The sequence below is a fragment of the Thunnus maccoyii genome, chromosome 18 (assembly GCF_910596095.1).
Source record: "Thunnus maccoyii chromosome 18, fThuMac1.1, whole genome shotgun sequence".
In the NCBI taxonomy this organism is placed as follows: Eukaryota; Metazoa; Chordata; class Actinopteri; order Scombriformes; family Scombridae; genus Thunnus; species Thunnus maccoyii.
This window is the reverse complement of record NC_056550.1, coordinates 12,445,520-12,515,234: the sequence shown is the minus strand read 5'-3', so window position 1 is coordinate 12,515,234 and position 69,715 is coordinate 12,445,520. Positions and strand designations below refer to the sequence as shown.

Below are 69,715 nucleotides of genomic sequence, written 5' to 3'. Positions count from 1 at the left end.
GGATTATCCAGTGATACCCAGACCTGAGTCTAACAATGGCATAGCTGTCAATCCTAAAAAAAATGGTTAAATCAAAAATTCGATTCCAATTTTGAACTTAAATTTAAAAGTCAAATCAAATTGTGGATGTGGAGAATTGTGACACCCCTAGTGCTGATCTATGAGTCCTGCATACTGAGCTAAGGAAACTGTTAGATCAATGATACACCTACTTTTATATTTAAACAATTTCTGTTCTATGCATTATTTATTAATTTAATAACAGCTTCATTTAGGCTGTCTGAAAGCCTTCTCCTTACATTGATTCAGTTCCTGCAGCCATCTGAAGTCAGCAGGACAGATAACGAGCAGTTTGTTACATTACGCTTACAATTAAACAGTAAACGAGGTTAAAGTTCTGACTTTCAGCTGTAAACTGGTTGAGCAGTGAGGGGTAGTAGCCCTTATACATTCATTTTAATCACACTCGCAGCCTGGCAACAGCAGTTGCTCAGTTGGTTCACCACTTTGGTCCAGACTGAAATACCTCAACAAATATTTACAGGATTTCTATGAAATTTTGCTTTCTCCCTCATAAAAAATTCAGAATCTTTGAATATGCAAATATGATTAATATAAAAGGTTTAACTGCTGGACACAAGATGTACCATACTTCACTTTAAAGTTTGTTTTAAGTGTATGTGCACTAAAGGATTCAAGTTTCCACATCACACTTTTATAAGTTGTGTACAGCATTATACAGAATTTATACCACAAAATATTTGCTGTAAATATTGGAAAGGTGAGTCTTATGCATTTTAGAGATACAACTTTTATGATAATGTATAGAATCTTTGGAGAGATTTTTCAAAATGTGCATGCCCATCAGTCAGTAGTCACCAGCTCAGCTAATTACAAATGTGTAATACACAGATAAAGTTTATATGGCCGTGTGTCCTTTGTAGTCTTGTGTTTATACAACATACGTTGAGGGTTGCACCGATAGTATCTGTGGTATCAGTATGCAAGGCATTAAACCAAACTGGACAATTATGACCTAAACAAATGGACATATGCAATTGATAAGTGGGTTGAATATAGTAACAAGTAGTTGTATCATGTTATTGAGTTTGACAGTATTGGCCCAGTTTCTGATACCTTCATTGTGTGTGAACTGTGCAGTGTGTAATATGAGACCTGTTTTCTGCTTCTTTCCACATCCTCCCTATCCAGCTCTGCCCTGGACAACTTGACAAGCCAGCACATAGCCATCAAGAAAATCAGCCCGTTTGAGCATCAGACGTACTGCCAGAGCACGCTGAGGGAAATCAAGATCCTGCTGCGTTTCCACCATGAGAATATCATCGGCATCAACGACATTCTCAGGGCACGGCACATTGACAACATGAAGGATGTGTATCCTTTCATGCTTTACAGGAAGCGGCCCACTGCATTTGTCCATGTTAATGCATGTGCCACTTGGTTTGAAAGAATTTTATATAAAAATTATAGTCTGTGCTTAGTCTTTGACACTTGAAAGCATTTCACTCTGTCAGGTTGTGTCACTACTTCTGACAGACACAACTGTAGTGCTGCCTCGAATTCTGTAGTTTTCATTAAACTGTAATTTTCCCACAAATCCTCTCAAGTTTTTTGAAAGAGAAAAAGCATTGAAATATCACGAAGCTGCTTTTGTAGTACTGCACTTAATGTGAGTGTGGCACTCAGAAAGTGTCAATTTAAGTGGCTTGGGAGGCTACGTAAACAAACAGTAGTAGTCAGATTCTGCTTCTTTTCCTTGTTCTCTATTCGAAATATAAACTTTTCAAATACTTAATCTTAGCAACAAAGGCTGCAAATCGGACCCCATCATGAGGAGGAAGTAGAGGTAACATTATAAACAGCGTTCCAAGCAGACTGAAGCCCTGGCATCTTCACATCACCACAAGTTTTGGAAATTTGACCATGTTTAACATAGACATACAACATTATAACAGCATATTAATGACAGAAATTCACAAAAAGCATGATATGTCCCGTTTTTAAGAACTATAGATATATAGATAGATAGATAGATATTAGAGATTTAAATATCTTGTCTCAATTGAACTGGCTGTACTGTTTACTGTTTCTTATTTTAGCAGATAATTGGCCGAATGTGAAGTGGCCACTTGTGAAATATTCCTGGAACATTTACAACAGAGCTTTTTAATAAGGATCTAAATGAATCACATTTCTTGTCCTGTTAGGTATCATTACCTAAAAATTGAACAGCCAGGGTTTTTTTCTAATGGCACCTATGTGAGGGTTGTGACTCTGGCTGCTTCTATAGATAGATAATAAAACAATACTACATACAATGTAGTGCATCAGGACTGATGTTCAGATATACAGTGCAATCATATGTCAACATAATTGGGCTCTAAAGCAACAAGGTAAGAGTCAAAGTAGTTCCCTGTCTTGGACAAACTCAATTTCTCTCCATCTCACACTTTTCAGCAACATGTGAACACCTTTTCTTCTAAGGATTAGTATCCTTGAAACACTATATTTTAACAGAGCTTCTTTCTCAAGCTACCACTTTGCAATTGCAGTGTGAAATTTGGAAATGTGGTACTGCCTCAACTTGTGGAAGTTGCTGACAACAGAAGCTTTTCATCTATAACATAACCCACTGAAATGTCAAAATATAGCTATTAATGTGACTCAGCCTGGTCTGAAGTATGTTAGATTGATGTCTGAATTTTACAATAATGTTCAGGTGTCACTGAATGTATCCAGGATTTCACAGAAACATCGGTCTGTTCTGTTTGTTGCCCACAGCTGGTGTGTGACAGCTGGCTGCAGCATCACACAGCAGATGAAACGATAAGTGCGTCTCCAAACTGCACAGCAGCGGTAACTTCATTAACACCGGATCAGTTAGGATCTGATGATAATTAATGTTCTGTGTTCTGCTACACATCTACACAGGTCAGCTGTTACAAACACATTCCAGGTTTATACAGTGGACTTGTTTGTAAAAAAGCAGCCCTTATGGATGAATCCTGAGGGCTGTCAGGACATTTTTAAGCCTATCGCCCCATACCCACTTGATCCCCCCATATGGCGCAGTAAAAATATGACGATGTATTTGTGCAAATGTTTGTGTTTATTTACAAATAATGATATTTAAGTTGTAGATTAGAGGCTTTTTTTTTAAAGACTGTTGATGCATATTTTAAAGTTAGTTTACATTTATTCAAATGATGGGTTACAGATACAAATCATTCTGCATTTATTTGTGCATTGTGTTTTACGAGATACGAGTCATGTGACATTTTACAAGATACGTGCTCCCTGCATTTGTGGATCTTGTGTTAAAAAGCAAAGTAGCACAGTCTCAAAAGAATCCACACAAATAGGTGGAGATTCAGAAATATATTTTCATTTAAAAATGCTAAGTTGAGGTACAAATGATGATATATGAGTGGTAAATTAGAAGCACAGATAGAGATATAGATTTACAGATACAAATCACTGCATTTATTTGTGCATTGTGTTTCACGAGTCATGTGATATTTTACAAATCACGTGCTCCCTGCATTTGTGGATTTTGTGTTAAAGGGCACGTTAGAACAGTCTCAAAATAATCCAAACAAATAGATGGATATTCACAAATATATTTCCGTTTAAAAATGCTAATTTGACATACAAATGATGATATACAAGTTACAAATGAAGATATACGAGTTACAGATACAGATTTACTGATACAAATTACTATGCATTTATTTGTGCTTTGTGTTTTACAAGTTACGTAACCTGACATTTATCTGAAAACAGTTGTGAGACGCAACAATGCGTCAGCCAGAACATTATCCCTGCCATGGATATGTCTGACTTCCACATTGAAGGCCTGCAGTCGCAAACTCCAACTTATCGGACGCCTATTCATGTTCCGCATTCTATGCACAAATACGAGTGGATTATGACCTGTATACACAACCACAGCAGCACTAGACGAGCCGACATAAACCTCGAAATGTTCTAGAGCCATGACAAGCGCCAATGCTTCTTTTTCAATGGTCGAGTACCATTTCTGATGGGAAATCAGAAATGGTAGATCATTTTTGACCCTCACACCTTTCCATCTATAAATATATTTATTTTTACACATAGTCTAGATTAATCTAAAAAATAAGAAATTGGGTGCTGTACCCCATCAGAACCATGAGACTACAGTAGAGAAATTTTTATAGAATCCATAGCTAAATAACGGCGAAGCTTAGTGCAGGTGGTTGGAACAGGAAATGCCATAATACACTCCACCTGACCTCCCCCCACCGCCTCTCCAAGATAGGTCACTGTGTCCTGCCCAAACTCACATTTAGACAGGTTCACAGTCAAACCCACCTCCTTCAGACTGCAAAACACTGCACACAGATGCTCCAGATGTTCAACCTATAACTCAGAACAGACAACCAATCATTGACAGAAAGACAGACAAGTGAGAACGACATTCACCAAACGCTAAAAAGTGGCTGGCACATTACGCATGCCAAATGCCATAACTGTATATTAGAGAAAGTCATCAGATGTAACAAACGCAAAGATCTCCTTCGCCCCCTCAGTCAGTGGGGACTTGCCAATATCCCATCATTAGGTCTAACTGAGTAACAAACCTGGCTCCCCCCTAACATGATCTACACAATCTTCCATCCTTGGAAGAGTATCACAGTCCGGTTTTGTTACCCCATTCACTTTTCGAAAATCCGTACGGAAGCAATCTTCACTATGAGCCTTATCAGCAACAGCTTTTTTGATCATAATTCTTCCGTTCTCCTTCAATTATTCCCTTCCATGATCACCGGTGGTTTGAGGGACACCAGCAGCGCTCCTGTTACTTCTCTCTTTTAAAAATAAAAACCACTTGATAAAGTGAAACTAAAATACATAGAATGCACACTGAATAATAATCAAAACATAAAATATAACAAGTTAATATAAAAACAAGTTAAAGCATACAATACGTAGATTGTATAAAATAAAATAAAATATGACATTTTAAAAGAAGCGCAGTTGAGTATAAGTGCAAGGCTGACTACATTAAACAGCAGTAGAGGGCAAGTGCAAAGCGTTAAATGCCTGGGTAAAGAGACGGGTTTTAAACTTTCTTTTTAAAGAATCTAGTGAGCTGGCTTCCCTGACATCTATGGGCAGAGTATTGATAGTTTGGGGGTGTAACTGACAAAGGCGGTGTCACCGATCTTCTTTCGGCTGTTGCTGGGAACCTCTAATAACTAAACGAATTATGATTGATAATTTAAGAGTGTCGAATATACCTAGCCAGTATGTGTTTGGAATGTGGGAGGAAACCTGAATACCATGAGTAAACCCACAAATGGGATGAAAAAGCACTCCTCAATGTAAGTAAATGAAAGTAGGGTGGGGTGGAAAGGAAAAAGGGAGAAGGTCCATGTCCATAGATATTGAACCTCTATCTTGCATTTCGAATTGGTGGTAAGCGAGGGATGGTGGATAATACTCTAGAGTCCCGCTCGAGTTTAGGGAGGACAGGTGTGGAAGATAAACCGGTCTGTCTAAGATCTATTATTGTGGTCTGCTCATATTTAACATTACTCCTGTAGCATTCCTGTCGCTGTTTAATTGTCTGAGCACCGGAGTATCTGTGCAATGGCCCCCTGATATCTGCAGGGAGGTAGTTAGGCCCCTCCCTTCTAAAAATTGGACTAAACCCTCCTCTCTCTGCATTTTGTGCAGCTAAGGTGTGCTTAACTGCACTGGAAATGGGAGGGAGGCAGTCTGATCCCATGCTAACTTTATCAATCTCTCTATAACCCAGCTGCAACTTGTTCCGCTCCTGACACAGTTTAACAAACTTGGTTTTAGCAGTACCCAGTTTGGGTAATGCCTCACCGTTGTTCGCTGTAATACAACCAGGCACCTCTCTATTAAACAAACCTAGCCCTCCTTTTCTCACAGCTGGCAAGACCGGCTTGCTCTGAAGAGTAAGGAGTTCCCGCTGAATGTATTGCTGATGTTTCTTTTCCCTCTCAGCAATCTGTTCAGTGTTTTTCACTGCATTGTCATGTTCCTCCTTTTTCTGCTGCTGATACCGGGAACGTTGTTCAGCTGCTAAAGAGGCATTGAAACTCTGTAATTTGATATTTTCCTCTCTTATCCTCTGAGTCTTCAATTGTTCGCGTTTAATAAGCAACCTGTCAGACTGTTTCTGAACCTGAAGCCAGTCCCGGCTGCTCTGGAGCTCTGCATTCCTGCGCTGCTCTCTCTCCTTGATCTGCTCCTTACGGTGAGCTGAGATGGACTCCAGTAAAGCAGCCTTCTTCTCCCTCTCTTTCTGCTGCCTTTCCAGTTCAGCGCGTCGCCTAGCCTCATCTGATTTACACCTCTGCTCCTCCCTCAGAGCTGCAGAGAGAGCCTGCTCCCTGTTAATAGCTGTCAGTCTCTCCCTAACTATCTCCTGTTGGTTTTGGAGCCTCCTAAACCTATACTGCTCAGGTTTTCTCTGCTGCAGCTTGTTCTCAATTTCTAAATTCCCAATTTTATCCCTCTGTCTCTGTGTCTCATGATCCCACTGTAAATGGGTCCTGATATCACTGCTGAGACACTCCTCTTTGGCCCGCTGAATGTTTTTTGCCTCCTGCGCCCTCTGCCATCGGACCTTGAGGAGTTTACCCTCCCCTGTATATCTTTTTTGCAGACCATGTCTGTCTGCCTCTCCACATCCGTACTGTTCGGCTGCCTGCAGTGAGTATTGAATCCCAACCCACTCAGCCCTGGACGAAATACCGACTTTTCTCGAAGCCATTCTATCTGTCTATCTGTCTCGCACTTTGGTTGTGTCACGTTAGCTGTGTGAGTTCGAATTCTCCCTCCAGTCTCTAACCTGTTAGAGATTCCAGACTTGCTGGTACAACCATCAAAAGAACACTGAAACATCAAAGCCTTCTAAAAACTTTGGTCTTTCTGACATCATCACATTCTGCTCCTTTGATCTTGAGTTTGTATTAGTGACATCATCAATCTTCACACACTTATTTGTGACATCACATGTAAGCTGTTTTTTTCCACAAACTTTAATTTTAAAAAACCTTTATTAACAAAACAGATTTACAATCTGACATCTTAGCTTGAAAAAACATTTCAAGATTCAGACTGAGACCTGTTTGCCATTTGCACAAGCGCAGGATACATGCACAGTGGAATTCTTGTGCAGTTCACTCAGTCAGGTTAAAAAAGAAACAATTTTACAATAAATTAAATTTAGATTAAATTTAAAAAAATAAAAGTTACTTTTTTTTTTAATTAAAAGAATAGCAAGGTCTGTGAGATATTACGTCATTTACAACAGTTTTTACAGCACTCAAACAATTATTTACAGAACTTCCAGTGAAGTACAGAACAGCAGTTGGAAGGCAGTATTGCACAAACCTCTTCCACTGATATTGCTGTCTTTCAGGGGCTATAGTGGGCTTACATGTTCAAATGATGTTTCTTTTCTTCTTCTTGTCTCGTGCAATTAGTTGCTGAACAAACCACACACACACAAACGGGTCAGTGACGTGACGCACTGATTTTTTGTTCCAGGAGAAATTACTATTACACACTTGGATTAAATAAGGTTGGTATTGTATATATTCATTAATCTCACGTCACATTTCCTCCTCACTATTCATATTTGCATGAAAAATACAAAATTGACTGACTTTTATACCATTAAAGTGGAAAAATGTCGTACGGTAAAACGGCAGTCACTTGATGTCAAAGAAGACAACTTCATTTAAAATGATTAAAAATATGTAAAAATCATCCACTTTTGTCTGTAGCATATTTTTTAAAATGTACAGAAAAGCACTGTTAAGTATTAATAGGATAAATCTTGAAGAAATGTCTTTAATATCTAAAACACTTTGTTCCGCAAGGACAGATTTCCCTCAATGTCATTCGGTAAAACAAATTTTGGAAGCCATTTTGAATTGTAGATAAATGACTCGTGTCATGTGACATGTGATGACATCACTCAGAAGACCCCTGACGACCACCAGAGTTGGAGGTAAGTTCAAAATTCATATTATTAAAATATAAACATATTTATTTCAATTCTTGCAGGTATCGACAAATGCAGCAAGCTGGGTAATATGAATATCAACCCATCAAACACTTGACCACATCTGCAGCCACAAAAAGAAGAGAACAGTGGAGGCTCAACCAGAGGAAATGTAGGGAAAGACAGCGACAGGCAGAAGCTGTGATGAACCTCACGCCACTATCAGTGGATTTGTTTGCAGAGCCTTTTCAAGTTGACCATCCTGGAACTCCTCAGCACTCCTCATCACCACAGTCACCGCAACACTCTGCACCACTAGGGCCGTCACAACACTCTGCACCTGGTGAGACAGCATTATCTTGGGAGGGACCATCTTCATCTTCCACCCCTTCACATGGAAGCAAGAAAAATAGCTCCCGTCAGAAATCAGAAAATCGTGTTAGGAAATTGAGAGAAGAAATTGGGCAGTTAAAAAAGGACATTTTGAGAGAAAAAAGAAGAGCTGACAGGTTCCGCAAGAGCTTAAAGAAACTTAAGAATACAAACTTCAAGGCAGCTAGAAAAAAGAAAGTGGAAAAAGTTTTCAGGAAAGGTACACAAAGACGACGCAGTGTGGTCCTATCATTTGGGGGGAAGTCGAAGACAAGCAACAGTCCACACATGCAGGGTCTACACTGCAGAAAGATCAAAAGCTTATGCTACCATTTCCACTTCTCTCAGACATGATGAGCGGGCAGTATGGGCACACTTGAAGCCTGTGTTGGATGAAATACAGTCAAATGCACCAATATCTACAGTGCACTTCATGAGTGATGGCCCTCTGACACAATATAGAAATAAGAAAAATTTCTTCTTGATGTCAACCTTACCTTTCATGCGTGGTATTGAGGCTGTCACATGGAACTTCTCAGAGAAGTCCCATGGAAAGGGTGCACCAGATGGTATTGGTGGTTCATTAAAGAGAAAAGCAGATGCATTTGTCCAGCAAGGAGGGGATATTCAGCACCCAGAGGAATTGTTTTCCTTTCTGGAAAAGTCCAATTCTGACATAAAACTCTACTGGGTAACAGAAGAGGGCATTGCTAGGGTGGATGAGGCTGTGCCCACTGCCTTGCCAATAGTCAAAGGCACCTTGGGCATTCACCAAGTGATTACAGACACCCCTGGAAAGATCTCTCACAGAGAGCTGTCCTGTTTTTGTAAGCGTTTTGGAGTTACCTGCGAATGTGAGCCACCCATGGTCTTCGATTTTAACTCCGAAAAAGCATCCTGCACCACCAATCAAGAACAGGAAGACATGGCTGGAAAGATGGTCATTGTGTCTTATGATGACAAGCCTTTCGTGGGGCAGGTACTGAAGATTGTTGGTGAAGAAATTGAGGTCTCTTGTATGCAACAGTCTGGGGGGAAGAATTGCTTTGTGTGGCCCCAAATTCCAGATGTGATCTTTTACTTTCAATCAGATGTGAAAGCTGTCATCTCAGAACCAGAGCCATCAACCAGTCGAAGCTCAAGATTGTCAGCTGAGGACTGGGAAAGATTCTTATCTGTCTGAAGAAAACAACAGTGACCAGCATCAGGGGGAGGGCGTTAGAAGACAGATATTTTATACACACTGTACTGATTTCAGCTTACCATGACAGATTTGTTTTAATAATTGTTCAAGTGATAGATTACAGTTATAGGGGTTAGGCAAAGTGTTACGTTTTTTTCTATGACTAAATGAATTCTGAGAATTAGTATTAGAGATTAGAACTGTTCGTAAGGTTTAGATATAAATGTTACTGTGCTGTTTTTAACTCACTGTTATGTTTGGAATCAAACTGTGTTGTTTTACCAAATAAGAAAGTTAATGCTCTTTTTAAATTGACTAGTGGTAAAAATCAAATTTTAAATTGGATTTGCTTGTTCATATATTGTATAAGACCTCAAACTGACAATGCATTCATTCTTGTATGAAACAAGAAAACTGTTGCAAGACATTTTAATGTCATTAAAAGGTTTACTTTGGAGGCCCTGTGTATCTTTTGCATTATTCAGAAGTAGCCAACTTAACTTATTAGGTATACTGTATGTGCCATGGTATTTTGCAGTTGTGCTATGTCATGCGGTAAAACAAAATGTCATATGGTAAAACACTTAATTTTGAAATAAATATACAAATGAGTACAATAAATGAGTTTATGAATGAGCATAATGAAGAAGAGCTATAAAAGTATGCCTGATTTTAAAGCACTATGAATGACATTTTTCAGGGGTCTTTACAGATAAATGCATTAAAATGTCATATATCGTAGCCTTTTACAAGGGGCATTAAAAAATGAAAAATACACTTGCGGATTCACACATAAAAAACTGAAACTAACACATTACTTCAATTTTATTTTTTTGCTATTTTGATATTCTAAAATGTCCCTGACCCAAACACACTGTTAATAGTTTACACAATATAAAATTACAGTATGATTAACCAATTAACATTATCTTATAAATTATTAGATTTAAGTTACATGTTAAATGATGTTGATTTAAGGCTTCTTGTTGTCTGGTTGAATTGGTTGCTGAATTTGTTGAATTTGTTGTTTAAGTTATGCAGGGAAATGTTTACAATGATTTACATTGTTTTCAAATCAATTAAATTTAGCTTTCTACAAATTTACCAGAGTTGTGTCTATCAATCCTCATGTGTTTTAACATTTCAGTTGTGCACAGCCATTTTGGACCCCTGCCAAGTCACTTAATATACGCAATTATCGATTAAAAAATGTAGAAATGCTTAAAAATGATAAATAGTAAATAAATAATAATAATTGATGGTCATTCATCAATAATGTGTGTTTTTATAATAATAGAAAAGACTCTTTCTTGCCTGTCCGGGATACCGTGGGTAGAAAAGCGCAGCCATCCGAATATCCGTGAGGCCTCATTGTAATCCGGATAGCGAATGTACCCACTATTTTATCCAAAAATTTCTCCCAAACAATTGGCCCAAACTGTGTCAATCAAACTTTGGTATGCATGTAAGACCTTCCTCCAGAGACAGATAGCCAATCATGCTTATCTAGCTGCACATTGATATCTTATGGGACTTTTTACTGTGCTTAGTGTGTTTAGTTTCCGGAACACTGTGAATCTACGTTATATTTTGGTGAGGGAAAAACTGGCATGGCCATTTTCAAAGGGGTCTCTTGACTTCTCACCTCAAGATATCAGAATGAAAACGGGTTCTATGGGCACCTAAGAGTCTCCCCTTTACAAACATGCCCACTTTATGCTAATCCCATGCAGTTTTGGGCAAAAACCATGCAATTGTTTGCATGCAGTATAATGTGTTATTTTCGTGTTTTATTTCATGGATTCAATGAGCCCAGTTGTATTAATGTGATGATGTTAGTCCTCATAGTAGCCATTTCATTGTAGTGAGACCATTTTTTCAAACATGAGCTCACGATAAAATGATCTATTGTGACCTCTAGGATAATCACAGCCTCATAAAACTTTACAACCACAAACTAGAGACCTAGGGTATTCAGACAATGTATGGCTTTGCTAGGTGTATTGACAATAAAGGGGTTTCTGAGCAATTTCCAGAACGTAAGTGTTCACCATCCAATCACTGTAAAAAAGCCATTTTTACAGAAATCTCCAAATGTCAAAAGTTTTTGATGTTGCTGCAGCAAATTTGCTGCAACAAAATTAGTTTATTAAGAGAAAAACTTGACACACAGTGCTGAGCTGCATCTCATATTACATCTTCACGTTCCCAGCTTTCAGCTGACGTATACCACTTCTATGTGACATATACTGTTGACATGCTAGGGTTATGTTATTTGCAATATGATGAAGTTCAGGATGGGATGTTGAAGCCAGGACTGTTTAAGGCTGATAGCTAGTGCAGCTCCTCTGGTAAACACAGCTGCCTCATCAGCTCTGGCTCCAGCAGCAGCTCAGCACTGACCGGACAGATTCAGCTCGACAAAGACATGAACTGTTCTGTTAAATTCTTGTTTCTAATGTTTTTAACTTCCAAATCTCGAAACCTTGAATTGAAAAGTAACGTCTGACGAGTGTTTATCGTTCGTTAGGCAGCACAACTAACCTGTAAAACTACTAGCTGACAACAGATAATGCTAACGTTAGTTAGCTAACACTGTTGGCATCCTGTTTTGGAAACGCAGTTACTGTTTGAAACAGCATGACGTTAAGTAAGTTGTTACGTAACGCAAGATCCATGTATCTAGTTGTATAACTTTGTGACTTTCTGTTTGCTCAGGTAAAACATTTATATTTTTTATTCTTGGGTGTTGTTATGTAGCTGTTATTTTTATTTATGTATTATTTAATGTGATCTAAATATTTTTATCTCCCCCTGCATATGCATCAACCCTGATGGAATCTTTGAAGGAGGACTACTCGAGGTCAACATTGACTCTACAAGAAAGCAGTGCTGCCCTGTCCTCCACTCGCAACAGAGTCGCTTTCCAGATCCTGCCACCAGATCACCAAACACAATGCAGTTGGCCTGTAACCTGCACAGCTTTGACAATTTAACACAGGACTGAGTGTAAAACCCAGCATGATGTTGCGGTTCTCAGTTTGCAGTTTGACATTAATGCAAGTCAGATTAATTCTACAATTCATATTTATACATAATATAACTAATAACATAATATAGCTTTGGTGGTATCCACTCTCTGCTTTCTAGTGGTTTTAAAAGTGGTAAATTGGTATTTTTTCATTTGACCATGTTTGAGATGCATCCAGCTACATCATTTAAAAACTTACACTCAGTATGTTTGTGTGTTTTGTGATTATAGTCAAAAATAGATGTAGTATATTTCATACCAGTGTTTTATAGATTAGTGGTTTTCTACTGTGTTAACAGACTTATTGATCAGTTTGATGGTGATAGTAACTTACAAGTTAGTGTTTTGAATTTTGTTGGTGGGATTAAACCTTGGTTTACATATGTATTACATGCATAAATGCTTTAGTTTAGTCGATGCAGTTGGAGAATATTACAATGCACTAATAATTTTATTTATATAGGTTTGTTAGTATTAGCTGCTGATGCCTGCAGGCCTTAGCCAGCAATGCAGCATCTATTTGTTATACATGAAGCTGCTCTTAAGTGCATAAAATGTTTAAATACATCCAAACACTTGGTTGTTCTTATGATTACTTTTATTAATTGTCACCTCAATGAGGCCATTGAAACCTTTTGTAATGTCTTCTGTTGTTCCATTAAAAGCTTAGATTAGAAACATCTCTCTTTATCTACCTCTCTCAACTTTCTTTATCTGTCTCTCTCTCCTGTGCGGTAGCGCTGTAAACGTCGTGAGGAGTTAAATCAGACACCGCAACATGTAACTGACCTAACAAGCTGATCTTTGTGCATCAGTGTCTGTTGTGGGTAGGTATCTTGCTATCAGACAGTCACTACTGATGCTGGTACTGTCTCACTAGTGTGAGATGAAACAACACTGTGTTACGTGCTGCACTGGTTCTCACGCTGTAAGTTATGGTATAACTGAATTTCTGGCCAATGACCATTATTTCTCTTAATCCGTGTTTGTTTCTGATCCTTTTTGACATTTTAGCAGGATCAAAATTGTGCATTTGTAGTCCGTCATATGCGTATGAATAAACATTTACAACCTCTTCAGTGTCAAAGCCAGCCCTGAGATCCATTCCTTTCTCATTCAACTTGACAGTGCTCCCTCCTGTTATGTCACTTCCGGTTTAGCCTTTTTAGATGCGGAAGTAAAACTCTCACAAAAACAACTCCAGAAGTTGCTGTAATGAGTACATATATATATATATATATATATATATATATATATAAATGTAGTCCCAACATTATTTTCATACACATTGATTCACTAGGGTCTCCAACCTGCAATCTGCTCTTTAACTTTTCTTTTCATGCTACTGTTAGCTAGCTAGCTAATTTTAACAAGCCTAACTTAGGATACATTAGCTAGCTACATTTACGGTTTGTTGCTAGATAGGCTAGACTCTTTTTAGCTATTTCAGAATGATTTGGTCTTTTAATCAAGTAACTTAAATTTTGTGACAGAATACTTTTTATTTCAGAGTGATTTTGTTAATTTAATCAAGTTGCTAACTGCAGTGTAGCAGAGTTGGAATGCTTCCACTTGCCATCACCATTATACCCCATTTTATTTTATTTTATTTTTTACAAAGTATTTTTACTGTGTCATTGAACATTCTTTGCAATTATACACTGGGATTTGTTTTTCTGTATTTATTAATTTTATGCATTGGCGCTCCCTCATGGAGCCCATACGGACTTGAGTCTTGCAACCCAGGGGTAGATCCCATGGATGTATGAAGAGAACTGGATACAGAGGCGGGGGCCCCATTCATTCCTATGAAAGTTGCTCAGTGGTGCATGAAGCCAAAAAAGTTCGACTTCGGTATAAAATTACCCGGATCTTCTGGGATAATTGGGCCCATAGAGCAAGCACGCTAGCGATTTTTACTAGCCGAGTTGGCTACTTCCGGTTTAGTCCTCTGGCTAACTTGAATAGGGATAAAACAATTCAATCGTGCAGCTCTTCTAGACTATCGACATGTGATTGGACCGAACAGATCAAATTCTGATAGTGAGAAGAGTTATTTCGCGGGGGTTGTGATGCTCAAAAAAATTATCCACTGATTTACAGACGTCTCTTTCACAATGTAAGTCTATGGGAAAAAGTCTTTTTGGGCCTACTAGCATCACATGACATTGTAATTACAGTTTGGCTGCTATGTCAAATTGGCTTCAAAGCCCGGCATTGTTCCTGGGGGCTTGGTAGCTCTTACTATTGTATTTAAATGTCCTTTTATGTGTTTCTTTTGCACTTTGTCTTAATGCTTTCAATGTTTAATGTTAAGCACTTAGAATTGCTTTGTTGAAATCTGATATAAAAATATACTTGCCTTCTCATGTGGGTGAACATTTATTTTTTAACAACTTGAACAGACAGAGCAGAGCATTTTTTAAATTAACTATTTATACATAAAATTCATTTTTTTGCTAGGAGGCGCTCCAACCCTAGCAGCCATCTCTCTGTCTCTCCTCTCCTCCCTCTCCCTTATCTCTTTAAAAAAAACACTCCCCCCTCTCCACAGCCTCTCTGTGTCTCCTCTCCTCCCTTTCTAGATCTTCACGCCTTCTCCTTTCCTCCCTGTCCGCTGCCTCTCTGGCTCTGGCCTCCTCTCTCTTCGCCTCCATCTCTCTCATCTCCATCTCATATATCTCCTCCTTCTCCTGAAGCTCCTTCAATGCCTCCACAACATCCACCCGCCACCTTTTTGGGGTGGATGTTGTCGAGATGTCCTGTTCTGGGGTCACCACAGTTGTGGTTCAACCACCACCGCATCCTGGGAGGATGAGGCAATGAGGACAGGCAGTGTTACCAACGGCCTGCCCCCATTTGCCTCATCCATCAAAGTGTACCACTTCCAAGATGCGGCAGTGGTCTCATCCCCCTCTGTGCTGACCCTAGTTTTGGGACACTTCAGATCCTATGGAGGAAGGACAGCAAAAAAACAGAAAAACGCTACAGTTTTAAATCAAACATTTAAAATGTCATTCCTTGCACATTCCTTACAGTATTTAGCGTTTCCCCTATGTTTTTTGTTCAACAGCAGTGCTGTTGTGTTTTATAGAAATAGTAAATAGGATAAAATGTATGACAAAAATGTAAAATGTAGGCTAAGTGATATAAAATCATCCTCTGTTGATTTGTGTTATGAGCACTGTATACTGAGTGTGCATCAAACATCATGAATAATAAACTGTGTGAAATTTCAACAGTATTGGTGGTCCACCACTGCTGTTGAATGCATAACGGGGAAACACGGGTATTACATTTTCTGGGGTTATTAACTACTTGCACCAGCAAAAACTAAAATAATAATATAGAGTAAATGCTAGACTAAGTGCTTGCTCATAGGGGAATCGTTGGGTCTCTCTAAATTAAAGAGTATGGTCTAGACCTGCTCTATGTGAAAAGTGCCCTGAGATGACTTTTGTTATGATTTGGCGCTAAATAAATAAAATTTAATTGAATATGAAATTTTAAAAATTAAATATGAAAGTCTACACATAGCTGGAGTAAGATGAATGCACTGACATATTTTAAAGTTACCTCTTCATCAACTCAAAGAATAATTGACAACTTTTCGCATCCTTAAGGCTGATTATCTCTAAAGGATAGTGATGTGTGAAATAGTGAGAAGACAGCCAACCAACCTTATATTTTTGCTTCAAGTTCCCTTCCTTTTTTCGCAATGAACGCCCTGATTGAAACACAATTTCACAATGTGGGAAAGGTTTCATACAGTGTATAATGTATTACTCGTATCCATTCACTGCTGCGTTACACCTCCCCGTGAACAGGGAGGCGTTGGCAACCCACCACAAGATCAGGGACCTCGTGTCTTCATCCATCCCTAGTGAGACCAGAATATATATAGACATCAAATCAAAACAGAAACACAAAACTTGAAATATACTGCCGATACACCGTGTCCATAGCTGACACTGGCTCTCACTGGCTATCTGCCGAGCTAATGCTAGCTTCCGCATTTTGCAAATATTTACAACTTACCAAGCCTCTGACCACACATCTAATACTAGAATCCTTTACATGAGTGAAAACTACAATTTATCACACATATGCTCTACACATACACCACGACATCAAAATGTGCAGCTGTTAGCTAGTTAGCAAGCTAGTATTAGCATTCGCATTATCGTTTGCGGTATTAAATCATTACAGACTGCTAAATTAAGCCAATAAACATTTACTTACATTTGTATAATACATAGAGATCCCTCACTATTGCTTGTATATATGAGTGAAGGAATATTCTTGATAATCCATTAGATTTTTTTTTTTTTTTTTGTCATTTATGCAAGTCACTGTAATGTTTACCTCAGCATTCATTGACGGAATGATTTTGAGAAAACTGTGAAGGGTGAAATTTAAAATATAAAAGCACGCTGGCATGTAGGTAGAATGAATAGAATAGTTTTGAATCACAGAGTGCCTCCATGGAGCCTGACACAAAAAGGGCTTCATTTGTCAGATTACAATTTAAAAGTATGTAGCCATGACATGAAACTAAAAAAAACACTATTGTGATCATTTATCCATTAACCAGCATACTTAGTCCAGTGGATTTGGTCTACAGGAAATGTTAGCAGGATAACCATTTCAGGTACAGTGAGCAGCCCCCTCTGTCTATGAGGATAAAATCATCAGTGCCTGAGAATTCTTATTAAAACACAACTCCGAGAGCTTTGTTCCGAAATAAAAAAGGAAAATTATTCTTATTTTCAATTAAATGAAAAAAAATGTGGGTGGGGTGGGGGGTTCCTTTATGGGGACCTTATTACACATGACATCACTGTGTGTATCATAGAGGTTAGTCAACAATAGCCAGAAAATTTGAAATCGTAACATTTTTTTCTCTTTTTATTCCTCACAGTAATGGCAGACAGCTATTCAAAAAGCAGTCATTATGCACAAAACATCAGATGTCAGTAGAGATACAAGAAAAAAAATAGTCACAGAATAATAATAATAATAATACTTTAATAATAGTAATAAGACTAGAGAATGATTGTTTGAATTAATAACATCTCTGCAAGTGGTCAAAGAAAGTAAAGATATGATGATTAGAAACATATTTGTAAATCATCACAAAGAAATGTAATCCAGGACAAAATACGTTTCTGTCGAAACATATTTGAGAATGCTGTTTAGTTGTGTGGGAATTTAATTTTGAGGAGACAGGGTTGCTTTTATATCTACTCCACTCAAAAGTGGACTTGTGCATAGCCAAGTGTGGTTAAGCGTGTGGATTAAGGCCAAGTTGCAGTTGATGAAGCAGTGGAAGAGAAGAGAGGACATTATTATTTCCTCTCTTTGCTCAAATTTCCACAGGGGATTTCAGCAGCTTCTGTAATCTGCGACCTCAGCCACTCCACTGTAGTTCTATTTGATAATTGGTCAGTCCTCGTTATCTTCTAAAGTGGGTAAGACTGAGAAGTGTCATACAGGCTTTTCAGCCACCAGCTATTTCCCATGGTTACTCCTCTATTTTGTCAACTGTGCCACAGGCCATCCTGAAATTGTACAAGAACTTATAATAGATAATGAGGATGCAGCAACTGTCCTGATGAAATATCTTCTCCACCCTTCTTAGACATTTCCTCTTTATCATCATTACTGCAAAAAAATCACTCTGTACCACAACTAGCATGGCTACAAATTATAATACATTTTTACCATCACAAAGACATAAGAATTTCAGAGGGACATAAGGGTACAGGTCAAAAGGAAACACTGGATTTCACACTTAACCCAATATTATTTGAATTATCTTTAAAAAATCACACTGCTTCCTATCTGTGGCATTGTATGTGATTACACGCTGCAGCCTTGAAGCAGACCTATGCATTGCAACAGCTTCAGATCATGCAAGCTTAAGCACTGCAAAAAAGTGTTGTCTGTATCTGAAATATAAACACACTTTACAGACAAATTGAAATATGACGTTACAATTCTAAGAATAAACAATGATGCACATTTATTTGTGTTGTTCCACATTTCTGATGTGCAGTTGGTAATCCCACTTAAATAATCAATACATTTTTTCACTCAGATCAAATTCTGTTTTGACTTTTTACATATTGTCTAATCCCACCACGATTCCATCAATAATATTACATTTGCTGTTCTTAACCTCTGGTGCAAACAATACCATGAGCAGAGATATCTATCTTTTTTTTTAATAATTTATGAGAACAGGCAAAGAACAACAGAAATGCAGATGTCAGCAATAGAAATTCCAGAGAAAAACTTTTCAATTTGCCAATACTGCCACAGTGATATAGAGAAATGTGCATCATCCCTGTAAAAATAAACTCTTAAAGTAAACAGATCTATGATTCCAAGGACAAAATGATGCTAAAAAGGAAAGTGACTCTGTCAGGAGTGGAGTGCACATCAGTGTTGTCTTGTAAAGATGATAAATAACCCCACATTACAGGAAGGGAATGAGGAGTGATGCAGATATAACATCTAACATTTCATACAGTACATTGCATTCATGTCTGAAAACAACCTCTTTGAAGTACATAGAGACTCCTGGCTGTTTTTTTTCTGCCACCAATTCAAGTTTTATACACTTTTGTGCCCCCTGTTTGTTTCTCTGAATTATTGTTTGAGGAAAACATAGCATAAATACACACAATGTAAATGAGAGAAAGTATGCTTGACGTTTCCCCATCCTTAAAATTTGTCTTGTAAAGTTAGACACACCTTCAAGTGCCCTAACTCTCATGTAAATAGAATACAAATGGAAAGATAGAAGAAACAACTTGACATGAATGTTTTACCTTGTGGTAAGTTTGTTGTTTTAGACAGTGACTGACTGAGGATGTGAACAGTGACATGTTTGTAGAAGCTCCCACACCCAAACAAATGAATTAGATGGTAAAATGGTGACAATTTCCACAAGTCTTCCTTGTGTTTCATAACACTGTGAAGACTTCTAATATTATGGGCCTCGTTGTATAAATATTCCGGATGATACTGTGTAAAAAAATAGTTTTGAACTGTTAATGTCTTGTGTAAGCCCTGATGTGTGCTACATTAATCCGTTATTAATCAGTAATTTACTGAAGGTTACAAGGACAGTGTAGAGATTATGAGAAACCACCAGATTTTTAAAAGCTTTCAAATACACTAGTAAGAGTTTCTAACTTGTGAAATGCTACAGCTACATCAGCTGTATCTCAAATGTATTCAGCAAAATAATATGAATTAATGGCATTAATACAACATGAATTGTATTATATTACAAGTATAACCTAAATAAACTTGACTACTAGTTAATTTAAAACATTTTAGTTTATAACGTTACAAGTCTTTGGCCAACTATAGCAATAAGAGAGATATAATGATACATCTTACGTGTAGACATTTATATTTGAAATACAGGTCACCTTTTGCATTCATGTAACTGGAATTTATGAACATAAATCATAGATTGAAGTAGATGATTTTGTCTCTGTTCTGTCTCTCTTCTCCCTTGTTCTCTGTTCACTTCATCATGATTACTCATCATCCTTTCTCCCCTGATCCGTTTGTTCCTCAGGCTTGTCCAAGTCCTCAGAGACTGATGGCGCATCTTTCTCCTGAAATAAATGATCATAAACAGTATATGTGTTGTTGAAATGGATATACAGGGTTAAGACAAACAATAACATATAAAACAGGACCCTGAATTAAAATTGTATTCAATAAATCATGAATACATTAATATATGTGTGTTGTGGTTAAATTCTGCACTGTTTACATCAGTCTGCAGCGTTGGGGATAGCTCCTCCATATCACATACAAAATCAGTTGAAAGAGTTATTTGAGATGTACAGTAAGAGATGAAACTCTTCAGTAATACAGTTTTTCTTTAATGACTGAACTTGAGATGTATAATATTTATTGAGATAATTTGTTGTATATCCTGGGACTCACCACCACCACAGCGCTGTCCTTTCCACAAGAGCATGTCAGCCATCTTTTGTACTCCTCTCGCACCTGGAACACACAAATCAACAATTCAGGAGGAAGAGGAGATGTAATTGTAGGCATTTTAATAAGGTAATTGAACTTTCTTGTGGAAAAAAACTCTATCACACAAATTATTATTCATAGCCAAGTAAACATGTCTGGAGGGGATCTTGGATCTTTATTGTTCAGTTCATATTCTCCTCATATTTAGTTGTTGATACTAGGCTAGTTATTGGACTTTTGCAGGAAGGCAAGATATAGAAAAGAAGAGTGATGGAGCTAAAGATTACCTCTTTGTTGAGCAGACAGTGTACGATGAAAAGGAAGGTTCCCTGCTGGGAATTCATGAGAATGAAGAGGACGTGGAAGAAAAGGTTCGTCTTGTACAGGCCTATAATCCAGGTACAACCCAGTATGACAAACTGGGCCAGGATTTTGAACACAATCAACCTGTAAACAATCATAATTTTATGTGTTTTTATCTTAAGAATATATACTTTTTAAACATAGATATCTATTCAGCAAAGTCTCCTTTTAACACTTATTAACACTCAAAAACAATGTGACAAAAAATTTAACAAATAACGCTATATAGTATTAGTAGTATAGAATAAGTAGTATACACTACTTTTCACTCTTGGTGTCAGTTTGAAGAGGATCAAAATTATGTATCTGTATGTAGAATATAATATGACCAATATCATATGCATTCAAATGAACATTATGTAGTAAACTCAGTGATATACAGCACATGTATTGTTATATGTGCATTATAAATTGTCACCTTCAACTTTCCACCAAGCAATTAGTAGGAAATACATCACTGCTATTGGAAGAATCAAACTGGATAATCCAAACACAAATTTCATATTTTTCATTTAAATGCAAAGACAATCTTGAGCACTCATACCTGGTGTCTTTGGATTGAGAAATATCACTTTTCATATTGGCCAAAGTGGGTCTCAGACTCCATAATGTTGCACAGAATACCATCCAATTAAGCTTTAAGAAAATAAAAGACACAGAGGCAGAGCTGAGATGGAAAAGAATATTTCATAAATTACATATTTCATAAAACATAATTTTGTTCTAGTTGTATGAGGTGTTTATAACTGATGTAAGACCAGAGAGTATAATGTGTCTTCATGTGAACTTTTTTGATATGAGTTGAAGCTAAGGATGAAGACCCACTGGAAGGGAGCTAATCCCGCAAAAGAGCCTTTGGGCACGTCAATGCTCTGGAAGAGTGCTTGTTAGCAAACATTGTGTAAATAAGCGATTTTATTCAATAATTCACATGACTTTGTGCCATGCAGCATACCAATTTTGTCTGTATTGCAATGTTGGCATTGTGAGTACAAAAGAGGAATTTCAGAAACTACATTTCTCCTGTACAGAATTGTATCCACTGCTGGTAAGAACTAAACTAAACACACCACTGCAGCACTTCCAGGTGATTTTTCACCCTAATTTGCATAAAGTTTCCTTTTTTTCAACCCCTCCCTTTTTTAGTGTCACTGGTCAGTTCCCCCATCTCCTGCTATCCCACAATGCTTTGACAGGTGAATGGAATAGAAAATTAGGGGCAAATTTGCAATGCACCATGTTCAGTGGGTCGTCATGGTAAAGCATTACACATTGTATCGTCTTCAACATGCCCAACAAAGATCTTTTGGAAAAAGTTAGTCTCAAAGTCCATGTTGGATTGTATTTCTGGGTTTTGTGTTGGCTAAAAATTGTTCAGACAAGCTAAAGTTTAAGAAAATCCATCTGCTCTAATTGTACTGAAAAATATAGCATGCAATTAACAATATGCAATATACTCACTCCAATGACAACAATCACAGGGCCTGTTAAAGCCCAATTGAAATTGCGACGTCTCGAAAGCAAGCACCTGCAACATAACCAAAATAATAAGCAATAATTTCAACCTAGTTGCAAATCAGACATACAGAGGAATATGAATGAGAGCATGTATTACTGTTTGTCCTACTCACACCCCTGCCTCAGTGGCACCATATCCATCAGAGTACACCAATGCAGAAATACCCACAATCACAAATGGAACACCGTAGCCAATCAGATAGAGAAGCGGTTTGGGGAGACCATCTCTCTGGATGACCTGCACCTTGGAGAGCCTTCGGACCAGCAGATAAAGCTGTACAGCCTCCAGCTGCATCCACACAAAACTTGCAATAAGTAAGAAGTGGAGAAGTCCTGCCATGACAGTGCAGGCCAGCTGTGGAGATACATAAGGAGTATCTTAAAAATACTATCAAATGTTTCCTCCTTGCTTTTAAGTTTTTTGTTCCATGCAGAGAATGGTTAACTTCCTTTTTGTCACTTTTAAAACATGTTATGGCCCATGAGGTATTCTGCATCTTAGTGTTACTGTACCTCATGTTCAACATATCTGTCACTCCACAGCAGCAGCAGATGGGACAAGGAGAGGCTGAGGCAGAGGTGAAGACGGGCTGTGTTGTTGATCTTGGCGTTCCAGCTACAAAGGAGGAAGGTGAGGATGGCCAAAGCAAAGAAGAAAAGTCCGACAATCACACACATTCGGTTTAGCCATTCCAAGAAAGGTTCCTCTGGTGGAGGCTGAGAAAGCAAAAGACAAAAGAGAGCAACGTGTAGATTGGACACAGACACTAGAAGATTTGAATGCTCATTTAAACCAGATGTTTAATCTGACATCTTATTTTAAGTCCATCCTACCTTAGCCCCACTTTTCAAATCATGTGATGTTAGCATAATGAAATCTGACAGGCAAACATATGCAAATATGTGAAGTCCAGTATGCATCATGTAACTCATCCTCAAATCAGTGTGTCCCTGACCTCAGAAACACACTTTTACCAAATACATAGAAATCTGATATACCTCCCCGATCTGCATGATGAGGGCAAAGGTAGAAAGGTGAGAGCAGCTGCACACTGTGTAGTTTTCATCAGAGTATGCAACCCAACAGCCCTCTACTGACCAACGCATTGCCTCTCCCTCTTTTCCTGCCTCTCCATTGTTCTCGCATTTGTCTTCCCAGTACACACAAGTCACTATTCCAGATTCAGGAACTTTCTGAGAAACCAAGAGAAACCGAAAATTTACATTTAATACATTTAAAGTTAGCTTCTTTATGGATTGATGGATGGATAGGTGTACAATCTTTGTTGATGCTGCTGCACCTTCTTGTGTTGGATGGTGAAGTTGACAGGCTCGGTGAGGTTGGTGTTGTGTATTGAGGGTAATATTACAGTGAAAACATCAGAGTACATCTCTGTCTTGTTTTCTGTTTTAAAGTATTGATGACTAAGAAGACTCTCCATCCCATTTAGTATCATAAAGGCAGCAGCTGCAGAACCTAAAATCAACAAACATGAATAAATAAAATTATTTATGTTTGTAATCACATTTTCTTTATAATCTAATCTCTCTCACCATTGTTGTTCTTGGCCAGAGACTGCAAGTTGATATCCATGGTCTGTCCTTTGGCAGACAGGGCGACACTGATGTCATCATGACTCCCTGGACCAATGGCATGTAGACTCAAATCTTGGAGATGGATAGGAATTAAAGTAAGTTTACTTTTATATTCACTGAGAATCCAAATGTAGGGGAACTTCTCTTACCCACTATTGAAGTCTGCATTGCTTTTGTGGTTTGGTTCTGAGTTGGTGACACCATTGCAGAAACTAGACGGTCTGAGATGCCCAGGATCACACTGCCAGTCTCCCCGTCTCCTTTACTACTAACTCTGATTGACTTGGCTATTGGTCCAGCACCAGACACTTGCTGCAAGAATTGAAGTCATTATAATGGATAAATAAACAGGCTATAAAAACTACACATCAGAAGGGTTAAAGAATTTTGTTGGGTGTTAAGTACCATAGATGCAGAAAAGCTGTTGGTCACCGTCTGCAAAACACAAAGAAGGACAGAGTGAAAAGCAAATGTAACTGCAGTGCCCTTAGCACAAGTCATTACATCACTAAAACAGTAAAAAAAAAAAAACAGTGTGATCTGTCTCTATGTTTAATAACATGAATATTAGATATTACTGAGAGCAAGCCATGATTTTAAAAAACAAAAGTTCTACATACTGCTTCTGGTAAGACAACACCTGTGTTGTTCTTAAGTTGTTGATCCATATTGTCAAGGAACGCTCTCTCTTTTGTCTGACCCTGCAATAAATGTGTATGTTGTATATTTGGTTATATTACTGCACTGTATGCTGATGATTTTTCACTTCTGTGTTGACAGCAAGGTACAGTCCAACTTTCTATAATCTGAAAAAATCACATTGTTTTGATTGCACAATAGAGAGATGACAGTTTAAATGGAATGTGTCAGCGGGGCTTACCTCTGTGGGTACTATTGCATCTAGAATATCTTGAACACCTAATAGAATATCAGCAAATATAGTACATTAATCCATTTAAATTGTCATTTTTCTTTAATTAATCTTTATACTTGATTTACTCACTTTGACAAAATGAGACACCCATCTTCCACAAGATTCCAGTTGAAGGGTAAAATCCATCAGGACAAGAGCAATAGAAGGTCCCCGGTACATTAGTACACACAGTCATTTTACCACATAAACCCGGTGTTTCGCTGCACTCGTCTATATCTGTAGAGGAGAGAGCACACACAGGCCAATGATTTTTATATTGGCCTATCTGTTCTTCCAGATATATGTAAATATATTAGAACCACTGTATGTCACACAGATGACAAGCAAGAGCAGGCACCTGTGCATGGGTTAGCAAGGCTGGCTATCACATGTGGGTTGTTCAACTGAAAACCGAGGAAGCAGGTACAGATGTAAGAGCCGAATGAATTTGTGCAGTTGGCATTAGGTCCACAAATGGTAGCATCTTCAACACACTCATCAACATCTGTAGAAATCCATAAATGAAAATTAGTCATAGACACTTTTTCAAAACATCACAAAAGTATGTTTGACCCCATTTAGCTACCTGTGATACTTCCTCTCACAGTGCACCTTTTAATCTGAGCTAGTTTTCCTTTGTTTTATGCTGCAGCCTGCCTTCTATTCAGCACCCTTTTCTATTCAAACTGCTAGCAGTGTGCATTTGGTGCACTCCATTTTGCCTTGTGAACATGCCATACTGGAGAGTGGATGACCTTTTTTAATAAAATGCAGGCGTTACATTAAATTTCCATTAGCTGAGGATCAAACAGTGGCATGTTGTGAGGCTGAAGATGTGGTAACACTACTTTTAGAAGGTGTATTGGACTAAGTAGCAGTGGAGCCGAATCCGAATACAGTATTCGGAAAAGCACAAATAGTGGGTTTTTATGAATATTTATTTCATACAAATATTATTTATATTAAATTACAAAAATAACAAAAATAATTTCTTTTTGGGAAGAAAAAAAAAACATGCCAAATAACAGCATGCAGGCTGGGACTTGTAGTGTAGCGAGGTTACATTGCTGTCTGTCCCTGTGTAACGTTTGTATAAATGGTTGCAGATCTGTCTGTTTAGCAAAGCTTAGGTTTAGTGAGTGGTCAGCGCAGATGTCTGTGGTGTGGGAGACTGGGGTTTGAGACCTGGTGTGGGAACCCATCTCTCAAAATAATTTACTGAAGAGCAATTACTTTAATATCCTAAAATTAGAAGTTTAGTAAAAACAAAAACTGGATTTTTTTTTCTTTTATTCTAATACAAATATAAATACAAATATTTTTACTGCATCAACAAATACAGATACAATACAAATACTCGGCTCTCTGCATATCTTTAGTACTAAGACCTAGGAGGGTAAATAATATAACACATTAAACATTAATCACTGTCTATTAGATGATACAATATGTAACCATAATTCTGTTTTAAGTTCATCTTTGCACAACTTCAAAGTCTTTCCAGTACAATAACTTTTAGGTATTTGGATTTAGCCATGCCATGCCATGAATATATATTAACTTTGTTTACTTCTGGCACAAGCCACAGAACTGAACTGGCACATGTACCATTTTCAGATGTGTCCACCCGGTACAAACCAGCACTGTGGAGGTTAGGTTTTGGAGTGCACCCTGTGATTCCTCTGACAGCCTCTCACTTCATCTAACGTAACTCTCTCCTGGTGTAACATAGATCGGAGCTTCCAATACCAGTCAAGACAGTGAAATTGTAGTTTTTCATTGTCTACTGGATACCTAAAACAATATTTCTTGCAAAGAATGTTGGCTATTTTGCTTCGATGTTTCCCTCTAAAATGTTTATTTGCTTCTCTCTCTCATACTGAATAAAATGTACCCAAAATGTCCAATGGTAAGAGACATTTCAACCTGCAGATTTGCTATACTGTTGTGTTTGCAAATACCAATACAGATGTTGGTCTCGCTGGGGTCTTTGGCTGGTACAGTTGGTGTGAAACCCAGTTGACATGCACAGCTATACACTCCAGGTGTATTGGTGCAGACAGAATCAGGACCACAGACAGTTGAGTTGAAACACTCATCGATATCTAAGGAGGGAACAGTTACTATAAATGACAATTTTCTGATTACACTAAAAATTGGTCTTTTAGCTGTTAGTACAGGTTTTGAATGTTAGATTATATTCAAATTCCGTCAAATTCCCACTTTGATACAAATGTATACCCAAAATTCAACCTGCTCATGGGAACCCAATTTGGTATAGTACAGACCTTGGCAAACAGAGGTTACATCAGGTACAAGGTGGTAGCCTTCATGGCATTCACACGTATAACTTCCTTTGTTGTTGTGACAGGTTGCATGATTACCACAGACATCGTCAATGCACTCATCAATATCTGTAAAGAGCAATTAACAACAGACTCATGTAAACACCTGCATAAATGTGATTACAACAAAGACAGAGAGAGACAGACATCTTTTAAGTGGTACCTGTACATTGGTTGGAATTTCCAGGCGGTAATGCTGGATTTGTTGCATTGTATCCAACCAGACAGGAACAGATGTATGATCCATTTGTGTTGGTACAACTGGAGTAAGAACCGCAAAGTCCTCCAGACTTCTGACACTCATCTATGTCTGTCAAGTGATAGGCAGGGCAGGATTTTAAAGAAGACAGTCCACTTTGAACAAACTGTGAAGGCTTGTAGCATATGCTATACATTTCTCCACAAAGTCCCTACTGTAATGCAGGTGTCTAGATGCCATAGATCTATTCTTATTTTGTTGAAAAACTATCTATGTCTGCTTTCTCCATAAAATACTGAAATTTAATTTTGTAAACTTCTGTAGCTTCCTAGACATTCTTGCTATTCTGATTGTTTGAAATTTACCATATCCCTGTTTGCAAGTTTTAAGTTTCTTACCTACAAATCGTTTATAAATATTTGCAAACTTCTTGTCTTGTTTTTTAGCTTGAAAGTCTAAAGCCAGCAACTGTCTCATATTGTTTGTTCAGCATTTAAAAGATTGTAATTGATACTAGCCACCACAACATGCCCAGTAGTGACTAATAATTCCCATTACACTACTTTGACTTTAATTCACACATTTTACTACTTAGTTTTAAGATGAAATAAAATGTACTTACCAATACAACCATATGAGTCTGCTGTGGGTAGGTGTTTTGGAGGGATTTCATACCCAGAAACACAAGTGCAGCCTCCATCAGTGTTACACTGCGCAAGTGGTCCACAGGAGTCTGATTTACACTTATGATGATCTAAACAGAGATAAAAAATTATGACAATGTAATTTTAAAAATGAGTTGTGCAATTCTCCAAGTACTGTTGTCATGTTTAAGTATGAGAAGTTAAAACAACTTTGGTATTGTATCATATGTGGGCCCAGATATGAGACATTTTATTTATCAGTTCTTTCCACCTATTCAAAGTAAAGCAATTATAATGACACATCTCGTAGAATGGTTGTGAAGGTGTTTAAAGTCACTGTCGGTATGTAAGAAAGTATTAACGACTGATCAGGTGACATGAATACAAAAATATTATTTATTGTAGCCATAGACAGTTGAAAATGCAGTTTAAATAACCCAGAAAAACTTTTTCATATACAAAACCATTAGAAATGAAATAGCTGTAAAATAAAAAAGAAAATTCACTGAGTGTCACACACACTGAGAAAACTACTTTTTGTATTATCACTAATTGAGCCATTAGATCCACTGAAAAATAAAAGCTACAAAGAGTCAAAGTTGAGGTGCATTTGCATTGCATTATATTACATGTATTTTACACTCTTTCTATAATAACTGCAAGCATTAGAGTAAGATTAAACTAAACAGTACAGCAATAATAATCACATTGACAAAATACTTGGTATGTGTACTTTGGTTAATTATCGTCTTAAAATTTCTGTTGAAACCAGAGCAGAAAACAGCCAAATAACTTCCTTACTAAACCCATACTAGCTTATCCCTGTTGTCTTCTGCCAACCACCACAGCTGTAAAACCTTGACTGGTGTCTCCACTAGTCTCACTGGGAGCTGTGGTCCTGAATCCGCTCTGATTCTCTGGTTCTAATATCTGTTGTCTTTAGCGCCAAATGCATTAACTAGCTATTTTGAAGCATTTGGTTGCTCCTGTTTTGGGGGATTTTAACTTCTTTTTCCTGAGCTTTTCAGCCCTAGCTTTGCCCCTCTGGCAGTGAAATTTCAAGTAACTTGCAGCATCTTCCAGGATGACGGGATGAGGTAAACACCATTGCCTGGGCCCCAACTATTGTGAAGGGTTTATCAGCTTAATTTGGGTAAGATACAATTTTAACAAGTTAGTGCACAAGATTACAACAGTTTAGGATTACAAGAGCTGGCTGCTACTCACAGGTCAAGTAACCCAGAGGAGTATATGGGTGATCTAATGGTTTGTACACATAGAATCCTCCAGGACACAGAGCCACACTCACTGAAAAACCTCTGTCAGCACAGTAACTAACATAAGCGTATGCAGTCCCTGTTGTTGGGGTCACCGACTCAGTAGATGGATATGAAAATGGAATATAAATCGAATAATGTGTGCCACCATGATTATTTGATATACAGCTTGAAACAACTCTGTCTCCACCGATCCCTGTGAAGCGCCACCAATGGTTAACAAGATTTTTGTCATCTTTAGGAAAGCCAGTGAAGGAAGTTGATGTAAAGTCTCGGTTGCGCCATGGTTCAGTTATGTTGGTGTATCCATCACAAGAACCTGCAATGAACACGGAAACAATAACATTAAATATAATTTGATGGTGATTTCACCCATTGCTAGTTTTTTGTTTGTTTGTTTGTTTGTTTTGTTTCTAGCTGTTTTTTTGTTGTTGTCTGTATATAAGTGGAAGTCATCCGTACCAGGAGGAAAATCACAAGTGACAGGGATGAAGAGTAAACCTAATGAAAAGAGACACAATGAAGCGTCAAGGAGATGTTGTCAGTGCCCTGAAAAACTTTGGAACTTTTCAAAACTTTGGTGATGTATTTTTCAACCCCAAATGAGAAGAATAGATTAATCATCTCAAAATATCAATTTAAAAAATTGTAGATTTAGAATAAATTTGAGAGGAACCTGCCAAGTTATATTACTTTTAAAGGTTCCTTGAAATATCAGTGATGTCTTTCTAAAATGAATATTAACACATTAATCATAAGAATATAATTTATTGATTGGAATTAAATCTTGTCAGAAGTAACAAACTAACTATACTACTTAACACAGTTAATACTTTTGGGGATACTTACATCTATATGAAAACATGAATTCACTCACCCAGGAGAAGTGACGAGGCACAGTAGTTCATCATGACGCGTCAAATCAGTTGTGACTCTCTCAGGTCTACATCGTCTAATTTGCACAGCATCCAAAAATTGTTTTTAAAAGCGCTAATGCAAATGAAAAAACAAACCCAATGCAAATTCACTGGTTCGTGGTGTTTAAGGCCTCTTTAATAACAGAGAAAAAGGAAATAGGAGAGGAGGAAAAAGAAACTGGCGGTTACTAAGCACCTCTATTATCAGCACTGCAATTGTGGTACAAAAGTTTAATAAACTGATGATGCTTCCTTTATTTTTGTGTAATTTTTTTGATTGTGTCACATCTGTATTGTACAAATAATGTTGGTACAGGTCTATTTTCTATGTAGTATCATGTAGTATCTTTTGGCATGTGTTCAAATGAATCAACTTCAAAGTTTTACTTTTTTACCACATTACTGCTTGTGGCATTCAGTTTATCCAAGTTGTTTTGTCATACTAAAGAGTTTGAGCATTGACCGTTCGGTCTTCATTTATGGCCACTCACCTGAGATGCAATCAACATACATTTTTGCACACGTTTACAATGTTTGCTATTTATTTTAAAGATATTTCCGCCCCATAATCTTAAAGTTGATAACAGCCTGTCAGCTCCTAACTGGTGGGAATGAATGAAATTCATCTACATCCATCCATCTACAGTGTAGCAACAATAAAATGGATCAGTAATGACGCTCACAGCCAACAACGCCAAATATAGCAACTCTCACAATTAGATTTAAACACATATCTGACTTTCTACTTTCAGTGTTCTCTAAGACTTGATTGATGAGGACACAAAACCACTTTCATACACAGAGTTTGTTGCACTTCAGTCTTACTGGGTAATCAATATACCCAATTTCCACAGATACAAACTGCCAAATCAGACACATAATGTCTGAAAGGTACAATGTTAAGACCTTTAATTAACATCATTGACATCCATATGGCCCTTATTGTAAGTAAGGAATTGAATCGAGGTTGTCAGAATTGTACTGACCCATCCATCACACCAAACACATACTTTACACCACATTATTTCACATGGCTTTCACTGTATTCAGTGCAACACCTGGGATGTCACTTTTGAAGATTATTGCATATGAATACATCATGCTTATTTCTCAAATTTTCATTAAATCGAGATTTATATGTTGAAAGGGAAATTAAAAACACAGGATTACAACAATTAATAACTACTCACAAGTCACGTATCCCATGTTGCTAGCTGGGTGACCTAATGGTTTGTGCACATAGAATCCTCCAGGACACAGAGCCAAACTCACTAAAAAAGTATTACCAGAACACCCATCACAATGACGATATGCAGTCTCTGTTGTTGGGGTCACCGACTCTGTAGTTGGATATGAAAATGGAATATAAATCATGTAGTTTGTGCCACCACGATTGTTTGATAAATAGCTTGAAACAACTCTGTCTCCACCGATCCCTATGAAGCGCCACCACTTTTTAAGAAGATTCTTATCATCTTTAGGAAAGCCAGTGAAGGAAGTTGATGTAAAGTCTCGGTTGCGCCATGGTTCAGTTATGTTGGTATATCCATTACAAGAACCTGCATGAAGGCAAATAATGGTAACAATTAATGGTTATTTCACCCTCAGTTACAAGCTTTTTGTGTGTTATCTGCAAGTAAACATCTTTCATACCAGGAGGGAAAGCACTAGTTACAGGGATGATGAGTAAACCTAAAAAACAAAACAGAGCCAATGGAGAGTTGTAGAAAATAAGAATAGCGTAGAGGTTAGCAATATCCTGAAAACAATTGCATCTCTACTTTTTTTAAATTTATACAGCTTACATTCTTTCTCCTCTAAAAATATCAGCAAAAGACAAACTTTTAAAAAATGTTGAAATGCAGATTTAGAGTAAATTTGAAAGACACAGAGTAATAAATAATTAATTTTTAATGTGCTAGTAGTAATGTCTGTCTAAAATGAACAAAACATGACTCATGTAATAAAAGCTGATTCTAATGATTTACCTACATAACATATATCTCTTTAGAAGCTAAAAAAGACTTTGATAAAACACGTCTAAATGATGTTGCTTCTCCTGTCAAAAACTTATTACAAACTGAAAATTGATAGTACCTTTTGAATTGAAATTTTTAATTTTCTGGGAACTAGTCTAATAAAGTACTCTCAGCTAATAAGTTTGGAAATACTAGCGCATCAATTATATGAAAATATTAATTCACTCACCCAAAAGAAGTGAGGCACAGCAGTTCATTGTGTCAGATCCCACGTCAAATCTGCAGATCAGTTCTGAGTATCCGAGATTTAGATTGTAAAATTTGCACCAAAATTTGGTTATAAAAGGTTTGGTTAAAAAAAACAATGCAAATTAATAAACACGTGGTATTAAAGGCCTCCTCATTAACAAAGCAAAAGACAAGATCAGAGGAGGCATGAACAGGTTCCACTTAAATTGTGAAGGACGCCAGTCCTCACTGTGGTATACCTATAAATTTTATGAGCACAGCAATCAAAACTTGCTTTTAAAAAGGAATAGTACAAGTGTGAAGAATGCAAACTTGCTGACTCATAATATGAAAAAAAGTGAGCCAAGCTGAGGGAAGAGAAATCTGCAGCCACCAAACAGCTCTTTTAATAACATATGCTAACAGTGGAAAAAACATTGATGTGTTGTGATGCATGACGGTGCATCCATTTTAGGCTTGAAAGGTTGGGAAAGGGTGTGTAATTGATGTATGTAGGTTCCACATGACCCCCATGCTATGTTGTGTTACAGCATTGTTTCAGTGTCCTTTTCTGATTCTACTTTCAGCCTGTTTGTCAATTCGGATTCAAGTTTGTCAGAGTCGTACTCTCTTACCATTTAACACTTCGATAAGTTCTCTCTCCCTAACTCTTCCAGCTTTCCTTGTGACAAGTCATCTGGAATGCATTCAATTTTTTTACTGATTCACAATTTTGCTATTGTTTTTATATTGGAAACAATGGAGGTGGAGGCTGCACCAGCTCCCTGTCTGCAAGTAGCTTATGGAAATTTACATATATCTGGTATACCATAAAAAAGGAAATAGTGATTAGAAAGGGGCACCTACACACTATATATGGCCTCACACCACACAGTTTATATAAATTTCTGATTAAAGCCATGTTCACATTTTAACAGAAAAACAAGACTCTTGCACTGCAAGTGCTGTTTGCTTGGCTCAGTACAGGATTCTTGGGGAGATTGAGGCAGCCTTACCATTAGTTTCTAACTATTTGCAAGTTTTCTAACCTTTTGATCTGTTTTGCGAATGAAATGACATTTTCAAAGACTCACAGGCTGCAATAAACACAGTAGTGAGATCTGAGAGTGAGGGCTGATATTTTACCCACCAGCTGTTTTTTTTACTTTGGTTAGTTATGAGTGCACATGAAAGTTATTTTTCTGCAATAATATGAACACAGCTTGAGTTGCATCTTTCAGGTCAGGTCAAAAACATCTGAAATTATTGCCACACATTTATATACAGAATACCACAGAACTCATAGCTGAAGTATAGGATACATATACTATATACACATAAAGTATATACATGGTACATATAGTATATACATACTACATGAGAAAAGGTGCGATGCCTATTTATTAATATTGGAAACATTTCTATGAATAACTGGAAGAACTCAAAAGTTTAATTTTGACTCAAAACAACACAATAGACAAATCATACAAACTATACAAATGAGTTCACAAAAATACTGTGGGTTTTCATAGCACAGATCTGGAGCATTTATTCAGAGATATGAGAAAACACTCCTGCACTCTTTGTCTGGGAAACATGGGAATTGCCTACCAGATCACAGTATGTTCACATGAATGCAAAGCAACCCACTTGTGCTACGCAGAGTAAAAACAAGTAACTTTCCTTTACACTGATGTTAGCGAAAGCATTTCAATTCCATGTGTAACAGATGAAACAGTTGTAGTCGGAAAGGATGGACATCTGATTTTAGCTATTTGAAAGAACATCACGGAAGTAGCTATTAGCCTTGTCAAAAACATGCATCTATGCAATGTAAAGATCAGTAGTTGATATTTTTCTTGCTGTTGTCCAAAAAGCAACATACTGACATGCCTATGCAGTTCACATTCCTGGATGATGGAAAAAGTGGTTTATACAATGGAAATAATGATGACTTTGTATAGTAGTATAGTATAGTATGTATAGTATTTTCTGCATTGTTAAAAGCTTTTTCTGTTGTCTCCAAGTGAACATCAGAAAATGGCACAATAATTAATAGTACAAAGAAGCAGTCATACACATATACATTTAATGACAACAACAATAATAAAATAATGACATATGATGGTTCAGAGTGGACATGGCTTTCATTCATCTTCATTGTCTTCTATCTCTCTTCTGTCATAGTCATTTCATCATCATTAACCATCTTTGTTTTTCCCACTGTGTGTCTCTTCCTCAGCTTTGTCCAGGTCCTCAGAGAATGATGGTACATCTTTCTGTTGAAATACATTGATCATATTCTTTTCATACGCCATTAAAATAGGGGGGTGGAGTTGCATGCAACATTACACAAATCATTAACTTAATTTTTTTCACTGTCTTCTAAAAACTCACCACAGATCCTTCTTCTCAGTTCTTATTGAAAGAACAGGTCAACCATTTCGCATACTCCGCTCTGACCTAGAAAATACAATGAAATAGAACCACTTTAGAGTTAGGTTGTACTTTTTTGCAGACATAGTGACACTCTCTTTCTACTAAACACACAAGAAAACACTATCTCAAAGACAGAGAGCTGTTGTTGTTATCAGTAGTAGTGACAACAGTGGTCGTGGCAGTACTATATGAATTCAACATGTATAAGAGAGCAGCTTAAGGAGAGCGGAGTGAGTCTACCTCCTTGTTGAGCAGACAGTGGACGATGTAGAGGAAAGTGCCCTGCTGAGTGTTGAGAACTATGAAGAGGACGTGGAAGACAAGGTTAAACTGGAACAGGCCTAGAATCCAGCTACAACCCACTATGACAGACTGGGCCAGGATCTTGAACATAATCAACCTGCCAACAAAAAGACAGAAGGATTTTTTTTCTGTTTCTATCATTAATGTATATTAATGTATACAATTGTCAATTAAAATCACTCACCATTAGTATCATTTATTAACTATTTATTAAGAGAGAAATAAACCAGAGAGCACACACACTCACTTTGTGTCTTTGGACTGCGAGACCTCACTCCTCATGTTGGCCAAAGTGGGTCTCAGAGTCCATAAAGTAGCACAGAACAAGATGCAGTTAAGCTGATAGAAGAGACATAATTAGAGTGAGTTTGACCCATTTATTCCACTAAGAAAACAATTTGAACATTAACACTCTGGGATAGTGATGCACGGAGCAGCTCTGATGTCATCCGAATCTGCATGTATGCATAAATCATCCACCCACCACCCACCTGAATGAATTATTTTCTCCGATTTAGAGCCCGCATCCGATCACACAGTACCATTATTTCTCAGTGGGAAATATGTAAGTGTGATGATATGCTAACATATTACACTGGCTGTAAATAAACATTTATTTAAAGTTGAAGTTCCTCCCTACACTTTACATGATGTGCTGTCTCTGTGTTATGGGTGTATAAATATGTAGAGGTCTGTCTGCAATGAGGCGATGAGTAAAGTTTTAGCTCAGTAATCAGCGCAGTCGTCTATGATCCGAGAGAGACTCCAGTTCAAGACTCGGTGTGGGGACCTCCTTCATAAGGTAGTTTATTGAACACTTATTGTAACAACAAAAAAGTATTTTTGTAAGCCTCTTCCCACTTTTATCCGTATATGACATAATGCACCCAGCATTTGACTCGTCATGGTTAAATATTTCACTAAATTGCTCCCACACTGAACTTTTCTGCCCTTCCTTTTCTTTGTTTTCAATTCCTTTTTTAATTTTGTCTTGGATCTTTTCTTTGCCTCCATTGCTGCTTAAGACAAATAGACCCCACAATTGGCGTAGTAAGAGTCTAGTCTGCTAATTCATGCCTGACAAAAAATGAAGCTTTAAATATGTTCACGTTTTAGTGAATGTGATTAATATTTTCCTCATTAATGATGTATTATTTCATCCACCTGCAACCCATCTGCTATTAAACAGAATGTTAATTTTTATGACTCGGCCCCAACCGATCCGCCAATTAATCATTGTGCCCGCAGATATGACTGTGATCCGCGCATCACTGCTGTGGGATAAAGATTCCACAGTATGAAACACTAATATACTCACAGCCAGCAAAGTAATCACTGGTCCTGTTAAAGCCCATTTGAAGTTAAGTTTTTGTGGTAGCCAGCACCTGAAATTTAATCACACATTACACACCATTATCCAGTCTTATTATTAAGTAATATTCCATTTAAATACATATACATTGATCATTCTGTGTATCACTGTTTGTCCTACTCACACCCCTGCCTCAGTGGCACCATATCCATCAGAGTACACCAATGCAGAAATACCCACAATCACAAATGGAACACCGTAGCCAATCAGATAAAGAAGCGGCCAGGGGAGGCCTTCGCTCTGGATGACCTGCATCTTGGAGAGCCTTCGGACCAGCAGGTAAATTTGTAGGGCCTCCAGCTTCATCCACACAAAACTTGCAATAACTAAGAAGTGGAGTAACCCTGTCACAACAGTGCAGACAAGCTGTGGAGACACATAAGGAGAAACTAATAAAAGGCTTCTTTCTTTCATTCAAGCCCGAAACACCCCCAGCTGACAATGGCTAGCTTCCTTTTGGTCACGTTTAATACACATGTCATGGTTCATGAGGTATTTTTTTAAAGCAAAAACAAAAATCTGCATCTTAGTGTTACTGTACCTCATGTTCAACATATCTGTCATTCCACAGCAGCAGCAGATGAGATAAGAAGAGGCAGAGGCAGAGGTGAAGACGGGCTGTGTTGTTGATCTTGGGGTTCCAGCTAAACAGGAGGAAGGTGAGGATGGCCAAAGCAAAGAAGAAAAGTCCGACAATCACACAAATTCGGTTCAGCCATTCCAAGAAAGGTTCCTCTGATGGAGGCTGAGAAGATACGACACACAGGCAATGATCAACCTAAGTTCAGGTATGGGAACCTGAAGTGGCAAATGCACATTCACATACGAATCTATAATACCTCCCCTATCTGCAGGATGAGGGCAAATGAAGAGAGATGGGAGCAGCTGCACACTGTGACGTTTTCACTAGAGTATGCAACCAAGCAGCCCTCTTCTGACCAGCGCATTGTAGTAATATTTTCTCCTTTTTTTTCACCTCCTTCTCCCATTCCTGTCTCCTCTCTTTTGTCCTCCCAGTACACACAGGTCACCAAACCAGACTTGGGTAATATCTGATGAAAAGCAAGGCATGTGTTATCTTAAAATGTATTTGTCTCAAAAAGTAGAGATGGATAGATGGATTGAGTAGCACCTTCTTGTGTCGGATGGTGAAGTTGACAGGCTTGGTCAGGTTGGTGTTGTTCATTAAGGGTAAGATTGCGGTGATAACATCTGAGTACATCTCTGTCCTGTTCTCTGTTTCAAAGTATTTATTACTCAGAAGAATCTCCATGCCGTTTATTGTCATGAGGGCAGCAGCTGCAAAACCTGGAAATGTCCACAGGGAGGCGATAAACACTGCTTTACAGTAAAAGGCCATATGAGTGTTTTGCATGTTTTAGCCCATATCACACCATTTTCCACAGTCCTGTGTTTATATGTGAATGTGTATGTCCTAACCTCTAGGCAGATGCTGATTTTCTGATCATTATGCCCCTCAGCACACAATGATAATGTACATTTTGGCAACATAAAAGTAGGTTAAGTCTGTACAGGTTGATTTTCCTACCATAGTGAAATGAAAGAAACCAACTGCAGTGCGAAAGGTGGGAAAGACACAGTGAAAATGTACATGATTTGTAGAATATGAGTAAGCAAAAAAAAAATTGAGCTCTCCCTTACCGTTGTTGTTTTTTGCCAGACTTTCCAGGTTGATTTCCATGATGTTTCCTTTGGCTGAGAGAAGAGAGTTGTTTGCATTGTTGCTCCCAGGCCCAACAGTTTCAAGAGTTAAATCTAGCACACATATGAGAGTTACAATATCAGTATTTGGTATTTACCCATGTAAACATACAGTAAATGTGGACTGTAAACTACAGTAAGATGAGCATCTCTTACCCACTGTTGAAGTCTTCACAGTTTTCCTGGTTTGGTTCTGACCTGGCTGAATCATCGCAGAAACTAGACGGTTTGAGATGCTCAGAATCAGACTGCCAAGCTCCCCGTCTCCTTCACTACTGACCGTGATTGAGCTGGCCTGTGGTCCAACACCTGCCATTTGCTTTAAGAGCAAATATATGTGTAATGAGCAGCTGACCTGGCTGATCGTGCAAACACAAAGTAGTATAAAAACTTCCGACAAAAAGTGCACAAGTACCATAGATACTGAGAGGAAGTTTGCCACAGTCTGAAAGAAAAAGGTAGGGGAAAGAATTATGTAAATGCAGTCGTAGTGTCATCCACACTTAAAGTGCATCAAAGTTGATGTAAAACCGGTGCTGTACACTTTAAGAGACTAATGTAAGCGGGAGAGTATAGAGTTCTCCATCTTAATGAAACAAGTTAAAGCTGGCAGATTTTAGCAGTGGCTGGTGCCCTTCTCTAAAATTTCAACTGCATATATTTAAACTGACCAAAGCATCGGATGGATTGCCATGAAATTTTGTACAGATATTCATGGTCCCCAGAGGATGAACCCTAATTTCTTTGGTGATTCCTTGACTTTTCCTTTAGCTTAAGAGAATCCAACTATGCATAATGAGTCAAATATATGTAGTTGCACTTTAGATCTGTCATAGAAGGAATTACATTTTGTGTTTTGTAAATGTTTCTAAAGCAGAAGCACTTTTCTGTTTTCTATACTGACCTGTTCTGATATAATGATGCCTGCACTGTCTTTAAGTTGTTGGTCCATTTTGTGAAGGAAAGCGATCTCTTTTGTCTCGCCCTACAACAAATTCACAAACTTCAACTTAAATGTTAGTAGCTGAAATTTGAATAGTGTATAATATCCAAACTATGGCATATGTTGACAAATTATAGTAACATTTGGTCAACAAGACATAAAGCAAGATGCCTACTCACATTACAGGTGTAGTGGTTTAGTGCATATGTGTGGAGAATGGCACAGGCAAGATTTGTACTCATCTTTGGCTTGTTTAATTTTTCAGGCTAATTAACTAATTAACTTAAAATAAGAGTGATATATTGTAGATATAATGTTATTAGCATTTGTAAAATTGTCCTGTCCTTGACAATTCCACCCAGCAGGCAATACATACCTCTAGGGGTTCTATCACATCTAGAATATCCTGAAGTCCTGTTGAATTATTGTAGAATAAAATAAAATTAAAACACATGTAAAGGTCATTGACCACATCAAGATATGACAGCATACTCTTTATAATGTATATATTGCATCCTAAGCTTACCTTGACAAAATGAGACCCCTAATGTCCACAAGATTCCAGTTGAAGGGTAAAATCCATCTAGACAAGAACAAGAGAAGGTCCCCGGTACATTTGTGCACACAGTTTGGTTACCACATACACCCGGTTTCTCATTGCACTCATCTATATCTGTAGAGTGAGAAAACATATAAGTTAAACACATAGTAAAATGTATGATAGTAAAGTCAGACTAATAGTGAACAGTTGTACGCATTTTGACATCAAAGTACACTAATACGATTTGGCAATGTAAACTACGTAAAAAGCTGGTGACGCCTGTGAGTTCAATTGTGCACGTGCAGTACTCAAGCATCAGCGTCTAGCCTGCCAAATAGCAAAAGAAGAAGAGTTCGACCAATCATAGCACCAGATTCATCCCCCCCCCACTCCGTGTGTGTAAAAGGAGGAATGGGCCTGTGGACAGCTGGGTGTGTGTGTCTGTGTGTTGGCACTCTAGTCTATAACTTTGCCTACTCTAAGAAAATTTCAAGGAAAGGAAATACCCCCATTGCAAATTTAGTCCAATATGTAAAGAGGGATGTGATTACTTCTACAGTTTCAACAGCCATGTTCATATTCAGCCTGCATTGTTATTAGGTCATCATACCATTAAGCCTACCTATAATGACAACTGTTGTATTAACCAGCTCTTAAATATTTATTTCACCATAGCCACAAAATAGTCTGTTCAGGCTGGTTAGGGTTTTACAGCTACAATGTCATCATCTTTTCAAATTAGCTGAAAATCTAATTTTCAGTCAAAGTCAAAGTCAAATTGGCTTAAAGTTTGATTATTGTGGAAGTGTAAATAGTAACTGTATAAATGCAGCAGTAGTGGTAGCTTAGTGTGTAGCCTGAGTGAAATCGTAGGCGATGTTTAGAGAAGTGATAAATGGACTTTGCTGCATGAATGCAAATGATGCACTGTTGTGCGAATGAATGCAAATTGTGTATAGTAGTTCACTGTGTGGACAGCAGCAATTTGCATCTGATGCATCTAGGTTGGGGAAGTAGTACTCAAAAAATTCGTCCAGGCTTGGCAGGTCTGGTAAAGTTACAGATTTCAGCTATAACTGTGAGACTTTTGTGCACATTTTAAATACACTGGTTTAGATTTTCTTCAAGAAAAACACGCTTTCTGGCAAAGAACTCTGAAGTAAAAATTAGAACTGCATTTAGTAATAGCTTAGAGAACATGTAAAAAAAAAAAAAAAAAATTACAGCTAGTCCTGATTATGTGGTGATGTGAAACATTACTATTGTAACAGACCTTGGCAAACAGGAGTTGCATCGGGTACAGTGTGGTAACCTTCACGGCATTCACACGTGTAATTTCCAAGGTTGTTGTAACACATCCCATCATCACCACAGACATTGTCAAGACACTCGTTAATATCTTAGAGGAAAAAAGAAAACACTGTAGTGTAAACCTCTACATACGCCTGGTACCTAAACAAATTGCAGCTCATCAGAAAGACACAAGTTTGAGATTGACAATGAAACACTGAGAGCAGCACATTTTTTTTAAATGTTACCTTCGCATTGGTTGGACTTTCTAGGTGGTAATGCTGGATTTGTTGCATTGAATCCAATCAGACAGGTGCAGATGTATGATCCAATAGTGTTGGTACAATTGGAGTAACGACCGCAGATTCCTGCAGTCCTTTGACACTCGTCAATGTCTGCCAAGAGATGTCACAGACATGATTTTAAGGTGGGAAATACAGTACATGCTCACAAAATGCAGACCTTAAGTGTGCATGAAGCATCTTAATGTATCTCCAGCTGAAAAAGATAATTAGTGTCACACAATCCTATTGTAATTTACAACAATTACGATGAAATTAATGTACTTACCAACACAACCATATGAATCTCCTGTGGGTAGGTATGTTAGAGGGATTTCATACCCAGAAATGCAAATGCAGCCTGCGCCCTTACACTGAGCAAGTGGTCCACAGGAGTCTGGTTTACAACCACTGTGATCTAAACAGAGATAACACACACACACACAAACAAACACACAAGTGATATTCACGGTAAAAATATAAAAATAGGTCTCTATAACTGCAGTTTGCAGCATATCATTGAGTGGGACTTGTCTACACTTAAGTATAAAGAGAAGGATGACAATGAGTAATCATGCCTTACAGGTCACAAAACCCATACTGCTGAGTAGTGGACTTGATGGTTTGTAGACATAGAATCCTCCGGGACAAAGGGCCAGGCTCATTTTAATAGTGTGTTTCTCGCACGCTCCAACAAAACCATGAGCAATCCCTGTTGTTGGAGTTTCAGATTCAGTTTTTGGATATTCAAATGCAACACGGATGGTATATTTGGTACCACCACGAGGGCCTTTATAGCAACCCCAAAGGACTGTGTCTCCACCAATCCCTGTGAAGCGCCACCACGACCCAACAAGATGTTTATCATCCTTGGGGTAGCCTGGGAAGGACGTTGATTTAAATTCTAGGTTGCGCCATGGTTCAGTTATGTTTGTGTATCCATCACAAGAACCTGCATGAAACAGCAAAATCAATAATAATGAACAAAAATGTTATTTCAAATATAGCCAGAATTTATATCTGAGGTTTTAAACATCGTCCATACCAGGAGGAAAAACACAATGGCCAGGGATGAAGAGTGATCCTATAAAGCACAGAGTCAAAGAAGAGTTATTGCTTCTAAGAAGAGCAGTCAGCTGTTGAAAACAGTTCTTCTCAAGATAATGTGTACAATGAATCTGCACAGAAGCACGATTTCAAAGTCTAAAAAGAATTTAATTAAAAATTCAGTGTGATTTATATGCAAAACTATAATAAAAAATAGTTCACTGCTGAACTGGTAATGATGATGTTGATGACGAAATAGACATACCCTTAAAATCGTGAAAAAGCCTTAATTATAACAGAATTTGTTAGAAAAACACTGTACATTATGAAAATATGTTGTTTTGTGTTTCAGTCTATTTGGTTAAAAAACAACTCAAAAGCACAGGTACCCTGTTAGATAGTAAAATAAGAGGGCAGAGGGATTTAGCAGGGCTATACTAAGTGGAGGTATATGCTCTCTGAGTGTTCTCTTGTTTAATTCAGTGTAATAATTAATTATCGGTTATATGAAACATTAACTTACCCAGGAGAAATGAAAAGGCACAGCAGTTCAACATGACAGGTCTCACTCCACAAAATATCAGTTATCACTGTTTAAGCTATGTGCAGGTACAGTACCTTCAGAAAATTTGCAAAGCATCCCAAAACATTTTTCATATTTGGCACTGTTACGAAACACAATGCAAATTCACTCCTTTGTGATGGAAAAGCTTTAAGAGTAACACGAAAAGACACAAGGAAGGAAGAGTGAGACACTGTAATACATTTACATGACTCTGAATATAATGGGTTGGTAAAAACCATGTTACATGTTACAAAATGTACTACTGAGCTTTACAAAGTCAAAAATAAATATATTGTTTACAGAGAGAAGGTGTTCCTCATAACCATAATGGAGACACAATTAGCTTTAAAATTCTGTACTTTTCATTTTCATATTTAGAATATATATATTTTTTTGTTATGTTGAAATTTTATTTTATATTAAATAGGTTTTTGTCAAACCAAATCATAACTGGTAAATGTCAAATATGTGGTTAGGGAAATTCTTTCAAAAAGTAATGTTATTGGACAAAGTAAACATGTTTCAGTGGCTGTGTGTGGCTGAAAATGTGTTTTGCTCAGTTGAGGCTGAAAAATAAACTGTAAAAAATGTGGAATCACATGCACAAATCTGTTATAGTTACTGTGGATACACAGAGTGAAACACCTCAGGAGAGAAAGTGTGTGCTTCGGCAGGACATAATTTTGGCAAATCACTGTTAAAAATAGTTGCAGTTTATGGTGTCACAACACTGGGGTTAAGATCTGGTTAGGTTTAGGCACAAAAATCACTTGGTTACGGTTAGGGAAAAATCATAGTTTGGGTTAATGTCAGAAGGCATACTGCAGTAAGATGATGGACCTCAAAGGAGTAAGATGAAAGAGATTATTTCTTGAAAACATATCATCTAGAGAGGACCTTATGTGGCTATCACCATGTAATTATGTAATTTATATTCAGAATAGACTAATTAATATAGCAGCAAAGTGTCACAGGATATTACCAAATAAATACATAAGGGAACATCAGAACAGAAGGGAGAAAACTAAACATATTTCAAATTACTAATTTCAATGGAGAGTTATTGATTTTTTTTTTTAAATTCTAGCAAATCACAGATAGACTGAAATGACGGACAAAATTTGATAAGAGATGTATATTAAGGGGACTTTGTAGTATACATGTTGTTTTCAAATGAACTTTTCACCATGCAATGCCTTCCAGTAATCGCACCTGCAATAAATACTACCTCTGTGAATGTCTTTTCTCACCTAAATTTACACTGCAATGGACAGAATATAAGATACAGCACATCTGTTTTGTTTATTTATTTAATATTATAAAAGCAGTCTTGCAATTTGGTCATAGTGAGGAACTGCAACAGTACATTAAATTAAATGAACGGCAAACATTGTTACAGTACATCGATATTAATATCAGTGTGGACAATTCAATATAATGACGATTACTAAACGCATCAACAGAAACATCAGCATTGGTAATAATGTTTTAATGATAATTTTGTGGATTGGAGACCATGTCCTGCTAGATGTGTGGGGTGGCCGGTTTACCCTGCGCGAGATGTTTATACGTTTATACGTTTATATGTTCTCTGTAATACAGCCATGGTTTATACTCGATACCCATGGTAAGGCAGACATGTTCAATGCTCTATGGTGGTCATAAGTGTAGTCTTTTTACCGTGCACATACATCTATGGTGCGCATACTACAGCCTGGGGAGCCGCCATGAGCCAATCAAAAGAAAGGACGATGGAGCGGGTTTGCTAGGAACCATAGTTCTCGTCAAAGTTTCCTGTCGACTACGTAAACCAACGGAACGAAGAGGAGGCGTACCGGTAAACCACGACGAGTATACAAATGTAATGTTTAATGTGTTAATATCTGAGATTAATGGATGTCTGTACAACTTTGTGTTCCTTTGTTCCTTCATTTCACATAACCGTCATGTGACTAACGGTTAGCACTAGCCGCACACTGCAGCTAAACAGCTTGTTAATTGTGTGGCTGCCGTTTATTTAGCATTAGGAGCTAACGTTAACGGTGCTTCTTTTGAGAAAATACTGCTCAGTGAAGGGCGTTATTGAGTTTTATGTTGCGTTTTCTGACTTGTGTTGTAATATTAATGTAGTTTCCTCGTCGAAACAGGAATTCAGTATCAATGGCCTACAAAAAAGTTCATTAGAAATATGTTTCAGTTGTGAAAAATCAAAGTATTTAGGTAGTTATTGTGCAGGACAACGACTTTTCCGGCAGACTTTAATGTGCTGCTACAAAGAAATACATTAAATTTGTAGTCGTTAGCTCGCTTTGTGTTAACTTACTGGTATTCCTAACAACAACAACAACAACAACAACATACTGATAAGTTAGCAGTTGGACCATTTTGCCTTTAATTCACGTTGAGCCAGGTTAAGTCTCTTATTAATGCAACGCTACTGTTTTTAACAGTGATCCTCACTAGCCTGAAGCAACTGTTGATGTGCAAAGTCAACACGGGCGACAAATCATGACGTCACTGGTAAGTTATGACTATTCTCAGTTACAAAATGCATAATAAGTCTGGTCTTGTGGCATGATGTGCACTGTTGTAAACGTATTAAAAGCAAACTGCATAGTAGCTTTCAGCTCATAGCCTTTCATACATCATGTAGACAGTTTTATTCTGTGATTTACCTCAGCCCATCATGCAAATACTGTGGGAAGTTAAAATGAAGCTGTGGTCTTTTTGGTACTGGAAGAAAACCCAGTGCTGAGACAAAAGCCCTCTAAAATAAATCCCTTGGATGTGTTTGTCTTACAGGGGAGCAGCAGTTCCTCAGGCACTGAGTACACCGTGCGAGTCCCCAAGTGAGTGACATGCATGTTAACGCGACAAAGCATGGACTGACATGCAGATACGGACAGAAAAGTGTCTGGAGCGTTGTCATGTATCACTTCATGTATCACCTTTTGTTGAAGCCCTTTATACTGATGCTTAAGTGAAATGTGCCTTGGCAAATGGAAATTGATTTAGTGGACTGTATGATAAATTGTTTATACTGTATGTAAGTGTATTTCTACACCCCATGACCCTCAATGGGAACAAGCATGTTAAGTTAATGAATGATTCGTATTTATGTTTTTTATCCCATAGAAACACCAGCAAGAAGTACAACATCATGGCTTTTAATGCAGGAGACAAAGTCAACTGTTCAACCTGGACACAGGTGGGTTTCATGTTGGCGTGTCTACACATGACAGATGTGTAGATTTTTCAGTCTTCCATATGTTTACATGCCTCCTTCCCCACCAGGCTCGTATGGAAAGAGACATGAGTGCTCGGCGGATATACGGGGAGGAGGAGACGGCGGAAGGCGCGGCTGGCAGTGAATTTGGCAAAAAGCAGCGCGAAGAAGCACGGCGGAAGAAGTTTGGTATTGTGACACGTGAGTTCAAAGCGGAGGATCAGCCCTGGATTCTCAAGGTCAATGGCAAGGCCGGCAGGAGGTGAGAAGAAAGATACTTCTATACGCTCTGAACCATTCTCATTTACAACAACCTCACAAACCCAAAAAAGGGTTGTAACATTAAATATTTCCTTACTGATACATGCATAAAGTTATCACATGTTGGCTTTGCACTTTTTAAAGTTGAGTTTACAATACATACGTTTGTAGTACTAGGCATAATTTTTTTTGTCAAATTACCTCCATGGATGGAGATCCCTATTGTTTACAATACGGCTACTTTCTCCCTATGTCTGTGTACATGTCTGTGTCAGGTTCAAAGGTCTAAAGAAGGGCGGTGTTACAGAAAACGCATCCTACTACATCTTTACACAGTGTCCCGATGGAGCTTTTGAGGCCTTCCCTGTACAGGGCTGGTACAACTTCACACCGCAGGCCAAGCACCGAACTCTCACTGCTGAGGAGGCTGAGGAAGAGTGGGGCAGGTGAGAGAGGGGAGGAACAGGGAGGGATGGGTATTTGTGGTCGAGGCATAGGGACTGGAGAAAGTCAAGGTTAAAATGAGAAGAATGTAAGCATTAAAATGGGGGAGTTTTAGGAGATCTAGTGAGCAGAAAGGGGAGGCCGGGGTAAGAGAAACTGGAAAGAGGAAGAAAGGCAGTAAAGAGGGAACAGCTGAGTAGCGAAGGAGTCAGCAGTCAGGGATTGGATGTTGAAGTTAAAAATGGCACAAAAAGAAGAGGAGCAGAGAATGTGAACAAAGATGAGTAGGGAGATGTGTCAAAAAGTAAACTTCGGACTCCTTTTACAGGAGGAACAAGGTGGTGAATCACTTCAGCATCATGCTTCAGAGACGTCTGCGGGAGCAGGAGCGTGGTGAGGAAGACGAGGACGAGAATGAGAAATCGGGAAAGAAGAAAAAGAAGGGGGGTGGGAGAGGGGGTGACCTACGCATTCACGACCTGGAAGACGACCTGGAGATGAGCAGCAATGACAGTGACAGCAGTATGGGGGATGGTAAGGAAAAAGATGGATGTGACTAATGCCTTTTTCCTCTGTGTTGAAGAAGTGCCCAAAATTTAAGATTAAAGTATTATGCTGAATTATGGTTAAAAAGAGGACTTGGCTACTCTGTCCCCTGACACCTGCATATCATAACCTGTTAGTTAAATTCACAAAAAACAACAATGCAAACTTCTTCTCTTGTCTCCTACCACTTTGAAACTTTTTATTAGTATGTAAATATATGTGGTGTGGGAGCATGAGAGGGCCATTTACATCCACAGTTTCCTTCCATTATTCATCATTTGATTTCCTTTTTTTGCGGGCATCCCTCTTTTCATTGGATAGATGGAGAGAGCAAGGCAAAGACAAAGAAAGACACGGGGAAAGGAAAAGGAAAGAAGAAGAAAAAGAGCAACGACAAAGAGGCCTTGGAAGACAGTGATGATGGTGACTACGAGGGTCTAGAGGTGGATTACATGTCAGATGAAAGCAGGTCAGATACTTTGCTTTGTCGCACACAAAAACCTCTTCTCTATTAACAATAGAGGTAGGTTTTTGATGGTTTTGTTTCATCTTTTACAAGTATGTAATTTTGTTTTCCAAAAACAGTTCAGATGAAGAGCCAGAGAAAGGGAAGCCCAGCAAAGGAGAGGACCTCCCTAAAGGTCAACCAGAAAATTATGAACCTTTCCTGTAAATTGTCAGCAGCAATGTATTTTTAGTTGGTTTGACTTATCGACTTGATTCGATGAATAGCTGGTATTTACATTGTTGTCTTAACCTAATATTCATCCTTAACAGGGATTGATGAGGCATCTGAAAGTGAGGAAGAGAGTGAGGAAGAGAAACAGAATGAGGAGGAAACAAAAGAGGAGGAAGAAGAGGAAGATGGAAAGAAAACTCCAGTCCAAGTGGACAAGAAGAAGAAAAAAGGTACAGACCTCATGAAGACAGATGATGACAGTTTGACAAAATACATAGATGAATGAGTTCTCAGTAAACACGAGCAGCACTAAATGATACTTCTTTCTGTTAAAAGTGACATTATGTTAAATTGTATGGATTTGTGTGTCACAGACAGCAGCGGCGAATCAGACAGCTCAGACGACAGCGACATCGAGGGAGAGACAGCCTCCGCTCTGTTCATGGTGTGTGGTAGAATAAATAGATATTTATGCATTTCCCTGCTAATTCCTGCTAGAACAAAATGTAGATTTTCAGTCTTACCACTTGGTATTTTCTTGTCTCTTCCTCTTGATCATAAGTAACCAGATGATTAGCAAGTCTTTAGTTGTCACATGGGCTATTACTAAGACTATTTACAGTTTTTTTTAAAATCTGTTTCTCTCTCTCTCTCTTTTAGAAGAAGCGCACACCTCCTAAACGTGGAGGTGGGCGTGGCTCCGCAGGGAGCTCCAGGACTGGTAGCCGCCCCGGAACACCATCCATAGACTCTGCCTCCACCTCCAACACTCTCCGTGCCGCTGCCAGCAAGCTAGAGCAAGGTGTTTGCTCCTACACTAACAAACATAACCATGCAAAAGTATAATTTAAACAAGACGCATGACAGATGTTTTATATACTTATGTAACACTCTCAAAAGTGGCTGTCTGAAAACTCTGAAACTTAAGGCCCAGCTGCCATTATTCCACACCAACAAGTCTCACTTTCCAACAGGTAAAAGACAGACTCCGGGTCCTGGCACTGACTCACCAGCTGCTAAAAGGCTGAAGATGGAGCCCAGCAGCCAGAGTCCTGTTCCCTCTGGGAAGAGCACACCTCAACCCCCATCAGGAAAATCCACTCCAAGCTCCAGGTACTTTGTTAACAGTCATGCTTTATGCCTCTAAGAAATATGAAGTTATTTCTTCTTTTCTGATGTTACTGCAAAATTGTAAAATATATCACGGTTTACAAAGCTGACATCAAAATGCAAACAGACATTTAATTTAAGCCTTAAGAGAAATAGTTTGACTGGGCATTTGTGAACAGGGTAAAAACCATATCCCTTTCTATCCATCTCATAGTGATGTGCAGCTAACAGAGGAAGCGGTTCGGCGCTACCTGATCCGTAAACCAATGACCACCAAAGACCTGCTGAAGAAGTTCCAGACCAAGCGCACGGGATTGAGCAGTGAGCAGACTGTCAACGTGCTGGCACAGATCCTGAAGCGGCTCAACCCCGAGCGCAAGAATGTTAATGACAAAATGCACTTCTACCTCACTGAATAACCAATGAAAGTGGGGGACGGAGCAGCGGTTGAGAAAACCTCTATGGGTGAAAAGTTTTGGTGTTTTTCAGAAACCCCCTGACCCTGCCAGAGAGGTTTTGTGTTCGTTTTAAAACAGGTTGTGCTGTGACATGCCACGAGATGAAAAGCTGAAACTGTCTCACTTGGTGTTTATCAAAAAGTATTTTGTTAAGCATGAATTAATTTTTCATACCCTGAAGTTTCATATTAAACAATGAAAACCTTGTTAATGTTGAGAGGGAAAATAGCTCAAACTCTGTGTGGTTTCCCTCCATGTGTAAACTGTTTAACTTAGAACTTAATGAATGAAAAAAAAATAATCTTGAACTTGGTTTTTCTTTGGTAGAAACTTTTTCTAATAAAACTTCAAATCTGCTGCTGTGCAAGGCTTTTCTCTTTGTACCCCATCTGTCATATACACTTTGTTTTATGGTATGAAAAAAAAATGTTATACAAACACTGGTGTAAAAATCTAAATAGAAATCTGTTTTCAAATCTTAATCAGCAATCCGCAAATATGAAGTAAGGTTTGTAAACAGGCTTTTTTAAAACTTGGGTTGGAAGAAAAAAAATATTTGCATTCTTGATAAATTCAAAGAATTATAACTGAAGATATTGTCAGCCTTTATAATATACAATCCATCCACTTTTGTCTATAATTGTCTATGTACACATTTGTGGAGGGGTGCTATTCAGCTAACTGCCATTTGTTTGTGTTTTGCTTTGAGGGAAAATCCCTATTTGCATATGAGGGAGAGTGGGAAGGGAGACTAGAAGGATGAGTTCCTTGTTTCTGTTAAATAATCAGTAGATTATGGTCCTTATTTCTCAGATTTTTTTTCTAGATTAATTTCTTTAGATTCATTAGATTCTAAGTAAAGCGTTGCTAAAATGACCCCTCATAAAACTTGACTGTGAAAGAAGCTTCAGTACACTAGAGAATATGTATTCCATTATTTAATGAGGCACTTAACTTCCTTAACACCAGAAGTAAAGAAAACAAACAAAAAACATTAGAGTAAAGACGATGCAGCTCAGTGTTTGGTCACTTCATGTCCTGGCGATGTCATAGTTGGCCACAAACCAGTCGCACGTCATCTGTATAGCTAGAAGGACAGAAAAACAAGAGAGGGTTACCTTCACTAGGTTGAGCATGCATGCAAATATTCATTCAAACCACTCATTTGTATGTAAGTTGAGAGACAGACTTATCTTGAAACAAGGCTATTTGTCATAGTTTATTGTGCTCGTTGTAGTTAGACAGCATTGTATAGACTTCTTATGTTTTTGCCATCATGAAGTGAACTCTGACCTTCTCTAAGGGGTGTGAAGGTGAAGTCAGGGAGGTAGCGTCTCAGCTTGGCATTGCTGGCCGTCTTCTTCATCTGGCCGTCAGACAGGGTGGTGTCATACTGATGTGAGGTGTCAAGGGGAGAGCGGGTGGTAGTTCTAGTTGCTTTGAGCTATTACCAAAACAGCACCAATTTACTTCCTGACTCCCTGAAATTCGTAAAGTAGCTGCTCAAGAAAAAATATGGTTTCCATCACTCAAAAATGAAAAATTGTTCCAACAGCCATACAAGCTTTAAACAAGTAGCCTCCTCTTAAATTACAAGAAATCCAGTCTGTGGTGTGTAGAGTGTTAATCCATGTCTTTGTCTCTGTTATGTGACCCCTGTAATCCTCTATTTTGTAGAACTCTGTATAAAAGAACTTCTTAAAGGTAGGAAGTAAATGAAACCTGTCATGATGACCCATCTATGGGGACAGGATCATTGGGGAATATTGAAAGGATACATGTATTTTGCCTTTGAAGCCCAGAGCATGTGCAATCATGTCCGCAGCCTCTTTGATTGAGACCTCATCGTCTTCCCCCACTGAAATGAAACCAACAGTGACAAATGAATGTAAATAAAGCCTCAGAGATGCACACAAAGGATGAGAACTGTGCTCACCAGAGAGGATAATGGGATCAATCTCTTCATATTCTCTCAGGACCCAAATGATTAGACGACCCAAGTCCTGAGAATAAACAGACAACGGGTTTTGGTTGACATGATTCAGTGTTTTCATACTGTTTTAAGATTTTCACCTTAATTCAGTCAGACATACATTTGGCCAAGATAGTTACAGAATACCATGGGATTTTCACACACGGTGAAATCTAAGATCGAATATATATATTAAATATGTGTAATAATACCATACCAGAGAAAAGATGAACTGTCTTCTAGGAGCTCCAGATCCACACACATTCACAGGAGTTCCTTCATCTATGAGTGAGACAAGAGGAAATAGACTCTATTACGTGGTTATTGTCTGTGTTAGTGTGTGATTTTCATTGCTCGTGGTCTGCGCATGTGCGTATCAAGATAAATTAAGGGGTCTTAGTTCATCACTTTTGGCTTTGTGTGTCTTGTTAACAAGCGCTGACAGCACATGACCCTTTTCTATGTTGAAGTTGTCGTTGGGGCCGAACACATTGGTGGGGATGACTGCTGTGTAACGATGCCCGTACTGCTGAAAGTAAGCCCTGTCAACACACAAACACACACATCAGACATACACTTCAACTTCAGATAAAATTCTTAAAAGCCTTTCTGCAGGTCATTGTGGTTAGTTTTTTCTCCTCAAATGCATGAAAGTCGTGGTTGATGCATGTTTCCCACTTTCCACCTCCAACCATAAACACAGCACTAAAGTCTTTATGTCATAGGGCTTTTTAAGTAGAAACTTGATCCCTCTCAGAGTCCATTTTGCTTTATGGCATTCACAAATTGAACTGCTCTGAAAACAGAGCATCAAATGGCACCGTGCATGCGGCTCAGTGAATTACAACTAATTATGGATGTTTTCACAGAGTAATGGGTTGTATTCACGCATGTAGGCACATCCTCAGGTCAAATAAAGCTACAAAAGCCTAAACAGAAAGTACTTGCCTCATCAAGCGCTGCCTCCTCAGCCCTTTGTTGAGGATATGAATGCATGTCAGATTCACCTATGTGCCTGTACCACGCCCCTGTTTGCACTGCAGCTGCTTACCTGTTCTGAACATCAATCATTCTTTTGGCATATGAGTAACCGAAATTGGAGTCATGAGGTGGCCCATTGTGTATCTGTGAGAATGAGGGATTATAGTAAGGATAAAGTTATACCACAACCAAAATAACCTTTTTTTGATAATATGTAAAATTATTCAAATCCCAAATTACAGGTGGTTAGTCAGCCCAAAATAACACCCTCATATTTAATATTGAAAAAAACTTTGTCTTTAAGTTACACCTTAAAGATAAAATAGGGTGTTCATGTTCCAAGGACCTAAACGTGGTAAATCAAGGTAAAACAAAAACCCTACCATGGTCTCATCGATGGGGTATGTGGTTTTATCAGGGAAGATACAGCTGGACAGGCAAGACACGACCTTAGTGACACCCATCTCATGGGCTGTTTGTAGTACATTGTCATTGATCTTGATGTTGTCTCTCTGTGAAGGTGTCAGACTGTCACTGTGTTGACCATCACAGTAGGTAGGTGTAGATTTGGCACGCTGACCCCACTTTTATTGCGGGGTTAAAATAAATTTTCCTGCAACAGTTTGCAATTGTCTCACCAAAAAGTGTAGGTTTTCCCTCATGTGCAGATAGAGTCCTCCCACTTTTGCAGCCAGGTGGATGACATGAGTGGGGCGATACTTCTCGAACACAGCCCTGGTCTGCCCGATATCTCTGTTCATATTTTAGTGCGCAGTTTTAATGCCACATGTATTTAAATAAAAAACATAAAAATAGAGTCATGCACAAATTTGTTTGTTGGAACGCTCTGGTTCAACAGAGGGATTGAAGCAACTTACACGAGATCAGCATCTTTAGAAGAGAGGAAGATCCACTCTTCTCCCTCACGTTTCCCCCCCTCCTGCTGCACCACATGCTCAATGGCTTTGCCTACCAAACCAGATCCACCAGTCACCAGAACACGCATTGGCATGCCTTTGATCCCGTGGCCAAATAATCTATATACTGAGTGAAAGTCACACGGAAAAGAGCTGTCATGATTCAAATAAATATGTTCCTCGTTGGATTAATATAGGTACATAAACGCAGTAGTTCACGTCCTCTAATACAAGTAGGTGAACCAAATGAAAACACAAATACAGATACAGATAATATAAATGCATCACATTTCTAATGCCTTCATGATCCTTACCTGTGTGTTAGAGGGCTCAGGTAAGTGTGGACATCACCAGAGAGTGTTTGTCTAATCCAGGGTGTCAGTATATGTTTTAGCAATCCTGTCTTACAAGTACTTCAGTCTTTTGTATACTATATTATGTTATGGCTTTTTTCACTCAGCTTCTGAGTGATGAACAGGATTTAGGTGTGTGAGGCAATCTGAGACTCCTCCTACGACATGTCTCCGCCTATTAATTGATGGAAAAGATGAGCTGTTTCCATCTACTGGTCATAATGGACCTGTAGATTACATGCTATTGATTGACCCATGTTCAGTTCTGTTTTAATATAAAAAACAATAAAGATTAAACAATAAAAAAAATAGAAGATTCATGACAGCATTGTGCTTGTGTACTTAGAAACTTCACACACTAAACCAAGAAGAGTCTTTCTCACATCCAAGTTCACTTTGATTTTATTCGGTAAAGTGCGCTGCAAAATGTTTCACAAAGACTGTCTCTGTGATAATATATAAAAACTTTATTTAGAATCAAAGTACTCTCCTGCCTTTTAATGTGGAACTAACATATGTATAAACAAATATTTTATACATTTAAAGCTGAGATTCTTAACTTTCTGCATGTTGCTCTCCTCTCCAGCAGTGGGAGGTAATTTAAATGATGTTAAAACTACAGCAAAGATGGTGCAGTTGTTGTGGGCGGATGTGTAGAAACTTTAAAAAAGCTCCAGTGAATGAAGACTGATAATCAAGGGCTCATTCAGTTGATTATGATCCATGAAAATGTGAACACTGTGATGCCGCTTCTGTTAGAACAGACTTCTTTAGTACTCTGAGGCAGGTGTGACCCCGACAAGCCAATCAACATTTCTCAATAGCACAGTGTGGAGAGTGTCTCAACTACAATAAACATCCCCAACACTTTATCATAGATGTATATAACAACTGTATATTAACTAAAAGACATGGCGGTCATTGACACAATCCTCAGAGCTCAAGTTGTGCTCTGTTAACATCCCAGCTGAGTCAATATGTGTGTGTTAGCCCGGAAGGTTCCGACAGATGACGGAGATTCGGCGCTGCCGAGGCACTTTCTGTCCATTGAACACAGACTCTTCATCTTTTAGGATCTCATGAGTGAAGTTATATCTGGCCTGGTTCCTGTAGGAGTGTGAGGAGAGCACAAGGAAAGAGATTACTGTGCTGTTTATTGCTAGATGTAAATTACATGTTGTGCAAAATTATTGCAGTTGATTGAAACTACCTCTGTAGCACAACCAAAACTGTCCTGGGAAGGATCAATTAACAGTGTTTTTGAGACATAAACCATTCAGCCTCAAACTATCGAAATATATGATTTGAGTCAACTTCAGTATGCACTAAACCTCAGTATGTAGAGGGAGCGTCGTGGCAGCAGCAGGTCCAGCCATTCACTGGTGGCATCCTCCTTTACCAAGCGCATGATGCTGTCTGACAGCAGACTCAACCCAGCGATGGTGCTGCCACAAAACTGAAAAATTGGTGGGACAAAATGAAAGAATGAATGAAGCTGGTATCACATCTCACACAACAGACTTTTCCAAAGGGAAAGATGATGAGCATATTATCCACTTACCTTGACACTGTCAACGTGAGGCTTGATGTAGCCAGTCTTGTCCAGATCTAGGACGTGCACAGGCCCGAGGAGTGGGCTACCCTCATCGAACGCTACAGATCGGACACGAGTCAAGACCTCCTCACACGCTGCCCCCCAACTCAAACGCTCAGTCTCTCGGTACCCGTGAATAGCCTGAACGTTGGGGACAGCACAGATTAAGTCAGCGTCACTGTCACTTCAAACACAACCTTGCTCCATCTGTGGAATAAGAAAATAACTGTTTATGTGGACAATTAAAGTTTGTCAAGAGTGTGAAATTATGTACGGGGATCATTTTATCTAATAATCTTGATCAGTTTACAGCCTGTGGTTGTACTATATGTCACCCTGAGCTGGTAAAAACATCAAAATTTCAAGCATGTAAACATGCACATACACATCTATGGCATAAATGTATTGCATTTCTGTTTAATTTCAGATTTTGTGACCAATGTTTATAGTAACTAAATCTTATTGCTGCCAATCTTTGCCAAGACACTTTTGAAAGACATTTTTTAATGCTTCTAATTGAATAAAAATAGCCTAAAGAAAATCAAAAATGTCAAGTGGAGAAGAACTTGGAGAAGACCCATAAAATATTAAATTTTTCACCGCTTTTGATGTATGCGCAAAGTTTAACAACTTTCCGTGCACGTTTAGGCCCTCAAAAATGCATTTGTTTCGGAAGAAAAATAGTAACAGAGAAAAATTCCTTGAGTTACAAATTATTAAATCATCCGGTGAAGGATTTGGGCAAAAAATCTGTTCAAGTGTAGATTAATCGTAAAACCAATAACAGGTGTGCGTTTGGAGCGTGACCCTGCACCTCCACATCCACCTCTAATATGTCAACACGACGTGACATTTTGTAGAAACCAGTTATAATAATTAAAAAAATAAAGCATGTGTTTGTTGTCTTACATCGTCCCAGTGGTCAAATTCGTAGCGTTTCTTCTTCAAGCCTAGCTCCAGCTCTCGCATAAAAGCTCCCTCCTCCTCCTCGGTGATGAAGTCCGCCCTCACCTCCACCTGTGAGCCGAGTCTTTGCAGCAGCTCTCGGCTTGACCCGACGATCAGAGTCGCATCTCTGCCGGCTAACAGGCCGCCGCTGCTGGCGCAGGAGCTCAGACCGCGCCGGGGACTGGTGCACACAGCTGGTTTATGGAGGTGTTTTACTACTGTCAGCAGCAGTTTCATCCTCCTGTTTCAAATAGATTTGGTCAACCTCACTACACAGTTCGAGTTGCCTTTTAGAAACGTTTTCGTGTTTTGTTGACAGAAGTCAAGCCGCAGTGTGAGACGCCATGTTGAGAACGCAATGCATTGTGGGGGATGTATTCTTACAGCAATGTCACGCGGTTGTGTGTGACAGAGTAGGGTATCCTTGGCAAGGAAATGTGACATTGATGTATGAGACAGTATGTGGACGTTGCACATGTTCATTTGAAATAACTTTTTGGATTGAGGATATAATATTGACATATTGAATGATGACTGTTGACTATTTGTGGCACAAAGTAAAGTTTTTCTTAATATTGCTTGATATGATTTGTTGATTATTTACTCCTCTACCTCACTCTTGCCTAGCCTCTGTCCAACCTGACTTATATGGTTTGATTTTGGAATGAAGCCCCTTGTATACACAGTGTCTTATAAAAAAAACAAAACAGAGATACTCTAATTCTCTATTCATACAGACACGCTTTCTTGTCTCAGTTTGCTTTTCTAATATCATATGATAGTGAGCATTAAATGTGAAGAAGAGAAGCAGACAAGGTGCTATATTTTAACCGCTGTCAATAACTGTTACCTCCATTATTGTCCAACAGCTAGCCTCAGCATATGTGATTGTATATTATTTTTATGTCTAGGCTTCCAGGCCTGCATGCAATGCTCAGCTACAAAAGAATACTGAGTACAAGTCTGCTGCTCGCTCTCTGGCTCTCATACCTTTGGGATATGAACATATAAAAGGTAGAGTGGCGACACTGATTCAAGAGTGAGTAAAAATGGACAGATGTGAAGAAAAAGTGATGTGCACAAAGGGGAAGTGGGCAAGGAAAGGTTAGAAGGGAGAGTAAAGGAGTTGACACTGAGATTGTACTTTATATGGGTATATTTTACCACCTCCTTCCCCCTTGTCCTCTCAGCTGCTCTGCATTGGCCAGCCCTCACCTAGGCTCTTCACACACAGGCCTACTTCCAGTGCACTTATAACTGACAGCTGCCAGGTTGCACCACAGGAATATGAAAAAAAAAGATTATCACCTAATCAGTTTACTGTGACCACTTCATTGTTATTCTGGTTTTTGAGACGGTTGAAAAAAATAATACCTTCAAAATAAATAGATATGTACTGTATGTGCGAATATTGCCTTGAAGTTGGTATGAACATCTCTAGCAGGTTAAACGGTTACTACACCAGATAGTTGTTAAAACAAGTCCATATTATTATCACAATTAGAAATATTGATACAATAATGATACGCACTAATAATGAGTAATCAGTACATAATATAATTGATATATTTTAACAACCATTCATTAATTGGTTAACACATTTAATGTACTGTTGCAGTTCCTCACTTGGACCACTGGAGGGCAGTGAACACTCATGAAGACACTCAGGTCAACCATCCACTCCACCTACAGCCTAAAGGCAGACATAAAACCATACCAACAGTACCAGTGAAAACATTGAATAAAATACTCAGAAAGAAAGTGGTGTTTCTCATCTGTCCACCGTCTGGTATGTAAATGGAGGTTGACAAAACATTCACAAAGCTCGTATTTATTGAAGCACTGTTTAATGTATTACATGGTGCAGGAGTTGTTTGCTTACAAAGTGTGTATGTGGCACCTGGAATTTGTTAAAATCAATAGTGTCATATTTTTCTGAACTATTAAGTTATTAAGCACTTTAAAAAGGATAATATATAAAAATATAATATGTATAATTAACTGAAGGATGGCAGTGTGGGAGGTACTGAATATATTTGAAATAATTTAAGGGATGGATGAAGAAGGAGAGGGTGTGTGTGTGTGCTATGTTTGAGAAAGAAGCTGAGTATAAAAAAGAGAGAAAGAAGAGAGTTCTGAGAGCAGATAAAGTGGTGACTTCATCCTCGCTAGAGATTCCCCCAGAAAAAAAGCATTGGCCTACTTACCACTAAGGACAGGTTACCACCCTCTCTCTTCTGCTCCCTCTTTTGCTTTGTTTCCAGGCGAACCTCTGTAGCTAGTGAAATGTAGGTATACAAGTATAAAGAAAATGGGGCGTCTTCTTTAACCTTTCAAGAAATCTTTAAATAAAGCTTAAAACTGAGGTTGAACTTCTGTATCAGACAGATCAGATATAAAAAGGGTAACCATCAAGGAGCCAGAAGGAGATGGAGAAAGAAGATTTTGCTTGTGCAGGACCAGCTGTGTTGCCCTGCTTATGGCGAGGTTAATAATTCTAGATGTTTAAAAATGCATCGTGCTTATTTCAGCAGGCTGAAAACTTTATGCGGGCGCATTTTTGTGTATTGCACTATAGTCTATCCACTATACTCACACCACAAGTAGACTGACAGGATGATCGTGTAGCGGCTGGACTTTAAAAGCAGGGGGCTTGATGCATAAGTTAGGTGCAGATCAACCGGGTGTTTATTTCACCCACAATGAAGACATAGTAACAGTAACAGTCATAATTCTCCACATAAAATACTGTGGACCACAATTCCAGCTGAGAGGCAGCTACAATATCTATAAAACACACATCATTTCAATTATTATTATTATTCACAATTTCGGTAAACCTTCCAACCTTCAAGTTTGTGCCTTATTTCTTTTACCAGTACTGTATACAAATTGTACTACAAAATAATAGTAATGAAGTTGACCTTCATTACATAGATGCATTTTGCTTTTGATACATGTGAGCATGAGCCTATACATGGAACACATCCAAATACATTCACTGCATATACAAGGATTATTAGTGCTCTTTTTGTGAGCCTGCTGTTGGTCTCGGTCAGTGAGCATCCACAATAAAACTTACTCATGCCCCCCCCCCCACCGCCAACAGACATATGCAACTGATGTGATGTCCATTTCATTGTTGGATGCCATGCTGCTGCCCCCAGCGTTACATTCATCTAGCCATGATGAGTGTTTTGGGTTCATATTCTAATTCCCAGTTGGTGCACGCATAGAAAGCTTCTATGATTAACTGCATTATCATCAGTCAGCTTGTCCTGGAAGCATCAGTATGACTTCTGTTGAATCATGCAATTAAACTGAATATTACCAGACAAATACTTGCAGTGGTTAGTGGGAGGTACATGTGTGGAACCTGTCCATCATTACTGCACTGTGATAACTACCGAAAAACGCACAGTTTCATAGGATAATCTTAAAGATCTTCTCCAGACATGCTTTAGGACATATGAAAACCCTCTTCTTCTCTTGGAATAATTGTGTCTGATGTGTTTTTTTCCACATAAACTGTTCAGGTACCTTGTTGAAAATCCGTAAAATGACATCTTCTCCTTCTCCCTCATTGGAAAAATCCAGAATCTATGAATATACAAAGACTTTTCATTTCAAAAGTTTAGCTGCTGGACACAGTCCATTCTCAGTGTATGTGCACTGGAGGCTTCAAGTTTCCACATCACACTTGCGTAAGTTGTTTACTGGTACACAATTGGCTCAAAACTAGTTGTGATATCACAAATTGTGCTTGTGGGTACGCCTTAAATTTAGGTTTTCAGTGAGTTCAGAGAAACTTTTCTCCTTCATTAGATTAATGTGAAAACAGCCTTCTAGTGTTAAAATGTGCCCATCATGCTGCACAGTGAGGCTGTAGCATCTATGTCAGGTATCAAAAGCAAAAGATATTTTAACTGGAGGGGGACTTTAAGATTCTTAATCATGATTTTATCAGATGATCACAGAAAATGAATGAAGTAGGACTCAGAGTGGTTGTTTTTGAAGCATGATGGTAAAACAGCTACAAATATGTTATCACTGGAGCAGAGAGATGATATTTTGGTTTTGACATAAAGAATAACGATGTGTTTGTAGGCTCATGGTGAGGGGAAGGTGGACCTTAGGAAACACACACAAAGGGAGATAACCGTGAGAAAGGGATGAGAAAAACCCATCTCCTGGGTCTACCAGTGAGTCTGCATAACTGTCTCTGTGGTCTGTCCTGTCAGATAGTCAGCTCCACAGCAATCAACGGTCTGAGACGACCAAAGACAAAAGTCATCACTTGATGAGTGTATTCTTATCACACCATGGCAAGTTCAGCTCATGACCACGCTCCCCTACTCTTCCACCAGAGTTGCTTGTCAGGTCTGTGTTAGGTTTGGGTATGGCTGGGCTACCAGCTCTTCACTAAGTGTATGTGTTCTACTGAGTCACTATATCATTCCATTGACCTTTAAAGTTTGTATTAGTTTTGGCGTAGTGTAGTTACCCATCTGTTAAACTGCCTCTTTACTAGTTAGGTCCGAATTGGATGTTGTGTAAACCAAATACAGCACGTGACCCCATTTTTTGTGGCTAGACACTTAAATCTTAACCTACCCTACTTTTCACATTGTTTATTTACATTTGTGACACATTATTGACTGTTGTTTGGCTATTAACCACAATCAGTCATTTTGTTGTGTGCACAATGTGGACTAGTATTGCAGAGGTTTACATGTACAGAAGTCTGCGACGGGTCTGTGAAGGACCAGGTTCAGCAGGGGCGGAGTGCTCTACATGCATCCAGCACATTGAATTATTCAGCCTTATGAATCATTGAGTCACGACACTCCCTTTTAGGCTCTCTCCTCAGAGCTCCAGCCACACAGCTACCAACTATTTGAACATCCGACAGAGAAAGAAAAACAATGCAGAACAATTCCGACATTTTTAAACTCTAGTTTTTTTTAAGCATGTTAGAAACCTGCAGTGGAAGTCATGGTTCTTATTGTTACTGCCTCCTCACCAATTTCAGCATCCAAACAGAATATAAAACATCACCTGGAGTTAATCATACATTATTTCTGAAATATACCAATAATCTATACTTTTATTGAAAAGCATGATACTTGTAATATACTTTTATTGTATTATGAAGAGGCGAAGGAGGAAAGGCAGAAGACATGGAACTTGCATACTCAAGTGTGTGTCATTTATTACATTATTATGCCTCAGTCTTAAATAACATGTGGGGTGTGTTTTTGTTGCTTGTCAAATCCAGACTACAGTTTATTTTGTGCAGCCTGAATTTGACTTTTACCATAAATGTGTTGATATGGTATGTCTGCATAGAGCTACATTTTGATATTTTGTTTCTCTGCAGTCTAGCCTTAAACACAAGTTTGTCATCAAATGATGATCTGATCTTCAACTTTTTGTACTTTTAGTGTCGTGGTGCACTTTACAGTGTAGGCAAGGAAGAAGAAATGATCTGCACTAAACTTCAAATTGGCAAACACTTTGTACAAAAGGTATTGGAGACCCTGCAGACCCGGATACATGCCAACATGTAGCGGTATTCACCTGTACACACTCACAAACACACTGCTGTATAGGACAACGATAGCCTATCATGTAGCATTATTTTTCCCCGCCATACACCCTATAAATACACTGAGATTGTCATGTATACCTATCTCTTCTATAGAGACACTATGTGTTCTTGTGGGGTAACAATGTTTTATGCATGGCTGGCCTTGGAGATGTTGCTCTTCAGTGCTTCTTGTGCTGGCTGTGTGAAATAACAGGTTTAGACAGAAGGCTGCTGCTCCTCAAAGGCTCCAGTTCTGAAGGGCAATAGATAATTTCACAGATCATCACACCCAAGTGTAAACACACACATTTGTGGACATACACACATACATAAACAAGATATAACAACCTATAAAACTGGAGGATATTTATTTCAAAAAACAGGAAACACATTTTATATACTCGCTGCATCGTAAAGTTCTCTTAGTATTGCAGGATTTTTGGGTAGCTGAGATGAGACATTGTGTAACAAACAGCAGAATCTTTGCATTTTAATCACTGTAACATGTACAAGATCATCCAAATGTAAAACTGCCATGAACTAGAACAAGACTGAACTGCAAGACATTACAGCAGCTCCATAGTTCTGACTATGTAATGTAAATGAATACATCTATGCTCTGTCTCATGTACTGTAACACTTGTGCCAGAGAATCAGTTAACAACATAGATAGGTCTTTATTTATTTACAATACCAGACCATATGTAAATATAAATTATTTGTCCTGCTTTAGTATTTGCAACAAGCACACAGACAAAACCTTGTATATTCCTTTGAAAAGCATCTTTCTCACTCTTTACTATTGATTTTCATGGTCTTGAAGTGTTTATTTTTTATGGTATTCATTAATTTTTTGGGTTTGTTTTGTTTATCTTTCACAGTAATGCAATAAAGGGCTTTAAAATGTCTCTCTTTCTCTCTGTTTTATACACACACACACACACACACACACACACACACACACACACACACACACACACAGTCGTGTTTCCATCACTTCAGAGGACATTACATTGACTTATATTCATTTCCTGGAGACTTACCCTAACCTTAACCATAATCACCACATGCCTAACCCTAACCCTACCCTAACCTCAACATAACCTTAAACTAACTTTAACTTTAATTCAAGTTTTCACCCCAAAAATTAATGATTTTATGTCAAGGGGACTTGCATTTTGTCCCCATAAGGAAGGCAAGTCCCAACATGTAAACAGATTTACATCCCCACAACTTGAGGAATACCTGGACCACACACACACACACACACACGCACACACACACAGTCGTGTTTCCATCAATCATTTTCTGGAGACTTACCCTAACTATTACTAGTGTAACCCTAACCTTACCCTAACCCTTACCTTACCATCATACTACCTTACCTTAACCTAAAACTAAGTATTCATGGGACTTGCGTTTTGTCCCCAAAAGAACATATATATATATACATACACACACACACACACACAGCGGTGTGTTGCTGTCCATGGTCCTGAAATGATGCCAGTAAGCTTGGCGGTATGGCCTTTTTCTCTATCTATCTATCTATCTATCTATCTATCTATCTATCTATCTATCTATCTATCTATCTATCTAGCTAGCTAGCTATCTGTCTATCTGTCTATGTTGTCTGTCTCTATTTCTCTCCCTGTCTCTCTCTCTCTCTTTGGTTATGATCAGGAATTCAAATTTATGTTCTTGCATGCCCTTGTGGTGGGGTCAGTCTCACTCTCGCGGCCGGAAGCATTGCTTAAGTGGACACAAAGCAAAACGATCCCTTTCTGACATATCGGATAGACGTTTAAGGTCGTGCTGTTATCGATTGGCGTTCGCACGCGTAAGGTTCCTCTCCTGATTCAATCTGTTGGAGAGGTGTATTCATTCTCCCGGTCACCCTTAAATCTGTATATGTATAATCATTTCCCATTCACAGGGGCGGCTATTTCTGGAGTCAATCAATTAGGTCACATAATAGATTAAGAGAATGCTGTCCTGTGATGTTGTGGGCTACAGCCTATACCTCTCCTCTTCTCCGGGGATTAACGTATTGGCACTAGTAGGCCTTCTTTACTGACGGTGTATTTGAGAGAGACTCATGACATTCACCGAATATGAGACCACTCTTTGCCATCTTTCTCCAGTCTCCATCATCAAAAAAAGAACAAAAAATCCAGTGAAATCAAAATACAATCGGTATTCAGGCTGCCTCATTGGCAGTTTCAGTCTGATTTTCCCTGTAGGCGAAAGACTGGTATTTTTTCAAGAAATGATAGGTTTGACAACTTACATGGAATTGGTGGGTAATATAGAAACGCTATCACAAGAAAAAAGTACCGCAGCTCTCATTTCTTGGAATTGTGTATTCACGCTGCCTGTTGTGTTTTCTCTGTGTTATGTCATTGGAAATCTTTGTTGTGCCTTGGCTTTAGCGCAAAGCATATGGTCGCACCTTAAACAGGCACCCGTGTTTTGGTGGAGCAATGAGAAAAAGAGTAGAGGAGAGGAGAGGAAAGGAGAGGATAGGAGAGGAGAGGAGAGGAGAAGGAGGGGGCCAGAGAAGAAGATCCTAGACTCGGTTTCGGAGAGGGAGGGAGGAGAGAGCTCCCTTCGTCCATTAATTTCCAAATGTCTGTTGCTAAGAATAGCCTCCCCCTCCACCTTCCCTAACAAACACACGCAGACTCACGCGCCCACACTTTGACGCGCATTTACTTTACTCACGCGCCCGTGTGCGCGCAGTCATTGTCAGCTTTGGTTGCAGCTGTATCTTTGCGCGAGCTGCATGATGCCAACACTCCCCCTCTCCATCACATACACACACACGCGCGCGCGCGCATCTGGCTATAATAAGAATACTTACTGGGTCTTTAAGAAAAACACACTCATACAGAGGTGGGAGAAAAGGAGAAACATAGTCACAGTTGCAGATGTCACCTCATCCTCTACGCCAATAGACTATCTTACGCATTATTTCAAATTGATTTGGAGTTGGACGGCTCGAGAGGTCCAATCCAACTGGGCAGGGCTATAGCCCAAAGCACCTTAAAAAAAAAAACACACACACACACACACACACAGACGATGCCTCAGTCCGTGACATACGTCTGCAAGTTGGATGAGCTGCGTGCGTCATGTGCTGCGGCTGCAGAGCCGATCCGGCTCCCATTATAGTTCACACAAGCTTAAAGACAATGATTCCGTGCGGTGCGATTATTTAATGTATGGGTAAACTCCGGCCAGAATTCCAGAGAAACAGCCGGTCCCCTCCCTTTCATTTTTGTCTCCGTCCATTCACCAATCCATCTATCCATCCGTCCGTCTGTCCCTCTCCTCCTCCCCTTGGGGCTGCTGGACGAAGAGAGAGGAGGCCGTAAGGAACGCACTACCCTACTCCAATGAGAGAGAGAGAAAGGACGCTCTGCCAGGACATTCGGGCTTATCAGTGCGGACGAAGGTAGACTTTTCGGGGCGGGGATGGTGAGGGACTTTATCGGCACTGCTGCACCTCAACAGCCAAACCAAGATCATGAGAGGGTGTAAGACGGCGGAGAAGCGGCCGTCATATCCTTGTCTTTGACGACGCCGTCCGTGTGTCCCTTGCTCAGCTTCTGGATGGCCGCGCAGGTGTCGGAGAGAAGATGATGGTTGCAACGAGGGAGGATGCTATTGAATTCGTTTGACAAAATTGTTTCATCTCGACTACAATGACACCGAGCTTTCAAAGGAAAACGGTATTTTTCTTTCTCCTTTCTGCTCGAGATTTTGTTTTCTGAAATAAGACTCATTAATAACAAATGCCACAATTTTCTTGGTCTCAAGCCTTGTCAGAGCGCACTGGTAAAACAACTGTAAGGTGGCGGGAGCCACATTATTGCCACACAATGTACCAAACATTGCGGATGTTTCAAAATAAATAAATAATAGTAGCTTTTCCTTTTCAGTGCATTTTAAGTATTCGGAAAGGCGGCTGTTTCCAATATGCCAAGTTGAACGTCTGACCGCCGAAGGTACAGGGTGTTAATAATTTTCAGATTTATTTTCGACTATCTGATTTACTGAGGCCTGTGTGTTGTTAAAGGCGTTTGTACTGTCATTACATACTGTCATGAGAGTAAAGAAATAAATCGCCCAGAAAGGCGCAGGAGGCTGTGGTGCGCTCTCATACAGGCATGAACCATGGAGAACATGAAACATTCATGTTAACTCGCTACAGTCTCCCCATGATTTCATGTTGGGGGCGAATTCTGGTTTATACGGACATAAGAACGGACTAAGACTGAGACACCCCACAGCACTCTACAGTGCAACCAGTCAGCCAACCGACCACACATTTAATTTCCTCACACCCACAATTGGCCGTTGGCAGAGACGCACAGAGAAGGAGACGGTACATGGGCGTCCTCGTCTGCTAAAACCAACAGCTGCATATAACTGCTTGCCGGGTGCAGGTGATCAGCATAAGCTTCCAAGACAACCCGTTGTGCATATGAGACGTTGTGATCCAGATGGGATGTAATGTTGTGTGGCTGCACAGCTGAGCATTGGTCTCCTTCTCCGCTGCTTCGTGAAGATTGGCTTTCGGTGTCCATAGAATGGCGCGGTTCGGAGACGAGGTACCGGCCAGGTATGGCGGAGGGCCCGGCGGAGGGGGCCCGGGCGGCCGTGGTGGAAGCAGACAAGGAGGACCCCACGGACACGGTCACGGCCACGGGCATGGCCACGGCCATGGCCACGGCCACGGCCATGGTCCACCCGGGGGGCCCGGAACCCAAAGAATGTACAAGCAGTCAATGGCGCAGAGAGCCCGGACTATGGCCCTCTATAACCCCATTCCCGTGCGCCAGAACTGTTTCACTGTCAACCGCTCGCTGTTCATTTTCAGTGAGGATAACTTCGTGAGAAAATACGCCAAAAAGATCACCGAATGGCCATATCCTTTACCTGGCATTGTACAGTGAGTAAAAGCTGACTACTGTAGGCCTTTCCCGGAGATCAGGTAATGTGCAGTCAGATGTTGGATTGAATGGTTCACATTTTTTTCTTATTCCATGAGTAGCAAGCTTTACATTAAGTCATATAATGACAAAGGTGTAGCCAGCAGATGCATCAATGGAAGCCAATGTGAGTTAGGCTATAGGAGGTGACAGAGAAAATACTGAACATGTAATTTTTAGTTAATTAAGAGAAGGGGGCATGAACCAACAGCCCCTTTTTATGAGGCTGTTGATCACCATCAATCACATTTGTTAGTAATTTCATGTCACATCTCCTGGGACTTGCTTGATATATGTTTCCTGTGTGTGGTGTGTGTGTGTGTGTGTGTGTGTGTGTGTGTGTGTGTGTGTGTGTGTGTGTGTGTGTAAATGTGTGGTGGTGGTGGTGGTGGTGGTGGTGGTGGGGTTTCTAGGGGGCGCTGCTGTATGGTTGCTGATGTCAGCAGAGTAGGCCCAGCGCCTAGCGCGGGTATAGAGAAACAGGAGGGGAGGGGAGGAGAGGTGGGAGAGACCGAGAGAAAGAGATGAAAATAAGCAGCTACAATTTGTCTGTTTGTACCATATCAGCATGATGCAGGTGTCTTTCTAGATATGGTGTGTGTGTGTGTGTGTGTGTGTGTGTGTGTGTGTGTGTGTGTGTGTGTGTGTGTGTGAGCAGATATGTAAGTATGCTCATCTATTAACTTGTGCATTGACAGTATTTTATTTTTCCCCATTTTGAGGCTCCTCCTCTTAATCACACAAGATGCAGGTGTCACTGAATGAATGTGCCATCATTTCAAACTGTGTGTGTGTGTGTGTGTGTGTGTGTGCTGGTACTAAGTGTAACAGCGTTGAATTTCCAGTATTACCCTGCAATTTTCATTTTTCAGAAAGCAGCTCATTGCACCATTCTGGGGAGAAATAGCAAATGATTTCAGTATTTTCATTGCCAGGATTTTTGCGTATGTCTGTCTGAATGCATGCAAACGTGAAAATAAGTTTCTGTGTGAGTGTTAATGACAAGAGGGGAAATTGGAGTAATGATTGTATTGATCGATGCTGATGCTTGAGCTGTGACATAACTACACACACTAATTGGGCTGCTCTGGTGAAATGCAGGAGCTACTTATAGTGCCTCTGAATCATGTCTATTCACCATCTAACTGACAGACGTGTGTGTTAGTGAGAGAGAGGGAGCGGGTGCAGGAAATCTGATGTTATATATTCAGTTATATATGTCAACTTCATTTCCAAAATTTACATGCATTTAATAACGGGTAAGAAAGTTTAATAATAAGTAAGAAAGCCAGTAAAATGTCACTTTTTTAGTAAATTCTTCATGTAGTCTTTTTATGAGGTTATTTGTAGTCTGTTTTCAAATGGTGGATTTCTTACCTTCGAGCAAAACATTAAGGAATCAGGGTCTTGTTTTGGTTATTGGTGTCAGACATGTCTCTAAGGTACAAACCTCTCAGTGTCAACATTTTAAGAAAAGTGCAGACTGCTTGTGTTTACATACTACTTGAAAAAGAAAATGTAGAACCAACTTCAACAGTGCTAATAACAAAAATGGAGAAATCATAACTGCATTGGAAAGAATAAAGGGGCCAGTGGCATCCAGCAAGGGAAGGGAATGCACAGTAAACTTGAGTTTTTCCTTGTGCTGGTCTGTGAAATAAATACTTGTTAAAGTGGCTCCAGCTGGACCTTGTTAGATTAAAGTTCACCTTTCATGTGAATAAAAAGCTGCAAGATGGCTTTTACAGGCAAAATATTTTGACATTTCACTGTATGAAAAGCACATGTTTCAATAATATCATTAATGACGGCTGAACTCCATTTAGTTGCTTCAGTTTCAAGGTCTGGGTATTGTCCATGCGGGTTCACTGTCACACTGTCATGGCTTACTGGGACACTTAAATTATATGGAGCAATTGTTAATGTTATTGGTAAAACCTGTGCTTTCACTACTGTGACAAGTTGTCTGCCATGAAAAAGACCCATGTCTCACTATCATACTGTTACATAGCTGTTCATATATAGATTTGGAGATCTTTAAGTAAAGTACACAATCCTTTTTCTCTCATTAGCCCTACAGAAAATATTGTCTTTTATATTTTTCCAGTATATTTGGCAGGATGGGAAACGTCCTTTGCCTGGCAGAAATAAATCTGATTATGGCAATAAAAATTTAAATTCTATGGTTAATCTAATTATTAAATAGCTTTAAGTGTAGAGCTGTATGTGTTGATTAATTTAAGATTTCAGAAGAGTTTTTGTTAAGACGGTATTATCTAAACTTGCAGCTGTATGACGCATTTTGTATTATTTTTAACGTCTCTGCTCTGCTGACATTAGTAGTCTGATTGGTTTCTTGGAACTTGATGTTTAGTCTGATGATCGGGAAAGCAGATGTCGAGGGGGTTTAATATTCTATATATATTTTCCTCTGAATTTTCCATTATCAAAATGTATCTTATCTGGGATATTTGCATTGTCTTTGAGGTACACATGGTCCCAACGGCA

General features: G+C 38.9%; 7 protein-coding genes across 11 annotated transcripts; 1 reads left to right on the top strand and 6 right to left on the bottom strand.

Moving 5' to 3' along the window:
• Nucleotides 1-4,969: 4,969 nt before the first annotated feature.
• On the bottom strand, nt 4,970-9,353 carry LOC121883747 (trichohyalin-like). Of its 2 annotated transcripts, none has more exons than XM_042392219.1 (2): nt 9,269-9,353; nt 4,970-8,438 (listed from the first exon to the last, which is right to left on the bottom strand). In XM_042392219.1, exon 2 carries the CDS (start codon nt 6,809-6,811, stop codon nt 5,459-5,461), a length of 1,353 nt encoding a protein of 450 aa, XP_042248153.1. In that variant the 5' UTR covers nt 6,812-8,438; nt 9,269-9,353; the 3' UTR covers nt 4,970-5,458. The 2 variants fall into 2 exon arrangements, with proteins under 2 accessions (XP_042248153.1, XP_042248152.1); XM_042392218.1 differs by lacking the exon at nt 9,269-9,353 and adding an exon at nt 8,920-9,004.
• An 8,289-nt stretch (nt 9,354-17,642) lies between these two features.
• On the bottom strand, nt 17,643-31,701 carry LOC121883735 (adhesion G protein-coupled receptor E2-like). Its single transcript, XM_042392197.1, has 21 exons — nt 31,612-31,701; nt 28,206-28,337; nt 27,548-27,694; nt 27,328-27,453; nt 27,001-27,144; nt 25,398-25,544; nt 25,130-25,276; nt 25,007-25,044; nt 24,747-24,827; nt 24,532-24,561; nt 24,276-24,438; nt 24,085-24,198; nt 23,832-24,007; nt 23,530-23,724; nt 23,044-23,247; nt 22,644-22,885; nt 22,474-22,540; nt 21,557-21,648; nt 20,937-21,096; nt 20,611-20,673; nt 17,643-20,273 (listed from the first exon to the last, which is right to left on the bottom strand). The coding sequence occupies exons 1-21, from the start codon at nt 31,625-31,627 to the stop codon at nt 20,193-20,195; spliced, it is 2,565 nt and encodes an 854-aa protein (XP_042248131.1). The 5' UTR covers nt 31,628-31,701; the 3' UTR covers nt 17,643-20,192.
• LOC121883760 (oncoprotein-induced transcript 3 protein-like) lies at nt 28,758-30,835 on the bottom strand. The gene is made up of 3 exons (XM_042392238.1): nt 30,382-30,835; nt 29,967-30,005; nt 28,758-29,823 (listed from the first exon to the last, which is right to left on the bottom strand). The coding sequence occupies exons 1-3, from the start codon at nt 30,413-30,415 to the stop codon at nt 29,447-29,449; spliced, it is 450 nt and encodes a 149-aa protein (XP_042248172.1). The 5' UTR covers nt 30,416-30,835; the 3' UTR covers nt 28,758-29,446.
• Nucleotides 31,702-34,124: 2,423 nt separating the features above from the next.
• On the bottom strand, nt 34,125-43,490 carry LOC121883738 (adhesion G protein-coupled receptor E2-like). 2 transcript variants are annotated; one of them, XM_042392205.1, is made up of 19 exons: nt 42,565-43,490; nt 42,103-42,471; nt 41,487-41,937; nt 41,222-41,347; nt 39,934-40,080; nt 39,784-39,821; nt 39,369-39,449; nt 38,880-38,909; nt 38,621-38,783; nt 38,405-38,518; nt 37,875-38,050; nt 37,582-37,794; nt 37,284-37,487; nt 36,867-37,108; nt 36,689-36,755; nt 35,618-35,709; nt 35,308-35,467; nt 35,026-35,091; nt 34,125-34,907 (listed from the first exon to the last, which is right to left on the bottom strand). In XM_042392205.1, exons 4-18 carry the CDS (start codon nt 41,304-41,306, stop codon nt 35,041-35,043), a joined length of 1,863 nt encoding a protein of 620 aa, XP_042248139.1. In that variant the 5' UTR covers nt 41,307-41,347; nt 41,487-41,937; nt 42,103-42,471; nt 42,565-43,490; the 3' UTR covers nt 34,125-34,907; nt 35,026-35,040. The 2 variants fall into 2 exon arrangements, with proteins under 2 accessions (XP_042248139.1, XP_042248138.1); XM_042392204.1 differs by having other exon boundaries at nt 42,103-43,490.
• A 1,414-nt stretch (nt 43,491-44,904) lies between these two features.
• Nucleotides 44,905-50,211, top strand: gtf2f1 (general transcription factor IIF, polypeptide 1). 2 transcript variants are annotated; one of them, XM_042392212.1, is made up of 14 exons: nt 44,905-44,992; nt 45,582-45,651; nt 45,934-45,980; nt 46,267-46,339; nt 46,426-46,619; nt 46,894-47,064; nt 47,391-47,596; nt 47,930-48,077; nt 48,194-48,249; nt 48,386-48,517; nt 48,662-48,732; nt 48,948-49,089; nt 49,262-49,400; nt 49,612-50,211. In XM_042392212.1, exons 2-14 carry the CDS (start codon nt 45,640-45,642, stop codon nt 49,814-49,816), a joined length of 1,596 nt encoding a protein of 531 aa, XP_042248146.1. In that variant the 5' UTR covers nt 44,905-44,992; nt 45,582-45,639; the 3' UTR covers nt 49,817-50,211. The 2 variants fall into 2 exon arrangements, with proteins under 2 accessions (XP_042248146.1, XP_042248147.1); XM_042392213.1 differs by lacking the exon at nt 44,905-44,992 and adding an exon at nt 45,012-45,089.
• Nucleotides 50,212-50,794: 583 nt separating this feature from the next.
• On the bottom strand, nt 50,795-54,391 carry LOC121883753 (GDP-L-fucose synthase-like). Of its 2 annotated transcripts, XM_042392225.1 has the most exons (11): nt 54,040-54,391; nt 53,687-53,852; nt 53,447-53,561; nt 53,192-53,320; nt 52,879-52,952; nt 52,236-52,369; nt 52,045-52,109; nt 51,792-51,858; nt 51,634-51,713; nt 51,149-51,248; nt 50,799-50,942 (listed from the first exon to the last, which is right to left on the bottom strand). In XM_042392225.1, exons 2-11 carry the CDS (start codon nt 53,818-53,820, stop codon nt 50,887-50,889), a joined length of 954 nt encoding a protein of 317 aa, XP_042248159.1. In that variant the 5' UTR covers nt 53,821-53,852; nt 54,040-54,391; the 3' UTR covers nt 50,799-50,886. The 2 variants fall into 2 exon arrangements, with proteins under 2 accessions (XP_042248160.1, XP_042248159.1); XM_042392226.1 differs by lacking the exon at nt 54,040-54,391 and having other exon boundaries at nt 50,795-50,942; nt 53,687-53,975.
• Nucleotides 54,392-54,462: 71 nt separating this feature from the next.
• Nucleotides 54,463-57,110, bottom strand: alkbh7 (alkB homolog 7). The gene is made up of 4 exons (XM_042392233.1): nt 56,582-57,110; nt 55,640-55,813; nt 55,410-55,534; nt 54,463-55,185 (listed from the first exon to the last, which is right to left on the bottom strand). Exons 1-4 carry the CDS (start codon nt 56,855-56,857, stop codon nt 55,065-55,067), a joined length of 696 nt encoding a protein of 231 aa, XP_042248167.1. The 5' UTR covers nt 56,858-57,110; the 3' UTR covers nt 54,463-55,064.
• Between the last annotated feature and the right edge of the window lie 12,605 nt (nt 57,111-69,715).

Coding starts and splice junctions, on each gene's coding strand:
- LOC121883747 (XM_042392219.1), bottom strand. CDS start 6,811: ATGGCTTCGAGAAAAGTCGGTATTTCGTCCAGGGCTGAGTGGGTTGGG.
- LOC121883760 (XM_042392238.1), bottom strand. CDS start 30,415: ATGATGAACTACTGTGCCTCGTCACTTCTCCTGG. Junction 30,006..30,381: donor TGCCTCGTCACTTCTCCTGG/GTGAGTGAATTC, acceptor TCTTTTCATTAG/GTTTACTCTTCATCCCTGTC. Junction 29,824..29,966: donor CACTTGTGATTTTCCTCCTG/GTACGGATGACT, acceptor TGTTCATTGCAG/GTTCTTGTGATGGATACACC.
- LOC121883735 (XM_042392197.1), bottom strand. Junction 25,277..25,397: donor CCTTGCTAACCCATGCACAG/GTGCCTGCTCTT, acceptor TCTCCTCTACAG/ATATAGACGAGTGCAGCGAA. Junction 21,097..21,556: donor TCTCAATCCAAAGACACCAG/GTATGAGTGCTC, acceptor GATTGTTTACAG/GTTGATTGTGTTCAAAATCC.
- LOC121883738 (XM_042392204.1), bottom strand. CDS start 41,306: ATGTGTTACAACAACCTTGGAAATTACACGTGTGAATGCCGTGAAGGT. Junction 39,822..39,933: donor AGGGGTCTCATTTTGTCAAG/GTAAGCTTAGGA, acceptor ATAATTCAACAG/GACTTCAGGATATTCTAGAT. Junction 38,051..38,404: donor TCTGGCAAAAAACAACAACG/GTAAGGGAGAGC, acceptor GGACATTTCCAG/GTTTTGCAGCTGCTGCCCTC.
- gtf2f1 (XM_042392212.1), top strand. Junction 46,340..46,425: donor ACTGTTCAACCTGGACACAG/GTGGGTTTCATG, acceptor CTTCCCCACCAG/GCTCGTATGGAAAGAGACAT. Junction 46,620..46,893: donor AATGGCAAGGCCGGCAGGAG/GTGAGAAGAAAG, acceptor TGTCTGTGTCAG/GTTCAAAGGTCTAAAGAAGG.
- LOC121883753 (XM_042392225.1), bottom strand. CDS start 53,820: ATGCCAATGCGTGTTCTGGTGACTGGTGGATCTGGTTTGGTAGGCAAA. Junction 52,370..52,878: donor ATGATTGATGTTCAGAACAG/GTAAGCAGCTGC, acceptor GTGTGTTGACAG/GGCTTACTTTCAGCAGTACG. Junction 50,943..51,148: donor CTTCACACCCCTTAGAGAAG/GTCAGAGTTCAC, acceptor CTGTCCTTCTAG/CTATACAGATGACGTGCGAC.
- alkbh7 (XM_042392233.1), bottom strand. CDS start 56,857: ATGAAACTGCTGCTGACAGTAGTAAAACACCTCCATAAACCAGCTGTG. Junction 55,535..55,639: donor CTCACGTTGACAGTGTCAAG/GTAAGTGGATAA, acceptor CCAATTTTTCAG/TTTTGTGGCAGCACCATCGC. Junction 55,186..55,409: donor CGCTCCCTCTACATACTGAG/GTTTAGTGCATA, acceptor ACACTCCTACAG/GAACCAGGCCAGATATAACT.